Raw genomic sequence first — 72,089 nt, 5'->3', positions numbered from 1 at the left:
AGAAAAACATGGTCTCCTTCCTCAAATTCTAAGGGCTTTCACCTTTGATCGGCGTAACTCTTTTGACGACTCTGCGCCGTAAGCACCCTATCACGGATTTTCTTGACTTGTTCAGTAGTCTCAGCTATCATCTCCGGCCCCAACAAGCTTTTCTCTCCAGCTTCATACCAACATAGCGGAGATTGACATTTCCTCCCATACAAGGCCTCATACGGAGCCATTCCAATGCTCGCATGATAGCTATTATTGTATGCAAACTCCACTAATGGCATATACCGATCCCAACTCGCCGGTTGGTCCAAAACACAAGCTCTCAACATATCCTCTAGTGTTTGGATCGTCCTCTCAGATTGACCATCTGTTTGAGGATGGTAAGCCGTGCTCAAGCTTAATCGGGTTCCAAAAGCTTTCTGAAATGCACCCCAAAACCTTGAAGTGAAACGAGGATCTCTATCAGAGATTATAGTAGCAGGTACACCATGGAGTCTCACAATCTCCTTTATGTATAACCGTGCTAGCTCCTCAAGGGTGTAAGTCATCCGAATGGGCAAAAAGTGAGCTGACTTCGTTAGTCGGTCCACAATCACCCAAACAGCATCAAAACCAGCCCTAGTCCTTGGCAATCCCGACACAAAGTCCATTGCAATACTTTCCCACTTCCATTGCGGAATCTCTAAAGGTTGCAACATCCCGGAAGGTCTTTGATGTTCAATCTTTACCTTTTGACAAGTTAAGCACTTTGAAACATATTCCGCCACATCGTTCTTCATACCCGGCCACCAAAACATCGCCTTTAAATCATGGTACATCTTAGTACTTCCCGGGTGAATGGAGAATCCGCTTTTGTGTGCCTCCTTTAAAATATCTTGCCTCAAAGTGCCAACATCCGGCACAATGATTCTACCCTTGAATCTCCATAACCCATCTTTTTCTTCCGACACTCTCCACTGTTTCCCTTGCTCAATGGCCGGTAACACTTTCCATAATGCTTCATCATTTTGATGAGCCTTTAGGAGTTCGGACTTAAAATCACTTGAGATTTCTAATCGGCTCAAACACAAGGTTCCGGATACTTCTCGAGCACCAATATTCAGACTCTCGAATCCCTTGAGTAACTTCTCCTCTTGAAGCATCATCCAAGCCGCATATAACGACTTCCGACTTAACGCATCCGCCACTACGTTCGCTTTTCCCGGATGGTAATTCAACTCAAAGTCGTAGTCCTTCAACAATTCCATCCACCTCCTTTGCCTCATATTAAGCTCTTTCTGATCAAAGAGGTACTTCAAGCTCTTATGATCAGAGAAAACTTGGAATTTAACCCCATAAAGGTAATGCCTCCACACCTTCAAGGCAAACACAACCGCAGCGAGCTCCAAATCGTGCGTAGGGTAACTAACTTCATGAGGTCTCAACTGTCGTGAGGCATACGCCACCACATTACGATGCTGCATCAGCACGCATCCTAAACCCTTTAATGAGGCATCACAATACACCTCAAATGGCTCATTCGGCTCGGGTAACACTAACACTGGTGCAGTAGTCAACTTTTTCTTCAATGTCTGAAAGCTCTCCTCGCACTCAGGAGTCCAAACAAACGGAGTGTCTTTGCGGGTTAACTTTGTCATTGGTAACGCTATCTGTGAAAAGCCCTTGATAAACCTTCTGTAATAGCCAGCTAAACCCAGAAAACTCCTTATCTCTGTTATGGTGGTTGGTTGTTTCCAATCCATCACCGCCTCCACCTTAGTTGGATCTACGGCTATTCCCTTCTTACTCACCACATGGCCCAAAAACTTCACCTCACTCTTCCAAAACTCACACTTAGACAGTTTTGCATAAAGTTTATTCTCCTTTAGAATCTGCAACACGGTCCTCAAGTGTTCCGCATGCTCTTCTTCAGTCTTGGAATAAATTAGTATATCATCAATGAAGACAACAACGAATTTATCCAGAAATGGACGGAAGACTCTATTCATGTAATCCATAAACACTGCAGGAGCGTTCGTCAATCCAAAGGACATCACGGTGTACTCGTAATGACCATAACGAGTTCTGAAAGCGGTCTTAGGGATATCCTCGCCCCTCACCCTTATCTGGTGATAACCGGATCGCAAATCAATCTTGGAGAAAACTCTAGCTCCTTGTAACTGATCCATGAGATCATCAATTCTTGGCAATGGGTACTTATTCTTTATTGTAACCTTGTTCAACTGTCTATAATCCACACAGAGCCGCATACTCCCATCTTTCTTCTTCACCAGTAACACTGGAGCACCCCACGGAGAAACACTTGGTCGTATAAAATTTTTTCCCAACAAATCCTCTAACTGAGACTTTAGCTCGTTCATCTCTAACGGTGACATCCTATAAGGAGCACTTGAGATTGGTCCCGCCCCGAGCACCAACTCAATAGTAAACTCAACCTCTCGGTTAGGTGGGAACTCATCAATATCATCGGGAAACACTTCCGGAAACTCACACACAACCGGAATCTGCTCCAACCTTTGATCATCACCCGAAACACCCGCAGTTAACAACAGGATACCCTGACATTCGATTCCAGAACAGTTCACCATCATCGAATTCAAGTAATAATTATTCACCACGACCGGTCTTTCAGTATCCTCCAGCATAAAGTACACCGATTTTGTAGAACAATCAAGTAGAACATGGTTCTTAGATAACCAGTCCAATCCCAAGATAAGATCAAGACCAATCATCGGCAAGCAGATTAAATTATGAACAAAATCACGCTGCTTGAATCTAAGGGAAACTTCCGGACATCCTAGCCTAGTTACCATGGCTTCATGGGTAGCATTATATACCTTTAGGTCATAATCTAAGGTTACAATCTTCAATCCTAACTCATGAGCTTTCTCAAATGCAATGAATGAATGTGATGCTCCCGAATCGAATAAAGCATTTAAAGTTTGACCAGCTATTTCACAGTTACCTCGAATGAGTGTCTCAGATCCCTCAGCTCCTACAGCTGAAGTGGTGAACACCCGACCAGTCTGTTGTGCCTTCCCAGCACCTTGTTTCTGCCTCTCCAGACAATTGGCGGCTTTATGCCCCGCTTTTCCACAATTGTAGCACAAACCCCATCCGGCCTTGCATGGTGCTCCCGGATGGTGACTCCCACACCTAGTGCAAGCTTGATCATTCTGAGGCTGCTTCCCAAACTTCTTTCCTTGGGAGTTGTTGTTGTTATTGGGCCTCCTGAAAGAGCCTCCCCTCTTGAAAGACGGACCTCTAGGTGCAAAGCTCTTCCCTCGGTTCTGTGGAAATGAACCTTTGTGACTCCCTTTCTCAGCGGTTGCCCTTTTTACACACTCCTCAGCAACCCTACACTTGTTTACCAACTCGGAGAAAGTCCTAATCTCCATTGGTCCCACTGAATTGAAGATATCACTCCGGAGTCCTCCTTCATACTTAACACACTTCCATTCTTCATAGTCCACCGGGGTCCCTTGGCACATGCGAGAGAACCTGAACAGCTCCTCAAACTTGTCCGTATACTCAGATATGGACATGGTACCCTGCTTCAGCTGTAACAATTCAAGCTCCTTAGCTGTCCTAGCCGAAGTCGGAAAGTACTTCTTATAGAACTCTTCTTGAAAGACATTCCAGGTGATATAGTCATCACCCTGCTGCAGAAGACGTCGGATGCCTTGCCACCAATGCGATGCTTCACCGACAAGCATATAGGTAGCAAACTCGACACGCTGTCCTTCAGGCACCACTTGCGCTTGCAGCGCTCGCTCTATAGCCTGAAACCATGTATCAGCCTCAGTCGGGCTAGTAGTTTCCTTGAACTTAGGCGGATTAACCTTCAAAAAGTTTGCTAGAGTCATCGGGCCCTGAACTCCACCTCCATCATTACCATGGTTGTTCATCTTTTGACCAAGAGCCTCAGCAGTGGCTTGCATAGCAGCAGCCATGTTCTCCAACGCAGCCATAAAGTTCACCGGGTCATGAGGGTTATTCTCCGGTGCACGAGCATTCGTACGACCTCTCGCACTACCTCTACCGCGTCCACGAGGCGCCATCTGGTTCCTATACATACCAAACAATCGATATTAAGTTGATCAGTCTCAATATCGGAAGTCTAGTACTTCAAAGTCCCAAATGCATGCTCATGAACGTTTATGCCAATTATATCAAGTAGATATACTAATAGCACATAACACACACACAGAGAATGCTCAGAAGCATAGTCAGTCCATCCCTCAGGCTCTACAGGAACGAACTGCTCTGATACCATAATGTAACACCCTACCATACAAAGTCTTATGCTTAAGTCATAATTCAGAGATGGCAAGGTATTACGACCTCTAAAATAAAAATTTAGTACGTATAGTAGTATGAATGATTGATTATAACTAGGAGCCTTTGTAGAAAAAGGGGTAAACAAAAACCGCAACTCAAAAGCGCAACACTCTGATCGATAACGTAACGAACAAGGATAAACCAACGCGAGATCGTATATATACAAAAGAGTGTCAAAAATAGGAATATCAAGACTCAAGATCCGGCTGCGAAGATAACCGGTCCGAGCATAGCAATATATACATATGATAAAATAAGGAAAACCCCAAGGAAACCCAAAGGGACACAAATACATAAAACCTATTCTCCAAAATCTCCCATAAGAGGAGTCATCACAGTTTGTATTATTTAATGGAGATAAAAGTATCTAAACAAAACATATAAACCAAAAACATGGTTCCCAAGAACAAGGAATCTTCGCGATCAAGAAGTCTCCAGCATGCCTCAGCGGGAAACCTCACGTCCTGCATCTGAAAACCACAAAATCCGCATGGGTGAGAACCAGAGGTCCCCAGCATGGTAACAGCTTCCACATATATACATAATAATAGAGGAAAGCCAAAGGCAATCCTATAACTCCCTCCAGATAATATCAAAGCTTATAAACAAGCTAAACCATATAAGGGCATCTGACTAAAGATGCTTCAGTCTAACTAATACTTCCCTTTCCAATTCCTTCAAACCTCCCAACCACCAGCAGGAGTATATTATAGCAAACACAGATATGTCAAACAAAGAATATACAAATAGTAGCAGTTAGGACATTTAGACAATTAGCAAGTAATATGCAGTCATATAGGCAATCTCAAACAATTCACATAGTATGCATATGATGAATGCCTGTCCCTAGTGGCCGATGATATCATCTTGTCGGTTATAGAGCCAACCCGACAAGTCCTGGTCGCTAACCATTGGACTGTCCCTCTGTCGTGCATCCCCAAACTCGAGTTATACTCGTTATAAACGTGATCATAAACATGATCCATATCCTTCACCCTCACTGGTGAATATTTATGGGGGTTCGAGCTCATCCGGGCCTTTCACAGTGCCCGGCCACACTTACAACATAGGGTTAACAGAGCTTCGAGTCTCAACCTGGAGCACGTGGTGGCTAGCCACTGCTACTACCCAAGGAAACTCGTACTCAGATAGTGGAAGTGCAATTTCACAATTATCAATAATTCAGCATCAACATGCATGAATTCTCATCCATGGATCAACATCCATACCAGCCATTCCGGCTCACGGTTCAATCCAGAACCAGCCAATATTCATAGCATACACAGCTATTCCGGCTCATGGTTAAATCCATAACCAGCCATTTCATAAACAATTACAGCCTTTCGGCCCATGGCATAACAAACACTTCCACCACCATCCTCCGCATCTCACATAATCATCTTGATCCTTATTGATCATACATTTTTCCCTTGCTTCACTCGCAAGTTATCACATTCACTAGCCCCTTTCTAATAGCTAGGCATATTATGATGATTTAAGACATGAATGGTGAGATCGGAGGCTTAGAAGTATGAGATTTGGCTTTTAAAACTCAAAAATCAACTTTGGGATGAAAACAGGGCCACGCGTACGCGCACTCCACGCGCACGCGTGGATGGCCTCAAAAACTCATCGGCGCGCAAGCGTCGTGCACGCTAACGCGTGAATTTCAAACTTGCCCATCGACGCGCACGCGTCAACCACGCGTACGCGCGGGTGTTCTCATGCCCCAGGCACAACACCGGCACAGTTCTGGCATAACTCTCGGGAAAATGGCTGGGCATTGGGTGCAGCACAATCAGCGCGCCCGCGCACACCACGCGTACGCGTGGATGGCACTTTTCGGAAGATCGGCGCGTACGCGCCAGGTGTGCCCACGCGCAAGGGGTCATTCTGCTAAAAATTTCTAAGTTAAAAGCTGCAGAATTTCACAGATTTAAACCCCAATCTTCCAACGGACATAACTTCCTCATTTTAAATCGTTTTTCACCCGTTCTTCGAACGGCATGGACATCCCGGATCCAATTTCATTTCTAAACAGATTTGGTACAAAACGGAGATCCGTAGTCCAAGTTATGTCCCGTCAAAGTATGCCCAAAAACCATAATTTCATACAAAACCACAATATGCCATTTTCAAAACAAACCATTTTCAACTCCTTTCAAAGTCAATCAAAACATGCCAATTTCATCCCTTTTCTTTGAAATCAATCAAAATGTATCAAACTCAACATCAAGCCTCCTCAACTCACACATTGACACATTACCACAATTACCAAAATCACTATCACATCATTTTAGCCTACTTCACCCAAGTGGCTCAAACTCAAACATATTGACATATCATATACTATTACTCATGCCAATTCTCAACAACACCAATTCCAATAAATCAATATTGTACACAATCAACATCTTACTCACCATCACATGGTTCAACCCACAATTCAACCATAACCAATCATCAAGCATATATCACAACATGCATATTTCTCATACATCATACCACCAAGGCATCAATAATCATCATCACATATATGACCACATCATATATCTCAATCATTCAACAACATCAACCATTCAATGCCTATCTTAGGGTCTCTAGCCTAAGTATTTCCTACCACATTACATATTAGATACGGGAAACCGAAACCATACCTTAGCCGATTTTTCCCAAGCTCCACCGGAGCACTTCTAAACCACTTATCCTCAAGCTCACAAGGCCTCAACACCTCCAAGAGCAGATTTTTCACCACCAAGCCCTTTCCAAGCTTGTTCAAAATCACCAATCAAGCTCCAATATCCACACACACACAACCTAAGCCACAACCATCATACCCATACACAACATCTCAAAACCCAACATCATAAAACAACAAAATACACTAGGGTTGAGAATCTTACCACACCCAAGGTCCAAGGAGACAAGATTAACCTTCTCCTTCAAGAGTTGGGTCCTATAACATCAAAGAACCCAAAATCTCAACATTTAACCCATGAAACTCGAAAATAGGGCTGAGATTTCGAACAGCAAGGTGTGGCTTACCTCAAGATTGATTATATGGGTTTTGTAGAGCTCTCCGCGGTGAACGCGTGGCCGCAAACGGGGCGGCAATCGGAGCTCTAGATCAAAAGTTATGGTGGTTTGAAGATCAAGTGAGAGAAAGAACTTGAGAGAGTGTTCTTCTCCCTTTCTCTCTAATTTTCAGCTTGTGTGTGTAACAAATGGGGAGAGAGAGTGCTGAAAACTAGGGTTTTGGTTAAGTTATGTTGGGCCAAGGGCCCACTTTGGGTCCGGTTGGCCCGGTTTGGCCCGTTCGGTCCAATCTTGGTCCGAATTCTATAAAATTGGTACCAAAATTCTCGTCTCAATCTCCTCTATCACAATTAGCCATAAAAATCACATTTTAGGCTTTCTAGAATAAATTCTCATTTATGGGTTAATTAGTCGTTAATTAACCGGGGTTTACATGGACACTACGATAAAAAAGATGGGGTTGCAAAAGATGGGGTTTGGCAATAGTTGGAGAGCATGGGTGATGGAGTGTGTCTCCACAGCTTCTATGTCGGTCTTGATAAATGGGTCGCCATCTAAGCCATTCAAGATGGAAAGAGGTCTGAGACAAGGTGATCCACTTTCTCCGTTTTTATTTGTACTGGTTGTGGACGTTTTACATCGATTGGTGGGAGAGGTAGTCAGGAATGGGCGTATATCACCTCTGGCGATTGGCAAAGATCGTATAGCGTTATTCCACCTTCAGTTTGCGGATGACACAATTCTGTTCTGTCCACCAGAGGCGGACACTATCAAGAATTACATGCGACTACTGAGGTGCTTTGAGTTGATGTCAGGTCTCAGCATTAATTTTGACAAATCGAGCTTGATTCCGATAAATTGTGAAGAACAGTGGACTCAGAATATGTGCCAGCTATTGTGGTGTAAGGAGGAGTCCCTTCCAGTCAAATACCTGGGTATTCCTTTAGGTACAAATCCGAGGTTAGTAAAGACCTGGAAGCCTATAATAGACAAAGTGGAGGAGAAGCTAAGTCTGTGGAAGGCTAAAATTCTGAATAAAGCTGGAAGGTTGGTGCTGATTAAATCAGTATTAAATAGTCTGCCTGTGTATTATTTGAGTCTGTTTAAGATGCCGAAAACTGTTGCTGAGAAATTGATCTCATTGCAAAGAAGGTTCTTGTGGAGTAAGGATGATGGCAGCAATGGGATGGCATTGGTAAAATGGGACGTGGTGCAGGCCCCGAAAAAACTAGGCGGTCTGGGGGTTGGGGATGCTATGATTTGAAATACGGCTATGTTGTTTAAGTGGTGGTGGCGATTTGCGAAGGAGGATTGCCCGTTGTGGAAGAAGGTGATTTGTTCCTGTTATGATCTGAATCCTCATGAGCTGTTGTCAACCCAGGTGCTACCTACCAGGGGAGGACCGTGGAAGGACATCTGCCAGCTACAAATAACCAATGACCATATAAGGGGTAAGATGGTTACAGGGCTGTCTATGGTGGTTGGTGATGGGTGGCGTACGCGATTATAGGAGGATACGTGGCTGCTTGGTGGGCCTCTAAAAGACCGATTTTCCAGGCTTTTCTCTGTTTCAAACCAATGTGGGTCCGTTATCGGGGACTGTGGGTTTTGGGATGGGTTAGACTGGATTTGGAATTTCCAGTGGAGGAGAGAGCTCTTTCTATGGGAGTTGGGACTACTAGGTCAATTACATGAGGCACTAAGACCTGTGCAACTAGTTCTTAACAGAGAGGATAGGGTAGTATGGAAATATGATAGGCAAGGAGTTTATTCAACTAACTCATTTGTTCAGGTTTTGCAGGAGGCGACAATCCCGGAGGAGGTGACAAGCTACAGCTTCACAAAGACCATCTGGAAAGGATTGGTTCCGCCTAGAGTAGAGTTATTTGCATGGTTTGTCCTGGTAGGTCGGGTGAACACAAAAGAACGGTTAAGCCGGCTAGGAATTATTAACCAGGAAGATAATGTCTGTGTGCTATGTAATAAACATGTGGAACTTGTGCCCCATTTGTTTCTATGCTGTGAATTTGCTTGGCAGGTGTGGAGTGCTTGGTTATCAAAGATCGAACAACAATGGTCTATTCCAGGGACAATGAGGGAACACTTTCTAAGTTGGACGGAGGGGCCAAGGAGAAGGGAGGATAGAGAGCAACGATTGAGATGCTTCTGTGCGGTGGTTTGGAATATATGGATGGAGAGGAATAGAAGGATTTTCCAAAATAAAAGCAAAGGTGTTGAAGAAATCACTAACATAAGAGTGTTGTGGAGATGTAGTGTGGACCCCTTTAGTTGTTGATGGCAATGACGGAGATGACAAGGGGACTACTTTTGATGATACTGTGTTATTGTATTTGTTTGTTTATTTGTTTCTAATTAGACTGCTTCACTGTACTGTGTTGAGCTTCTTGCGTTAAAAAAAAAAAAAAATAGGAATAGGGGCGGGAGAGGAGTATCCACCCTACAGATACTTATTACTATCTCCAGCCATGGTAATAAAAAAGTTCAAGCAAATTTTATCTAATGTTACACTTACTCAAATCGATTTTAACATAAGAGCAATAAGAGAGTTTAAAAATTTTACTTATAAATTATAATAAAATACTTAAAAATTTAACTATTAAATGTTATTTAAAGAAAAGTCTTAAAAATGACAAGATTCTAATATAAATATTTTAACTTAATCACAAATTAAGTATTATTATCGATAAATAATTATTACTTTTTTTTTTGTGACATAAAACCTAAGAGACAATAAAAGAACAGAGAAAAGAGAAAAGAATAAGAAGAAAAAAAACTCTTAAAGAAGGTCTATCTGTCGCAAATATAGTTAGAAATGTGTTAGAAAAATCCACTCAACCGACTCTACGGTTTTCAGGATTCCATGTTTAGCTGGCCAATTTGAAGATTATTTATTTACCTCCCTTTGAATCAAGTTAAATCTAACATACTAACTCTGCTAACACACCAACCCTGCTGAAGTTTCAGATCAAACACTCTTTTGATTAAATCCAGATATGCATGAAATTGGGTGTTTTTCAATTATTTACCAAAAAAGTTTCACTAAAATTTATCTTACACAAAATTTAAGAATTTGTTGTTCTCTGGTCAAAATCAAATCACACCATATAGACCATAATTTTTTTTAAAAAATTGTTGTAAGAGATTTTTTAAAATTCTTATATAGCTAATTTTTAAGATAATTTCTGATAAAATAAATAAAATAATTATTCATTATTTTTAATATTAAAATCAAATTAACTATTAGATTTAATTTTTGTAAAATTTCTATTATAATAATTATTATATTTGTGCTTTTTCATTTAAAATATTCAATTTTTTTTATATTTTCGTATATTATCTCGTTCAAGACAAACACATATTCAGGATACAAAATCAAGCTTCCACGCACTTCACTCTTTGTTTTGCTAATAATAATCCCAATTGATTCTTTTTTTATTTTTTTCCCATCAGTGGCCCCCCATTATTAATGTTGTCAATCAAAATCCTATCCATTGAGGTTTGTCAGAATCACACTTAGAGGCCCTTTAATTCTTTTAACAAATTTAAATAATGCAATCAAATTAGCCCCAGATTTTTCAAAGGGAATAAATAATAATTGATCAGACATTCCCCCATCTTTGTTTTCTTTTACTTATTATTATCTCCACCGTCTTCATTATTCCACCTTTTCTGCACCAATATCACTCTTAATTAATATGCTCAAAATTGATTAATTAGTTCAATTAAAAAAATCACTTAATCATGTTATATATATATTTTTTTCAAAAATACTACTAAATCAGTTATTATATATATTTAATTTATTTTTAATATATATTTTATATTTTAATATATATTTTATATCATCAGTAGATTATTTTTTACATACATGTAGTATGGTTATAATTTTTTATCATTGATTTGATTTCTTTTTATAAATATATTCCTTGTTACTTAACAATAGAAAATAATTTACTCGCTAACATTATGAAAATGAGTTTTTTAAATTGAAAGAAACCAATTCTCATATAATATGAAATAATTTTAAAATTTACCAGATACTAGTACAGTTCATAATGATTTTGCTACTACACCTCGAGTTATTGTAGTGCAATAATAATACATAAGAAAACTACAGCTTTCATTTATTTAAAGGGTTTATCTACCATATATTTTAAGAATATATATTAAGATTATAAAATAAAAAATTATTAAAAATATAAATTAGTTATTCTATATTTATTAAATAAAAATATTTAAAATTTTTTATTTATAATAAATTTATCATGTACCATAAAAATACATGTTAGCCAAACTTTTATTTAAAAAAGGGTAGGGTGCATGTAACGTATTTATTATGAGTATTGGACTTGCATTGGCCCCATGAGTTTTCGTATTCTAAATAAAAAATGTCATTTTCAAGTTTCAAAGCATTTAAACCACTAAGATCTGTAACTAAAAGACACTAATTTCGACGTTATCTCGTGTCTCCTTGCATTGACGTATCTGTATTCTTTGTCGCAACACGCTCACTCTCTCTCACACACACACTTTTCTTTTTCTCTTTAATTTGGTTTAATTAATTTCTCTACCTCACATGAATGCATATCCATGTTTTCGTTTTCTACTTGACAGTTGACACTGCTACCAAACAATTAAGTGCGTCTCTTTCACCATTATATTCCTTTACTCCTAATTCAACACCAACTTTGTATTTTACCACATTTTTCTAGCTACCACTCATCATCATTTTAATTTAAGCTGTTTAATTATTTATTTAAGGTTAATTTAGATATATGATATGCATACATCGCATTGCATCCTTATACGTATTGATTGGCACTCAATAATCTTTTCTATATTCATGTTGGATTAGGGTTGGTGAGGGAGTCGGGGAATTAAACTTCCATCACATTTTCAATTTTGTCAATTTATAAATTTAATTATAAATATCGAATTGAAATCTTTAGAAAATTTTAAAATATTAATTAATTGGACATTTATGTTTGTATAATTTTTTATATAATAAATAGTTGAGTTAATTATAGTTTACAAATATGTTATATTATATAGTATGTATATTAACTAAATATATGTGTGTAAATATATTTTTGCATCTATATTGTATATAAATTAATTTTTCTTTTACTAATCTATACTTTATAAAAGAAAAGTTTTACAGGTAATTAAAAAATGATAATATTGCAACACAGAGTAAATATTCCAAAAGTGAAAAAGACTATTTGAAATTCACTTACAGGTTAGCAAAACTTTTAAATTAAATCCGATTTTATAATATACTATATTATTTAACATAAATTGAACACGGTAGAAATTAATTCCCACGTAGCCATTATTATTTTATAAACTTTCTATGTCAGACTGTGACAATAATAAATAATTCAAAGGGGAAGAAGAGGCCAACAAGAATCTGCACAACTTTCATTGAATTAAATTTGGGTACATGTCCATATTATTAATTGCTATGGGCATACTATATCACCCTTATAACATGCATCAATGAATGATATGCACATGGAGAGTGTTAACCTCATACTACAAATTCTGTGATATGACATTGTTTTCTTTTTTTAAGGGTGGGACAAGTCTAAGCTGTGAGGTCACAATCTGTTTTTCCATTGTTATACGCCCTAAGATATATACTCAGATATTATATTAAAACCATGGTTTTGAAAATGAGATTGAATTGGTCTATTTAATTCTATTAATTTGAAAATGACAATTAGATCGATCTGATTCAAGATAAAAAAAATTACTTGATAATGAATCGATAAAAAAAAATCAATAAAAATATTTGTTCGATTAAATCAATACAGATTTTTAGTGATTAACTCTAATTAATTTTCGATTGAACTTTCAAATTTTTTATTTTATTGCTCTTCTAATAATCGGTTCAGTTTTCAAAATCTAAAAGAATACACATCTATGTTTGTTTGATTGGTCTTTTTCTTCTTTTATTATAAAAATTAAACTAATTCGACTCAACCTAAGTGAAATTAGGTTAAAGGGCCACGAGGCCCTTCAATACAAAAGCTTTTTCTTTCTATTCTCACAAGGGTCGCAAATTAAAGGAATAAAGGCCCAACACAGTTAATTAATATCACACATGTCCCTCACTTTGATTTGTATTTTTCTTTCAGATATGAGCCAATTTTGCTTTGTCATCACAAAGTACAATACTAAAAGTAAACTATGGTAGGATTTTTAGGGTTGTGCAATATCTAGGTAAAGGTAAAGGTAATAGAAGAAACAAGTGGCAAGTGGGTAGTTGATAGAGTAGACCTCAATTATGGGTAAGTAAAGAGAGGTAGGAAAGAATGAATGAGAAGAGATGAGGTACAAGACAATTCAAAGATGGGAATGGAGTTTGTTCGAATGAATTGTTTTATAATTTAAATCATTCATATTAAACCGTTACAAATATATGTCATAATATAAAAGCGTATTTTTATTTATAAAAATTAATAAAAAAATTGTCTCAATTTTTTTAACTAAAATCTTCTATATTTTTAAGGTGGCTGAACTGTAACTCTTTTAATAAGAAAAGAGTTACGAAGACAATTTTGGTATGTTAAAGACTAAAATCTGAAGTTATTATTTATATTTGAGCATAGCATTCATTGAACTCTAAAACCCAAATAAAAATAGTATATAAAGTCCAAAGATAGTATTTGATTTATTCTTATTTAATTCCAAATCAAAAATAATTATGACTTATTCAATTTACCATATATAATAATAAATGGATCACCGTTATATAAGTCATTTAATTTCAAATAGCATAGTTTGATATTATAATTAATATATGTATTGCCCACAAACAAATTACAAAATTAATATAAATTTTCAACAATATAATCTCCCACTTGAGCTATACATATATTCTTTTCTAAGACAATCACATTTTATAAATTTTATGCGCATATCTAAATGCTATTTTCCTTATTACTTTAACAATTTTGAACCATTAAAAAATTTCTATCAATGCAATTAATACAACTTACCTTTCATGTTTAGGATTTTTTTTTCATCGATAAAAAATATTATCTGAGAACTCATGCAAATACCTATCTTAGATGTATTTTCATATTGAGATATTATTGGAAGTTAGTAGAATAACAAACAACTTCGTAACATATGATATTGAGATCTATGAGCCTACTCTTTAATGACATCTATGAATTTTTTATCATCTTGTAAAAATTCAAGAGGAAAATACATATCTTTATAAATAGCACAAACAATTCGCAATATTTAAGAGGAATCATGTATAATAATTTTTAGAATTTCTTAAAAAAATATTGTTTAAAATCTTATTTTCAAGATATTTATAAAGTAATTACATATTCTCAATTAATTCTATTTCATGAGATACGAGACGCGATATGGATTCGAAGGATGAATGGGATAGTTCTAATAAAATTTTATTCTTGAACAAAGATCGGACAGACGTATTTGAAGGAGAAAATATAAATCTTATGAAGAATTAGGTTGGAATAGAAAAAAATTATTTATTTTTATCCTTTTAATAATTAAAAGTTGCTCGTGCTACTCAACCTAGAGCCTTGACTATTGTATAGGGACGTGTTATAGGAGTAAAGCATAGAACTTTTTTTGATAAAGTGGACAACAATAATAAAATTTTGTAGTTTATATAGCACAAAATTATAATAGTTGAAAGTCATCTAAATATTTTTTTTATAATATCAGCAAACCAAATAAAATTAATGCAAAATACATGTTGTTAAGACTTCAAATTTAAATTTAAATCATTATACATATATGAAAATAAAATTAAATATAAACTAATTATTACTTGCAAGTACATAAGTCAACTTTTCAATTTGAAATATTTTCTTTCAAACAAACTTTATTAGAAACAACTACTACAAAAAAATGCTAAAATACTGTTAGATTTATCGTTGGACGTTAGCGATAGATTAATCAAAAGATTTGGTAACAAATTCGTCAAGTAAAAAAATTACTATCGGATTAGATTTTCTGACAGTAAATTCGCTGGTAATTTTTTGAGGAAAAAAAAATTTGTGTGATCATTACCGTTGGAATTACTGTCGGATAAATCCACCGGTAAAGCTCAATTAATAGAATGCTACATTTTGGTCACGCGCAATGCATTACCGTCGGATTTATCTGCTAGTAAATCCGACGGTAAATTTGCTCTAAATTGGAATACTGCGCTCTCTCCCCTTTTTTGAAAGACCCACTCTCTCTAAACCTCCTCTTTCCCTTCAGTTTCACTCTTCACATCACTGAAACACCCCTATTCCCACTTTTCCAGCGCCGAATCTCCTCTCCCTCTCTCAGCCTCTCACAGCAACAAAGTTCCTCCCTCTTCTCCACCGTTGACGCTGCTCCATAGCAAACTAACTCGCGTCCTGCGGCGGCGTGACCCTTTCCTCTCCCTCCTACATCCTCGAAGCGCTTCTCTCTCCGTCCTCCTCCAGGGTGCCATGCACCAGCAGTTGCCGTCGTTCTCCACACACCAACAGCCACCGTCCTCCTCCATGCACAACAGCAGCACGCACTAGATGCCGTTGTAATACCCCGTTACCCTAAGCCTTGCCTCGTGCCGTAAAGCGAAGGATAACAAAGTGTCACGATAGTTCTAAGGCTCATATAATATATATATATAAAGGAATAATAATACTAGAAGCACGATAAAGGAATAAAAGCTCAAAATGCATAAAGCGGAATTACGTAACGCGAAGCGTTTACACACGATAACTAAACGCGTAGGTTCGAATAGAACAAGACATAATATATAAAACCTTGTAGATAGCCCCAAGATACACAAGGTAATAATTTAAGTAATATATATATATATATATATATATATATATATATATATAAGTATGAAATACCAAAAAGAGGACTAGTCACAACTTGCGGAGTTTAGGCCGGCTAATCAAACTAAATGCAACAGAGTTTTAAAGTTTAAAACACAACAACCTATCTCTCAAAGTTTTTCAGAAATAAAGCCTCTAAGGCAACAACGTTAAATATACAAAAGGTGAGAGTACTACAACAAATGTAAAGTGAAATAAAACTTAAGGAAGATCATACTCCGCTCTGTTACCACATCCGTAAACTCACCGTGGTGGGTTGCGACTTGCATCTGAAAAACAACAACAAAGTATGGAATGAGAACTGAAGGTTCTCAGGATGGTAACAGTGCCCTGTATATAAGATGTAAGGTTCCGGGATGCCAAAGGCAATACTAGAACTTCACACCGAAAACTGATATTCAAGCTTAGCAAAATAAATAATGTAAACCGTAAATAATAAACAGGGTTATCTAAACTTAGGAGATTTCTAACTAGTACTAATAACACCGCTGTATCCCACAGCCTTTGCCAACCTAACCTCCGTGCGATCCCATCGCCACCGCCTTTTGAACCTCCTCAATCCCAGCAGAAAACACAAGTAATGCAGACAAGTAAAGAACAAGTAAAGTACATGTAGAACAAATAGAATAATTAGCAAGTAAACATGTGATTCATTTAGGCATAACAGAAATTAAGCAAAGCAAACAAGCAGGTAGAAGATGCATATAATGAATGCCTTTCCTATTGGCTCATAAATCACATCTTTCGGATATGCCAACCCAACACCTCTTTTCGTATAGATTTTCTGACTCCCACGGATATAATGCCGGGCACACTGCTGGGTACATGCGTATTTGACCCACGAATAATGCCGGGCACACTAATTACTAATGAGCGGATAATTTATCGCTTTTTGGCATTATTTAGGCATAACAGAAATTAAGCAAAGCAAACAAGCAGGTAGAAGATGCATATAATGAATGCCTTTCCTATTGGCTCATAATATCACTTGTCGGTCTATAAATGCCAACCCAACACATCTTTTCGGATATAGATTTTCTGCCACTCCCACGGATATAGTGCTGGGTACACTCTATTGACCCACGGATATAATGCCGGGCACACTCACATGCGTAACTAATGAGCGGATAATTTATACGCTTTTTGGCATTATTTTTAGGTAGTTTCTAGTATGTTTTAGTTACTTTTTAGTATATTTTTGTTAGTTTTTATGCCAAATTCACATTTTTGAACTTTACTATGAGTTTGTGTGTTTTTCTATGATTTCAGGTATTTTCTGGCTGAAATTAAGAGACCTGAGCAAAAATCTGATTTAGAGGCTGAGAAAGGACTACAGATGCTGTTGGATTCTGACCTCCCTGCACTCGAAGTAGATTTTCTAGAGCTAAAGAAGTCCAATTGGTGCGCTTTCAATTTCGTTGGAAATTAGACATCTTGGGCTTTCCAGAAATGTATAATAGTCCATACTTTGCCTGAGACTCGATGGCCCAAACTGGCATCCAAACGCCCACTAGAGACCCTTTTCTGGCATAAAACGCAAGAACTGGCACCAAATCTGGAGTTAAACGCCCAAACTGGCACCCAAGATGGAGTTTAACTCCAAGGATGGCCTATGCACGTGAAAGATTCAAAGCTCAGCACAATCACACACCAAGTGGGCCCCGAAAGTGGATTTCTGCACTATCTACTCATTTATCGTTTATCATGCCATTAGGGAGGCTGGCCATTCGGCCATGCCTAAACCATTTGTTCTTATGTATTTTCCAATGGTGGAGTTTCTACACCTCATAGATTAAGGTGAGGAGCTCTGCTGTTCCTCATGAATTAATGCAAGTACTATTGTTTTTCTTTCAATTCACACCTACTTCTTCTCCAAGATATATTCTTGTACTTAATTCAGTTAAGTCAGAATGAAGGGGTGACCCGTGACAATCACTCATTATCTTCATTACTCGCTTAGCCAAGATCCACGTGCCTGACAACCACAAGTGGTCTACATTATGTTCAACGTAGTCATTGGACGACAGCCGGAGTATATTCTCTTGGGTCTCTGATCCACGATTTGCATCGTCTCTCCTGACAACAGAGCATCCGAATCTGAGATTAGAACCTTCGTGGTATAGGCTAGAAACAATTGGCAGCATTCCTGAGATCTGAAAAGTATAAACCTTGTCTGTGGTATTCCGAGTAGGATCTAGGACGGGATGACTGTGGCGAGCTTCAAACTCGCGACTATTGGGCGCAGTGACAGTATACAAAAGGATCAAGGGATCCTATTCCGACACAAGTGAGAACCGACAGATGATTAGCCCTGCGGTAGCTGTGCTTGGTATTTTTCATCCGAGATGAGAAATCCGACAGTTGATTAGCTGTACAGAAACCGTAGGCGGACCATTTCACTAAGAGGATCATACAGCTTGCCATGGAAGGGAGGACGCATGATTGGATGAAGGCAATAGGAAAGCAGAGGTTCAAAAGCAACAAAGAATCTCCAAATGCTTATCTGAAATTTCCACCAATGAATTATATAAGTATCTCTATGTTATTTTCCGTTTTATTCATCCTTTAATTATTAAATTCTTATAACCATTTGAATCTGCCAGAATGAGATTTACAAGATGACAATAGCTTGCTTCAAGCCGACAATCTCTGTGGGATCGACCCTTACTCGCGTAAGGTTTATTACTTGGACGACCCAGTGCACATGTGGTGCACGAAATTGTGATCACTACTTTGTCCATATTCAAATAATCCCCGGTAATGGCTCCAAAGACTTGGTGCTCAATACCATGGCATAAACACAACTTCACACAACTAACCAGCAAGTGCACTGGGTCGTCCAAGTAATAAACCTACGCGAGTAAGGGTCGATCCCGGAGATGTTGCTATGAAGCAAGCTATGGTCACCTTGTAAATCTCAGTCAGGCAGACTCAAATGGGTATAGTGATAACGAATAAAGCATAAAGATAAAGATAGAGATACTTATGTATATCATTGGTGAGAGCTTCAGATAAGCGAATGAAGATGCCTTCCCTTCCGTCTCTGCTTTCCTACTGTCTTCATCCAATCTTCCTACTCCTTTCCCTGGCAAGCTTATGCAAGGGTTTCACCGTTGTCAATGGCTACCTCCCATCCTCTCATTGGAAATGTTCAAACGCACCCTGTCACGGCACGGCTATCCATCTGTCGGTTCTCAATCAGGCCGGAATAGAATCCAGTGATTCTTTTGCGTCTGTCACTAACGCCCCGCCCTCAGGAGTTTGAAGCACGTCACAGTCATTCAATCATTGAATCCTACTCAGAATACCACAGACAAGGTTAGACCTTCCGGATTCTCTTGAATGCCGCCATCAGTTCTCGCCTATACCACGAAGACTCTGATCTCACGGAATGGCTGGCTCGTTTGTCAGGCGAGCACTCGGTTCAGGCGATCAACCATGCATCGTGTTATCAGAATCCAAGAGATATTCACTAGAGCTTTGATGCTTGTAGAACAAGAGTGGTTGTCAGTCACCTTGTTCATGAGTGAGAATGATGATGAGTGTCACTGATCATCACATTCATCAAGTTGAAGAACAAGTGATCTTGGATAAAGAACAAGCGGAATTGACTCCACCGTTGAAAATACATAAGAACAAGGTCTAGGCATGGCCGAATGGCCAGCCTCCCAATAATCTAAGAACTAGATGTCCAAAGATGATCAAAGGATCAAGGATCAAAACAATCCAAATAAAATACATAGTAAAAGGTCCTACTTATAGAAAACTAGTAGCCTAAGGTTTTACAGAAATGATAATGACATAAAATCCACTTCCGGGCCCACTTGGTGTGTGCTTGCTGAGCAATGAAAAAATTTCGTGTAGAGACTCTTCTTGGAGTTAAACGCCAGCTTTTATGCCAGTTTTGGGGCGTTTAACTCCCATTTGGGTGCCAGTTCCCAGCGTTTAACGCTGGGATTTCTTGAGGTGACTTTGAACGCCGGTTTGGGCCATCAATCTTGGGCAACGTATGGACTCATATATTGCTGGAAAGCCCAGGATGTCTAATTTCCAACGCCGGTTAAGAGCGCTCCAATTGGCTTCTGTAGCTCCAGAATCCACTTCGAGTGCAGGAGTCAGAATCCAACAGCATCGCAGTCCTTTTGATCTCTGGATCAGATTTTTGCTCATCCCTCATTTCAGCCCGAAATACCTGAAATCACAGAAAAACACACAAACTCATAGTAAAGTCCAGAAAAGTGAATTTAACCTAAAAACTAATAAAAATATACTAAACTCAACTAAAACTACCAAAACATACTAAAAACAATGCCAAAAAGCGTACAAATTATCCGCTCATCACAACACCAAACTTAAATTGTTGCTTGTCCCCAAGCAACTGAAGATCAAATAAGATAAAAAAGAAGAGAATATGCAATGAACTCCAAAAACATCTATAAAGATCAGTATTAATTAGATGAGCGGGGCTTTTAGCTTTTTGCCTCTGAATAGTTTTGGCATCTCACTCTATCCTTTGGAATTCAGAATGATTGGCTTCTTTAGGAACTCAGAATCCAGATAGTGTTATTGATTCTCCTAGTTAAGTATGATGATTCTTGAACACAGCTACTTATTGAGTCTTGGCCGTGGCCCAAAGCACTCTGTCTTCCAGTATTACCACCGGATACATACATGCCACAGACACATAACTGGGTGAACCTTTTCAGATTGTGACTCAGCTTTGCTAAAGTCCCCAATTAGAGGTGTCCAGGGTTCTTAAGCACACTCTTTTTGCCTTGGATCACAACTTTATTCTTTCTTTTTCTTTCTTTTCTGTTTCTTTTCTTTCTTTTCTTCTTTTTTTTTGTTTTTTTTTTCGCTTGCTTCCTCTCTTTTTTTTTTTGTATTCACTGCTTTTTCTTGCTTCAAGAATCATTTTTATGATTTTTCAGATCCTCAGTAACATGTCTCCTTTTTCATCATTCTTTCAAGAGCCAACATTCATGAACCACAAATTCAAAAGACATATGCACTGTTTAAGCATACATTCAGAGAACAAAAGTAATGCCACCACATCAAATAAAAAACTATTATAAATTCAGAATTCATGCAATTCTTTCCTTTTTTCTCAATTAAGCACGTTTTATCAAGAAAGGTGATGGATTCATAGGACATTCATACTTTAAGGCTAGACACTAAGACCTAATGATCACAAGACACAAACATAGATAAACATAAGCATAAAATTCGAAAAACAGAAGAATAGAACAAGGAGATCAAGGAACGGTCCACCTTAGATGGCGGCTCTTTCTTCCTCTTGAAGATCCTATGGAGTGCTTGAGCTCCTCAATGTCTCTTCCTTGTCTTTGTTGCTCCTCTCTCATGATTCTTTGATCTTCTCTAATTTCATGGAGGAGAATGGAGTGTTCTTGATGCTCCACCCTTAGTTGTCCCATGTTGGAACTCAATTCTCCTAGGGAGGTGTTTAGTTGCTCCCAATAGTCTTGTGGAGGAAAGTGCATCCCTTGAGGTATCTCAGGGATCTCATGATGAGAGGGGTCTCTTGTGTGCTCCATCCTTTTCTTGGTGATGGGCTTGTCCTCATCAATAGGGGTATCTCCTTCTATGTCAACTCCAACTGAATAGCAGAGGTGACAAATGAGATAAGGAAAGGCTAGCCTTACCAAGGTGGAAGACTTGTCCGCCACTTTATAGAGTTCTTGGGCTATAACCTCATGAACTTCCACTTCTTCTCCAATCATGATGCTATGAATCATGATGGCCCGGTCTAAAGTAACTTCGGACCGGTTGCTAGTGGGAATGATTGAGCGTTGGATGAACTCCAACCATCCTCTAGCCACGGGTTTGAGGTCATGCCTTCTCAATTGAACCGGCTTGCCTCTTGAATCTCTCTTCCATTGTGCGCCCTCTTCACATATAACTGTGAGGACTTGGTCCAACCTTTGATCAAAGTTGACCCTTCTTGTGTAAGGATGTTCATCTCCTTGCATCATAGGCAAGTTGAACGCTACCCTCACACTTTCCGGACTGAAATCCAAGTATTTCCCCCGAACCATAGTAAGATAATTCTTTGGATCCGGGTTCACACTTTGATCATGGTTCTTGGTGATCCATGCATTGGCATAGAACTCTTGAACCATCAAGATTCCGACTTGTTGAATGGGGTTGGTAAGTACTTCCCAACCTCTTCTTCGGATCTCATGGCGGATCTCCGGATATTCACCCTTTTTGAGTGAAAAGGGGACCTCGGGGATCACCTTCTTCAAGGCCACAACTTCATAGAAGTGGTCTTGATGCACCCTTGAGATGAACCTATCCATCTCCCATGACTCGGAGGTGGAAGCTTTTGCCTTCCCTTTCCTCTTTCTAGAGGTTTCTCCGGCCTTGGATGCCATAATGGTTATGGAAAAACGAAAAAGCAACGCTTTTACCACACCAAACTTAAAAGGTTTGCTCGTCCTCGAGCAAAAGAAGAAAGAAGAGAGTAGAAGAAGAAGAAATAAGGAAGAGGGAGATGGTGGTGTATTCGGCCAAAGAGGGGGAGAAGTGGTGTTTAGGTTGTGTGAAAATGAAGGGGTGAAGAAGGGTATTTATAGGAGAGAGGGGAGATGGGGTTCGGCCATTATAGGTGGGTTTGGGTGGGAGAGTGGTTTGAATTTGAAGGGTGAGGTTGGTGGGATTTTGTGAAGGATGGATGTGAATGGTGAAGAGAAAGATGGGATATGATAGGTGAAGGGTTTTTGGGGAAGAGGTATTGAGGTGATTGGTGAATGGGGGAAGAAGAGAGAGGGTGGTGGTGGGGTTGGTGGGCGTCCTGTGGGGTCCACAGATCATGTGGTGTCAAGGAAAAGTCATCCCTGCACCAAATGGCATTCAAAATCACGTTTTGAGCCATTTCTGGCGTTAAACGCCGGGCTGGTGCCCATTCCTGGCGTTTAACGCCAGGTTCTTGCCCTTTTCTGGCGTTTAACGCCAGTCTGGTGCCCCTTTCTGGCGTTAAACGCCCAGAATGGTGCCAGACTGGGCGTTAAACGCCCAACTGCTAGGTTTACTGGCGTTTGAACGCCAGCAACATCTTCCTCCAGGGTGTGCTATTTTTCTTCCTGTTTTTCATTCTGTTTTTGCTTTTTCAATGGATTTTGTGACTTCTTATGATCATCAACCTACAAAAATCATAAAATAACAAAAGGAAATAGTTAATTATAAAACATTGGGTTGCCTCCCAACAAGCGCTTCTTTAATGTCAGTAGCTTGACAGAGGGCTCTCATGGAGCCTCACAGATACTCAGAGCAATGTGGGAACCTCCCAACACCAAACTTAGAGTTTGAATGTGGGGGTTCAACACCAAACTTAGAGTTTGGTTGTGGCCTCCCAACACCAAACTTAGAGTTTGACTGTGGGGGCTCTATTTGTCTCTGATTTGAGGGAAGCTCTTCAAGCTTCCTCTCCATGGTGACAGAGGGATATCCTTGAGCCTTAAACACAAAGGATTCTTCATTCACTTGAATGATCAGTTCACCTCTATCAACATCAATCACAGCCTTTGCTGTGGCTAGGAAGGGTCTGCCAAGGATGATGGATTCATCCATGCACTTCCCAGTCTCTAGGACTATGAAATCAGTAGGGATGTAATGGTCTTCAACTTTTACCAAAACATTCTCTACAAGTCCTTGAGCTTGTTTTCTTGAGTTGTCTGCCATCTCTAGTGAGATTCTTGCAGCTTGCACCTCAAAGATCCCTAGCTTCTCCATTACAGAGAGAGGCATGAGGTTTACACTTGACCCTAAGTCACACAGAGCCTTCTTGAAGGTCATGGTGCCTATGGTACAAGGTATGGAAAACTTCCCAGGATCTTGTTTCTTTTGAGGTAATTTCTGCCTAGACAAGTCATCCAGTTCTTTGGTGAGCAAAGGAGGTTCATCCTCCCAAGTCTCATTTCCAAATAACTTGTCATTTAGCTTCATGATTGCTCCAAGGTATTTGGCAACTTGCTCTTCAGTGACATACTCATCCTCTTCAGAGGAAGAATACTCATCAGAGCTCATGAATGGCAGAAGTAAGTCCAATGGAATCTCTATGGTCTCATTTTGAGCCTCAGATTCCCATGGTTCCTCATTGGGGAACTCAGAGGAGGTCAGTGCACGCCCATTGAGGCCTTCCTCAGTGGCGTCCACTTCCTCTCTTCCCTCTCTAGATTCGGCCATGGTTATGGCTTTGCACTCTCCTTTTGGATTTTCTTCTGTATTACTTGGGAGAGTACTAGGAGGGAGTTCAGTAACTTTCTTGCTCAGCTGTCCCACTTGTGCCTCCAAATTCCTAATGGAAGACCTTGTTTCAGTCATGAAACTTTGGGTGGTTTTGATTAGATCAGAGACCATAGTTGCTAAGTCAGAGGGGTTCTGCTTAGAATTCTCTGTCTGTTGCTGAGAAGATGATGGAAAAGGCTTGCCATTGCTAAACCTGTTTCTTCCACCATTATTGTTATTGAAACCTTATTGAGGTCTCTCTTGATTCTTCCATGAGAAATTTGGGTGATTTCTCCATGAAGAATTATAGGTGTTTCCATATGGTTCTCCTAGGTAATTCACCTCTTCCATTGAAGGGTTCTCAGGATTATAAGCTTCTTCCTCAAATGAAGCATCCTTAGTACTGCCAGGTGCATTTGCATTCCAGACAGACTTTGAGAAATCAAATTGACTTGTTGAGTCAATATTTTGTTCTGAGCCAATATGGCATTCAGAGTGTCAATCTCAAGAACTCCTTTCTTCTGACTAGTCCCATTGTTCACAGGATTCCTTTCAGAAGTGTACATGAATTGGTTATTTGCAACCATTTCAATGAGCTCTTGAGCCTCTGTAGGCGTCTTCTTCATATGAAGAGATCCTCCAGCAGAGCTATCCAAAGACATCTTGAATAGTTCAGAGAGACCATCATAGAAAATACCTATGATGCTCCATTCAGAAAGCATGTCTGAGGGACATCTTCTGATCAATTGTTTGTATCTTTCCCAAGCTTCATAGAGGGATTCACCATCCTTCTGTCTGAAGGTTTGGACTTCCACTCTAAGCTTACTCCATTTTTGAGGTGGAAAGAACTTTGCTAAGAAGGCATTGACTAGCTTTTTCCAAGAGTCCACGCTATCTGTAGGTTGTGAGTCCAACCATATTCTAGCCCTGTCTCTTACGGCAAAAGGGAATAGCATCAGTCTGTAGACCTCAGGGTCTACCCCATTAGTCTTGACTGTGTCACAGATTTGCAAGAACTCAGCTAAAAACTGATGAGGATCTTCCATTGGAAGTCCATGGAACTTGCAATTCTGTTGCATTAGAGAAACTAATTGAGGCTTAAGCTCAAAGTTGTTTGCTCCAATGGCAGGGATAGAGATGCTTCTCCCATAGAAATTGGGAGTAGGTGCAGTAAAGTCACCCAGCACCTTCCTTGCATTGTTGGCATTGTTGTTGTTTTCGGCTGCCATGTCTTCTTCTTCTTTGAAGAATTCGGTTAGGTCCTCTACAGAGAGTTGTGCCTTAGCTTCTCTTAGCTTCCGTTTCAAGGTCCTTTCATGTTCAGGGTCAGCTTCAACAAGAATGCCTTTGTCTCTGCTCCTGCTCATATGAAAGAGAAGAGAAAAAAATGTGGAATCCTCTATGTCACAGTATAGAGATTCCTTGAGGTGTCAGAGGAAAAGAAAAAATAGAAGAAGGAGGTAGAAGAATTCGAACTTGATTAGATAGAGTTCGAATTGTGCATTAAGAAGGAGTAGTACTCCATAAATAGAAGGATGTGGGAAGAAGGGAAGAGAATTTTCGAAAATTAATTAAAAAGATGTCAAAAACATTTTGAAAAATTGATTGATAATTTTCGAAAATTCAAAGTGGAAAAGAAATCAAGTGATTTTTGAAAAAGATTTTGAAATTAGAAGTTAAAAAGATTTGATTGAAAAACTTATTTTGAAAAAAAGATGTGATTGAGAAGATATGATTTGAAAACAATTTTAAAAAGATTTGATTTGAAAATTAATGACTTGCCTAACAAGAAAAGATATGATTCAAAAATTAAACCTTCCTCAACAGAAAAGGCAACATACTTGAAATTTTGAACCAAATCATTAATTGTTAGTAAGTATCTTTGAAAAAGGAAAGAAATTGATTTTGAAAACATTTGATTGAAAAGATTTGATTTGAAAAAGATTTGATTTTGAAAAACTTTGAAAACTTGAAAAAAATTGATTTTGAAAACAAAATCTTCCCCCTTGTGCCATCCTGGCGTTAAACGCCCAGAATGGTATACATTCTGGCGTTTAACGCCCAAAATGCTACCTTTTTGGGCGTTAAACGCCCAACCAGGTACCCTGGCTGGCGTTTAAACGCCAGTCTGTCTTCTTCACTAGGCATTTTTGAATGCTCAGCTTTTTCTGTATAATTCCTCTGCAGCATGTTCTGAATCTTCAATTCTTTGTATTATTGACTTGAAAAGACACAATTAAAAAATATTTTTGGATTTTTAATAATAACAATTCATGCAAGACACCAAACTTAGCAGTTTGTATACTACTGACACTATATGAGACACATAAACACTCAAGCCAAAAGAATTCAAAGATCAGAGTAAGGAATCATCAAGAATTACTTGAAGATCCTTAAGACACATGAATGAATGCATGCAATTGACACCAAACTTAAGATGAGACTCTAGACTCAAACAAGAAATATTTTTGGATTTTATGATTTTGTAATTTTTTTGTGTTTTTTTTTCGAAAATTAAGTGGAAGAAGAAAATAAAGGTATCAAAATTCTTAATGAGAATTCCAGGAATCAGTGCAATGCTAGTCTAAGACTCCGGTCCAGGAATTAGACATGGCTTCACAGCCAGCCAAGCTTTCAAAGAAAGCTTCGGTCCAAAACACTAGACATGGCCAAAGGCCAGCCAAGCCTTAGCAGATCACTGCTCCAAAAGCAAGATTGATAAAAAATCAACAAGCTCTTGTGATGATAAGTTGAAACCTCGGTCCAATGAGATTAAACATGGCTTCTCAGCCAGCCAGATTTCAACAAATCATCATGAAACTCTAGAATTTATCTTCAAGAATTTCGAAAAAAAAAAATACCTAATCTAAGCAACAAGATGAACCGTCAGTTGTCCATACACAAACAATCCCCGGCAACGGCGCCAAAAACTTGGTGCACGAAATTGTGATCACTACTTTGTCCATATTCAAATAATCCCCGGTAATGGCTCCAAAGACTTGGTGCTCAATACCATGGCATAAACACAACTTCGCACAACTAACCGGCAAGTGCACTGGGTCGTCCAAGTAATAAACCTTACGCGAGTAAGGGTCGATCCCACGGAGATTGTTGCTATGAAGCAAGCTATGGTCACCTTGTAAATCTCAGTCAGGCAGACTCAAATGGGTATAGTGATAAACGAATAAAGCATAAAGATAAAGATAGAGATACTTATGTATATCATTGGTGAGAGCTTCAGATAAGCGAATGAAGATGCCTTCCCTTCCGTCTCTCTGCTTTCCTACTGTCTTCATCCAATCCTTCCTACTCCTTTCCATGGCAAGCTTATGCAAGGGTTTCACCGTTGTCAATGGCTACCTCCCATCCTCTCATTGGAAATGTTCAACGCACCCTGTCACGGCACGGCTATCCATCTGTCGGTTCTCAATCAGGCCGGAATAGAATCCAGTGATTCTTTTGCGTCTGTCACTAACGCCCCGCCCTCAGGAGTTTGAAGCACGTCACAGTCATTCAATCATTGAATCCTACTCAGAATACCACAGACAAGGTTAGACCTTCCGGATTCTCTTGAATGCCGCCATCAGTTCTCGCCTATACCACGAAGACTCTGATCTCACGGAATGGCTGGCTCGTTTGTCAGGCGAGCACTCGGTTGTCAGGCGATCAACCATGCATCGTGTTATCAGGAATCCAAGAGATATTCACTAGAGCTTTGATTGCTTGTAGAACAAGAGTGGTTGTCAGTCACCTTGTTCATGAGTGAGAATGATGATGAGTGTCACTGATCATCACATTCATCAAGTTGAAGAACAAGTGATATCTTGGATAAAGAACAAGCGGAATTGAATAGAAGAACAATAGTAATTGCATTAATACTCGAGGTACAGCAGAGCTCCACACCTTAATCTATGGTGTGTAGAAACTCCACCGTTGAAAATACATAAGAACAAGGTCTAGGCATGGCCGAATGGCCAGCCTCCCAATAATCTAAGAACTAGATGTCCAAAGATGATCAAAGGATCAAAAACAATCCAAAGATAAAAATACAATAGTAAAAGGTCCTACTTATAGAAAACTAGTAGCCTAAGGTTTACAGAAATGAGTAAATGACATAAAAATCCACTTCCGGGCCCACTTGGTGTGTGCTTGGGCTGAGCAATGAAGAAATTTCGTGTAGAGACTCTTCTTGGAGTTAAACGCCAACTTTTATGCCAGTTTGGGCGTTTAACTCCCATTTGGGTGCCAGTTCCAGCGTTTAACGCTGGGATTTCTTGAGGTGACTTTGAACGCCGGTTTGGGCCATCAAATCTTGAGCAACATATGGACTATCATATATTGCTGGAAAGCCCAGGATGTCTACTTTCCAACGCCGTTGAGAGCGCGCCAATTGGGCTTCTGTAGCTCCAGAAAATCCACTTCGAGTGCAGGGAGGTCAGAATCCAACAGCATCTGCAGTCCTTTTGAGTCTCTGGATCAGATTTTTGCTCAGGTCCCTCAATTTCAGCCAGAAAATACCTGAAATCACAGAAAAACACACAAACTCATAGTAAAGTCCAGAAAAGTGAATTTTAACTAAAAACTAATAAAAATATACTAAGAACTCAACTAAAACTACCAAAAACATACTAAAAACAATGCCAAAAAGCGTACAAATTATCCGCTCATCAACATGCTGGTTAGTTGTGCGAAGTTGTGAAAAGCGTGATCACAATTTAGTGCACCAAGTTTTTGGCGCCGTTGCCGGGGATTGTTCGAGTTTGGACAACTGACAGTTCATCTTGTTGCTTAGATTAGGTAATTTTATTTTATGTTTAACCTCTCTTTTATTTTTATTTTCAAAAAAAATAAGAAAATAAAAATACAAAAAAATTTAATAAAATAAAAAAAACCAAAAAATATTTTGTGTTTCTTGTTTGAGTCTAGTGTCAATTCCTAAGTTTGGTGTCAATTGCATGATTTTAATTTTCTTAAGTTTTCAAAAATTTATGCATTGTGTTCTTCTGTGATCTTTGAGTTGTTCTTTATGATTTCCTTTGTCTGATCTCATGATTTTCCTATTTTGTGTTTTATGTTGTTTTTCATATGCATTTTCAAAATCACAGTGTCTAAACATTAAAAATTTCTAAGTTTGGTGTCTTGCATATCTTTCTTTTCTTAAAAATTTTCAAAAATATGTTCTTGATGTTCATCATGATCTTCAAAGTGTTCTTGGTGTTCATCTTGACATTCAAAGTGTTCTTGCATGCATTACTTTATCTGATCTTAATTTTTCATGTTTTGTGTCATTTTGTTATTTGGTGCACGAAATTGTGATCACTACTTTTCATAACTCAAATAATCCTCGGTAATGGCTCCAAAGACTTGGTGCTCAATACCATGGCATAAACACAACTTCGCACAACTAACCAGCAAGTGCACTGGGTCGTTCAAGTAATACCTTACGTGAGTAAGGGTCGATCCCACAGAGATTGTTGGTATGAAGCAAGCTATGGTCACCTTGTAGATCTCAGTCAGGTAGACTCAAATGGGTATAGTGATAAACGAATAAAGCTTAAAGATAAAGATAGAGATACTTATGTATATCATTGGTGAGAGCTTCAGATAAGTGTATGAAGATGCTTTCCCTTCCGTCTCTCTGCTTTCCTACTGTCTTCATCCAATCCTTCTTACTCCTTTCCATGGCAAGCTCATGTAGGGTTTCACCGTTGTCAGTGGCTACCTCCTATCCTCTCAGTGAAAACGTTGCCTATGCTCTGTCACAGCATGGGTAATCAGCTGTCGGTTCTCGGTCAGGCCGGAATAAAATCCATCGATTCTTTTGCGTCTGTCACTAACGCCCCGCCTGCTAGGAGTTTGAAGCACGTCACAGTCATTCAATCATTGAATCCTACTCAGAATACCACAGACAAGGTTAGACCTTCCGGATTCTCTTGAATGCCGCCATCAGTTCTCGCCTATACCACGAAGATTCCGGTTAAAGAATCCAAGAGATAAACACTAGAGCCTTGGTTGCTTGTAGAACAAGAGTGGTTGTCAGTCACCTTGTTCATAAGTGAGAATGATGATGAGTGTCACGGATCATCACATTCATCAAGTTGAAGAACAAGTGATATCTTGGACAAGGAACAAGCGGAATTGAATAGAAGAACAATAGTAATTGCATTAATACTTGAGGTACAGCAGAGCTCCACACCTTAATCTATGGTGTGAAACTCCACCGTTTACATAAGAACTAAAGTGATCATTGGTTTCGGCCCCAGAGAGGGAACCAGAAGAACCAAGATGAAAATACAATAGTAAAAGGTCCTATATATAGAGAGCTAGTAGCCTAGGGTGTACAGAGATGAGTAAATGACATAAAAATCCACTTCCGGGCCCACTTGGTGTGTGCTTGGGCTGAGCAATGAAGCATTTTCGTGTAGAGACTCTCCTTGGAGTTAAACGCCAGCTTTTATGCCAGTTTGGGCGTTTAACTCCCATTTTGGTGCCAGTTCCGGCGTTTAACGCTGGAATTTCTGAGGGTGAATTTGAACGCCAGTTTGGGCCATCAAATCTTGGGCAAAGTATGGACTATCATATATTGCTGGAAAGCCCAGGATGTCTACTTTCCAACGCCGTTGAGAGCGCGCCAATTGGGCTTCTGTAGCTCCAGAAAATCCACTTCGAGTGCAGGGAGGTCAGAATCCAACAGCATCTGCAGTCCTTTTCAGTCTCTGAATCAGATTTTTGCTCAGATCCCTCAATTTCAGCCAGAAAATACCTGAAATCACAGAAAAACACACAAACTCATAGTAAAGTCTAGAAAAGTGAATTTTAACTAAAAACTAATAAAAATATAATAAAAACTAACTAAAAGATACTAAAAACATACTAAAAACAATGTCAAAAAGAGTACAAATTATCCGCTCATCATTATTTTTCTCTCTCCTCATTAAAAATTAAAAAAAATAAAAATATCTCTTTTCAAGTAAATAATACAGAGAAATAAAGATTCAGAACATACAGTAGAGAAATCACAGAGAAAAAGCTGGGCATTTAGAAAAATGCCCAGTAAGGAATTCTGGCGTTAAACGCCAGCCAGGGTATCTGGCTGGGCGTTAAACGCCCAAAGTGGTAGCATTCTGGGTGTTAAACGCCAGAATGGATAGCATCCTGGGTGTTTAACACCAGGATGACACAAGGGAGGTAATTTCTTTTCCAATTCAAATTCTTTCAATTTTTCATGTTTTAATTCATAATTTTAAAATCTTATCTTTTTCATATCACATTTTCAAAAACCCTTGCTAACAATTAATATTTTGATTCAAAAAATTTCAAGTTTGTTACTTTCTTGTTAAGAAAGGATCAATCTTTAAATTCTAGAATCATATCTTTTAGTTTCCTGTTAGTCAAGTCATCAGTTTTAAAAATAAAATCTTTTTAATTTCTTTTTCAATCATATCTTTTTAAAATCATATCTTTTTCAATCAAATCTTTTTCAATCATATCTTTCTAAATTTTGATTTCAAAATCTTTTCTCTAACTTCTTATATTTTCAAAATTATTTTCAAATCTTTTTCAACTAATTACTATTTCTTATCTTTTTCAAAACCACCTAACCACTTTTCCACTTCCAATTATCGAAAATCACTAACCACTTTTTCAAAAATCTTTTTAATTAACTAATTGTTTTAGTTTTAATTTTTGAATACTCTCTCTCTCATCTCTTTCTATTTATTTGCTAACACTTCTCTTCTACTTATAATTCGAACCCTCTCTTTCCCTCTGTATTTGAATTCTTCTTATTCTCTCTCTACCTCATTTCTCTATTCTTCTTTTCTTCTGACACATTAAGGAATCTCTATACTGCAACATAGAGGATTTCACTACTCCCTTTTGTTCTCTTCTTTTTCGTATGAACAGAAACAGGGATAAAAACATTCTTGTTGAAGCTGATCCTGAACCTGAAAGGACTCAAAAGAAAAAGCTAAGAGAAGCTAAAGCACAACACTCCGGAGAGGACCTTACAGAGAAATTCAAAAAAGAAGCAGACATGGCAGCCGAACCCAACAACAATGCTAGAGATGCAAGGAAGATGCTTGGTGACTATACTGCACCAACTTCCAACTTCTATGGAAGAAGCATCTCAATTCCTGCCATTGGAGCAAACAACTTTGAGCTTAAGCCTTAATTAGTTTCTCTAATGCAGCAGAATTGCAAGTTTCATGGACTTCCATCGGAAGATCCTCATCAGTTCTTAGCTGAATTCTTGCAAATCTGTGATACTGTTAAGACCAATGGGGTTGATCCCGAGGTCTACAGACTTATGATTTTCCCCTTTTCTATAAAAGACAGAGCTAGAACATGGTTAAACTCACAACCTAGAGAAAGCCTGAACTCTTGGGACAAGTTGGTCAATGTTTTCTTGACCGAATTCTTTCCACCTCAAAAGATGAGCAAGCTTAGAGTGGAAGTCCAAACCTTCAAACAGAAGGAAGGTGAATCCCTCTATGAAGCTTGGAAAAGATACAAGCAATTAACCAAAAGGTGTCCTTCTGACATGCTTCCAGAATGGAGCATCATATGTATATTCTATGATGGTCTGTCTGAATTATCCAAGATGTCATTGGACCATTCTGCTGGTGGATCTCTTCATCTGAAAACCCCTGCAGAAGCCTAGGAACTCATTGAGATGGTTGCAAATAACCAGTTCATGTACACTTCTGAAAGAAATCCTGTGAATAATGGGATGACTCAGAAGAAAGGAGTTCTTGAGTTTGATACCCTGAATGCCATATTAGCTCAGAATAAAATATTGACTCAGCAAGTCAATATGATTTCTCAGAATCTGACTGGATTGTAAGCTGCATCAGGCAGTGCTAAAGAAGCCTCCTCTAAAGGAGAAGCTTATAACCCTGAGAATCCTGCAATGGAAGAGGTGAATTACATGGGAGAATACTATGGAAACGCCTATAATCCTTTATGGAGGAATCATCCAAATTTCTCATGGAAGGATCAACAAAAGCCTCAACAAGGCATCAACAACAATAATGGTGGGAGAAATAAGTTTCGCAATAGCAAACCTTTTCCATCATCTTCTCAGCAACAGACAGAGAATTTTGAGTAGAGCCTCTCTAGCCTAGCAAACATAGTCTATGATCTAGCTAAGGCCACTCTCAGTTTCATGACTGAAACAAGGTCCTCCATCAGAAATTTGGAGGGACAAGTGGGTCAGCTGAGTAAAAGAGTTACTGAAACTCCTCTTAGTACTCTCCCAAGCAATACAGAAGAGAATCCCAAAAGAGAGTGTAAGGCCATTGATGCGTGAGCATCTTGTCTATCTTTTCCTAGTGAATTTGCACTTAAATTGTTGAGTTTAATTAAGAATTAATTATATTTTAGACACTATGGATGCTATTTTGAGTCTTGGGCAATTTTATCTATTTCAGGTAGCATTCGACGGAATTTGATGGAGTTTCTGTAGCACAAGAACAAAAGGAGATGGCTGCGAGGAGCGACGCGCACGCGTACTTGACCCGTGTACGTGATCTGGAAGCATTCATAGCGACGCGTGCGCATGACTGACGTGTACGTGTGAATTGAAGATTTGCTCATCGACGCGTCCGCGTGACCGACGCGTCCGCGTGACTTGCGAGGAAGACCAGCGACGCGTACACGTGACGTGCGCGATCTGCAGAATTTACAGAAATCACTGGCGTGGATTTTGGGCCGCATTTTGACTCAATTTCCAGCCCAGAAACACACAGATTGGAAGCTGCAGAATGGACAAACAGGTGGTCCCCACCCATCAACTGAAGACTTGATAATTAATTCAAATTTAAATTCAAATCTGAATTTTTAGGAAAAGATATTATTTTTAATTTTAGAGAATTAGATTTTAAAAAATTATTATTAGGATTAGTTATAAATAGGAACACTGTACATTTAGACATGACACACATTGTTACAGAACCGTTATTTTTCTTCTCTGAACCATGAGCAATTAATCCTCCATTGTTAAGGTTAGGAGCTCTATCTATTTTCATGGATTGATTCATTTGATCTTTTTAATTTAATTCATGTCTTGATTTATATTTCAATAATTGTTTTCGTTCTTTATTTTTAGAATATGGGTGGAACGGAAGTATGACCCATGTTCTAATTGAGTTCTTGTAAAACTTGGAAAAGCTCTTTACTTGAACAACAGCTTGAAAACATATTATACTGAATTTTTAATTATTTGTATTTAACGGGATACCTGACATATAATCCCCTTATTTGTGAATAATTAGGATTCTTTTGGCATATAAACTAGAAATTGATCATCACCCTCTAATTGGAATTAATTGACCAAGGAATTGGCAATTAATGAATTTTAGAGGAGACTAGGAAGGTCTAAGGAATTAGGGTCTAGTCATATATAATTTGCCATGAAATTAAATCTTGCATGATTAAATTAATTAGTAATAAAAGTTAATCCGGAAATTAGATAACTCTGAAACCTTAACCGCTTTCTTAAATATTTTATTCCCAACTAATTGCTACTTGCTTTCTGAAAATTTTAAAGTACTATTTAATGCTCTTTGAATATCTCAAAACCATTTTCTGCTTGCCTAACTAATCCTATCAAACGCTATTGTTGCTTGATCCATCAATCCTCGTGGGATCGACCCTTACTCACGTAAGGTATTACTTGGTATGACCCGGTGCACTTGCCAGTTAGTAGTGTGGGTTGTAAAATACTGCACCAGCCATAACCACATCCAAAGTGGCCGAACCTGGAGAGAGTGAAAAGGCAGTGATTCCCAGTGGGGAAGACCTCAAGGGACATCCACTGACCAATAAGGAGTTCCCTATTAAGAAACCAAAGGAATCTGAGGCTCATACAGAGACCATAGAGATTCCACTGAACTTACTGTTGCCATTCATGAGCTCTAATGAATATTCTTCCTCTGAAGAGGGTGAAGACATTGTTGAAGAGCAAGTTGTTCAGTATCGGGAGCAATCATGAAGTTGAATGCCAAGTTATTTGGTAATGAGACTTGGGATGATGAACCTCCATTGTTCATCAATGAATTGAATACATAGATTCAGTAGACATTGCCTCAAAAGAAACCGAATCCTGGGAAGTTCTTAATACCTCGCACCATAGGCACTATGACCTTTGAAAAGGCTCTGTGTGACCTGGGGTCAGGTATCAACCTCATGTCACTCTCTATAATAGAGAAACTAGGGATCTCTATGGTACAAGCTGCAAGAATCTCACGAGAGATGGCAGACAAATCAATAAAACAGGCTTATGGACTTGTAGAGGATGTCTTAGTGAAGGTTGAAGGCCTTTACATCCCTGCTGACTTCATAATCCTAGACACTGGGAAGGATGAGGATGAATCCATCATCCTTGAAAGACCCTTTCTAGCCATCGCAAGGGCTGTAATTGATGTGGACAGAGGAGAGTTAGTCCTTCAATTGAATGAGAACTACCTTGTGTTCAAGACTCAAGGATCTTCTTCTGTAAACAAGGAGAAGAAGCATGAAAAGCTTCTCTCAATATAGAGTCAGACAGAGGCCGCACACTCAACTTCTAAGTTTGGTGTTGGGAGGCCACAACCATGCTCTGAGCATCTGTGAAACTCTGTAAGAGCTTCCTGTCAAGCTATTGACATTAAAGAAGCGTTTATTGGGAGGCAACCCAATTTTATTTATCTATATTAATTACTTTTCATTTTATTTTTGAGTGTTAGTCTATGTCTTCTTTAGGTTGATGATCATGTGAAGTCACAAAAATAGCTGCAGAATTAAAGCAGGAATAAAAAGTAGCATAAAAAATAGCACACCCTGTAAGACGAGCTTACTAGCGTTCAAACGCTAGTAAGGCTTGCAAAGTGGGTGTTTAACACCCAGTCTGGTACCATTCTGGGCGTTAAACGCTAGAAATGGAACACAGGATGGCGTTTCACACCAGAAAAGGGAGTCTGGTGTCTGGCTGGCGTTAAATGCCAGTAAAGGTAGCAGAATAGGCGTTTAACGCCCAGTCTGGCAGTATTCTGGGCATTAAACGCCAGAACTGGTAGCCAGACTGGCGTTTAACGCCAGAAATGGGCAGCAACCTGGTGTTCAATTCTAGAAATGCCACATAGAGGGCGTTTAAACGCCAAAAAGGTGCAGGAATGAGAAATCCTTGATACCTCAGGATCTGTGGACCCCACAGGATCCCTACCTACCCGAACTCACTCTCACTCCTCTTTACACCTTTCCATAACACTCTTCCCCAAACACCATTCACCTATCAAATCCTACCCTCTTCCCCGTAATCTCTTCACCACTCACATCCATCCATTATTTCCCATCATACAACTCACCTACCCCTACCCATTCAAATTCAAACTATCTCCCTCCCAAACCCACCCATTCTCACACGGATCCCTTCTCTCTCTTACCCTATAAATACCCCTCCTTACTCCTTCATCTTCACACATCATAACCACCTAAAACCCCCCTTGGCCGAACCACTCACCCCCTCTATCTCCTCTATTTGTTCTTCTCCTCCTCCTTTCTTTCTTCTTTTGCTCGAGGATGAGCAAACCTTTTAAGTTTGGTGTGGAAAAAAAGCTATTCTTTTTGTTTTTCTATAACCATTAATGGCACCTAAGGCTGGAGAAGCCTCTAGGAAGAGGAAAGGAAAGGAAGTTGCTTCCAACTCCGAGTCATGGGAGATGGAGAGATTCATCTCAAAAGCCTATAACTAGAAAGAGGATGGAGCAAACAAGAGAGTCCACTCATGGACCTCAACAAGAGCATGAGGAAGTCCCTCATTAAGAAATCACTGAGATGCCTCAAGGGATGCATTTTCCTCCACATAACTATCGGAGCAACTCAACACCTCTTTAGGAGATTTGAGTTTCAATATGAAACAACTAAGGATGGAGCACCAAGGGCACTCCATTGTCCTCCATGAAATTAGAGAGGACCAAAGAGCCATGAGGGAGGAACAACAAAGGCAAGGAAGAGATATTGAGGAGCTTAAGCACTCCATAGGATCTTCAAGAGGAAGAACTAGCCGCCATTACTAAGGTGGACCCGTTCTTTAATTTCCTTGTTATTTGTTTTTCTGTTTTTCATTTCTTATGCTTTATGTTTTGTCTATGTTTGTGTCTTTATTACATGATCATTAGTGTCTAGTATTTATGCCTTGAAGCTATGAATGTCCCATGAATCCTTCACCTTTCTTAAATAAAAAATGTTTCTATTTGCAAAAGAACAAGAAGTACATGAATTTTGAAATTTATCTTGAAATTAGTTTAATTATTTTGATGTGGTGGCAATACTTTTTGCTTTCTGAATAAATGCTTGAACAGTGCATATTTTTTTATAGTGAACTTTATGAATGTTAAAATTGTTGGCTCTTGAAAGAATAATGAAAAAAGAGAAATGTTATTGATAATATGAAAAATCATAAAATTGATTCTTGAAGCAAGAAAAAGCAGTGAAAAATACAAAGCTTGTGAAAAGAAAAAAGGGGCAAAAAATAAAGAAAAAGAAAGAAAAAGAAAAAGCAAGCAGAAAAAGCCAATAGCTCTTTAAATCAAAAGGCAATAGAAAAAAGCCAGTAACCCAGGGTAAAGAGGATCTAAGGCTTTGAGCATTAATGGATAGGAGGGCCCAAAGGAATAAAATCCTGGCCTAAGCGGCTAATTCAAGCTGTCCCTAACCATGTGGTTGTGTCATGAAGGTCCAAGTGAAAAGCTTGGGACTGAGTGGTTAAAGTCGTGATCCAAAGCAAAAGAGTGTGCTTAAGAACTCTGGGCACCTCTAACTGGGGACTCTAGCAAAGCTGAGTCACAATAAAAAAGGTTCACCCAGTTATGTGTCTGTGGCATTTATGTATCCGGTGGTAATACTGAAAAACAAGATGCTTAGGGTCACGGCCAAGACTCATAAGTAGCTACGTTCAAGAATCAACATACTGAACTAGGAGAATCAATAACACTATCTTAATTTTGAGTTCCTATAGATTCCATTCATTCTGAATTTCAAAGGATAAAGTGAGATGCCAAAACTGTTTAAAAGCAAAAAGCTACTAGTCCCGCTCATATAATTGGAACTATGCTTCATTGATATTTTGGAATTTATTGTATATTCTCTTCTTTTTATGCTATTTTGTTTTCAATTGCTTGGGGACAAGCAACAATTTATGTTGGGTGTTGTGATGCGCGGATAATTTATACGCTTTTTGGCATTGTTTTTAGGTAGTTTCTGTACTTTACTATGAGTTTGTGTATTTTTCTGTGATTTTAGGTATTTTCTGGATGAAATTGAGGGATCTGAGCAAAAATCTGATTCAGAGGCTGAGAAAGGACTGCAGATGCTGTTGGATTCTGACCTTCCTGCACTCGAAGTGGATTTTCTGGAGCTACAGAAGCTCAATTGGCATGCTTTTAATTGCGTTGCAAAGTAGACATCTTGGGCTTTCCAGAAATGTATAATAATCTATACTTTTTTCGAGACTTGATGGCCCAAACTAGCGTCCAAACGCCCACTAAAGACCCTTTTCTGGCGTAAAATGCCAGAGCTGGCACCAAAGCTAGAGTTAAACGCCCAAACTGGTACCCAAGCTGGCGTTTAACTCCAAGGATGGCCTATGCACATGAAAGCTTCAAAGCTCAGCCCAAGCACACACCAAGTGGGCCCCAAAAGTGGATTTCTGCACTATCTACTCATTTTCTGTAAACCTAGTTTACTAGTTTAGTATAAATAGCACTTTTTACTATTGTATGAGAGGTCTTTGAACCCTTTTATCGTTTATCATTCCATTAGGGAGGCTGGCCATTCGGCCATGTCTAGACCATTTGTTCTTGTATATTTTCCAACGGTGGAGTTTCTACACCTCATAGATTAAGGTGAGGAGCTCTGTTGTTCCTCATGAATCAATGCAAGTACTATTGTTTTTCTTTCAATTCATGCCTACTTTTTCTCCAAGATATACTCTTGTACTTAATTTAGTTAAGTCAGAATGAAGGGGTGACCTGTGACAATCACTCATTATCTTCATTACTCGCTTAGCCAAGATCTGCGTGCCTGACAACCACAAGCGGTCTACATGATGTTCAATGTAGTCATTGGACGACAGCCAGAGTATATTCTATTGGGTCTCTGATCTGCGATTCGCATCATCTCTCCTGACAACAAAGCATCCGAATTTGAGATTAGAACCTTCGTGGTATAGGCTAGAAACAATTGGCAGCATTCTTGAGATCCGGAAAGTCTAAACTTTGTTTGTGATATTTCGAGTATGATCTAGGACGGGATGACTGTGACGAGCTTCAAACTCGCGACTGTTGGGCTCAGTGACAGTGTGCAAAAGGATCAAGGGATCCTATTCCAACATAAGTGAGAACCGACATATGATTAGCCCTGTAGTAGCTGTGCCTGGTATTTTTCATCCGAGACGAGAAATTTGACAGTTGATTAGCCGTACAGAAACCGTAGCCGAACCATTTTCACTGAGAGGATCATACAGCTTGCCATGGAAGGGAGGACGCATGATTGGATGAAGGCAATAGGAAAGCAGAGGTTCAGAAGTAACAAAGCATCTCCAAACGCTTATCTAAAATTCTAACTACTGAATTACATAAGTATCTCTATGTTATTTTCTGTTTTATTTATCCTTTAATTATTAAATTCTTATAACCATTTGAATCCACCTGGCTGAGATTTACAAGATGATCATAGCTTGCTTCAAGCCGACAATCTCTGTGGGATCGACCCTTACTCGCGTAAGGTTTATTACTTGGACGACCCAGTGCACTTGCTGGTTAGTTGTGCGATATTGTGAAAAGTGTGATCACAATTTCGTGCACTGATGAGCGGATAATTTGTACCCTTTTTGGCATTGTTTTTAGTATGTTTTTAGTAGTTTTAGTTGAGTTCTTAGTATATTTTTATTAGTTTTTAGCTAAAATTCAGTTTTCTGGACTTTACTATGAGTTTGTGTGTTTTTCTGTGATTTCAGGTATTTTCTGGCTGAAATTGAGGGATCTGAGCAAAAATCTGATCCAGAGACTCAAAAGGACTGCAGATGCTGTTGGATTCTGACCTCCCTGCACTCGAAGTGAATTTTCTGGAGCTACAGAAGCCCAATTGGCGCGCTCTCAACGGCGTTGGAAAGTAGACATCCTGGGATTTCCAGTAATATATGATAGTCCATACTTTGCCCAAGATTTGATGGCCCAAACCGGCGTTCAAAGTCACCTACAGAAATTCCAGCGTTAAACGCCGGAACTGGCACCTAAATGGGAGTTAAACGCCCAAACTGGCACCAAAGCTGGCGTTTAACTCCAAGAAGAGTCTCTACACAAAAATGCTTCATTGCTCAGCCCAAGCACACACCAAGTGGGCCCGAAAGTGGATTTTTATGTCATTTACTCATCTCTGTACACCCTAGGCTACTAGTTTTCTATAAGTAGGACCTTTTACTATTGTATTTTCATCTTCGGACATCTAGTTCTTAGATCAATTGGGGGCTGGCCTCACGGCCATGCCTAGACCTTGTTCTTATGTATTTTCAACGGTGGAGTTTCTACACACCATACATTAAGGTGTGGAGCTCTGCTGTACCTCGAGTATTAATGCAATTACTATTGTTCTTCTATTCAATTCTGCTTGTTCTTTGTCCAAGATATCACTTGTTCTTCAACTTGATGAATGTGATGATCCGTGACACTCATCATCATTCTCACTTATGAACAAAGTGACTGACAACCACTTCTGTTCTACAAGCAATCAAGGCTCTAGTGTTTATCTCTTGGATTCCTGATACACGATGCATGGTTGATCGCCTGACAACCGAGTGCTCGCCTGACAAACGAGCCAGCCATTCCGTGAGATCAGAGTCTTCGTGGTATAGGCGAGAACTGATGGCGGCATTCAAGAGAATCCGGAAGGTCTAACCTTGTCTGTGGTATTCTGAGTAGGATTCAATGATTGAATGACTGTGACGTGCTTCAAACTCCTAGCAGGCGAGGCGTTAGTGACAGACGCAAAAGAATCGATGGATTCTATTCCGGCCTGACCGAGAACCGACAGCTGATTAGCCATATGCTGTGACAGAGCATAGGAACATTTTCACTGAGAGGATGGGAGGTAGCCACTGACAACGGTGAAACCCTTGCATAAGCTTGCCATGGAAAGGAGTAAGAAGGATTGGATGAAGACAGTAGGAAAGCAGAGAGACGGAAGGGAAAGCATCTTCATACGCTTATCTGAAGCTCTCACCAATGATATACATAAGTATCTCTATCTTTATCTTTATGTTTTATTCATCATCTATACCCATTTGAGTCTGCCTGACTGAGATTTACAAGGTGACCATAGCTTGCTTCATACCAACAATCTCCGTGGGATCGACCCTTACTCACGTAAGGTATTACTTGGACGACCCAGTGCACTTGCTGGTTAGTTGTGCGAAGTTGTAGTGATCACAATTTCGTGCACCAAGTTTTTGGCGCCGTTGCCGGGGATTGTTCGAGTATGGACAACTGACGGTTCATCTTGTTGCTTAGATTAGGTATTATTTTTCTTCAGAGTTCTTAAGAATGAATTCTAGTGTTTCAAGGTGATGTTCTTATCATCACCAAAGCTGATTGATCATCATCAATTTAGCTCTTGAATGCAATGTCCTGCTGAAGCTTAGCTAGCTATGTCTAATTCCTTTAGACTAAAGCTTTAGACTAACATTGCATGATTCCTGGAATTCTCATTAAGAATTTTGATACCTTTATTTTCTTCTTCCACTTAATTTTCGAAAAATCCAAAAAAAAATTACAAAATCATAAAAACCAAAAAAATATTTCTTGTTTGAGTCTAGAGTCTCATCTTAAGTTTGGTGTCAATTGCATGTTTCTATTCTTCTTGCATTTTTCAAATTCATTCATGTGTCTTAAGGATCTTCAAGTAATTCTTGATGATTTCTTACTCTAATCTTTGAATTCTCTTGACTTGAGTGTTTATGTGTCTCATATGCATTCTCATTAGTGTCAGTAGTATACAAACTGCTAAGTTTGGTGTCTTGCATGCATTGTTATTTGATTTTAGTTGCATTTTGATTATTAAAAATCCAAAAAAAATTTATTTGTGTCTTTTCAAGTCAATAATACAGAGAATTGAAGATTCAGAACATACTGCAGAGGAATTATACAGAAAAAGCTGGGCATTCAAAATGCCCAGTGAAGAAGACAGACTGGCGTTTAAACGCCAGCCAGGGTGCCTGGCTGGGCGTTTAACGCCCAAAAGGGTAGAGTTTTGGGCGTTAAACGCCAGAATGTGCACCATTCTGGGCGTTTAACGCCAGGATGGCACAAGGGGGAAGATTTGTTTTTCAAATCAATTTTTTTTCAAGTTTTCAAAGTTTTTCAAAATCAAATCTTTTCAAATCATATCTTTTCAATCAAATGTTTTCAAAATCAATTTCTTTCCTTTTTCAAAGATACTTACTAACAATTAATGATTTGATTGAAAATTTCAAGTATGTTGCCTTTTCTGTTGAGGAAGGTTTAATTTTTGAATCATATCTTTTCTTGTTAGGCAAGTCATTAATTTTTAAGATCATATCTTTTAAAATTGTTTTCAAATCATATCTTTTAAAATTGTTTTAAAATCAAATCTTTTTAAAAATGTTTTTCAAATCATATCTTCTCAATCACATCTTTTTTAAAACCAATCATATCTTTTTAATCACATCTTTTTCAAAATAGTTTTCAATCAAATCTTTTTAACTTCTAATTTCAAAATCTTTTTTTTCAAAACTCACTTGATTTCTTTCCCACTCTTATTTTCGAAAATCAAGTAGTGTTTTTCAAAATGTTTTTAAAATCTTTTACTTAATTTTCGAAAATTACTTCCCTCCTTCTCACATCCTTCTATTTATGGACTAACACTATCCCTTAATGCAAAATTCGAACTCCATCTTCTTTGATAAGTTCGAATTTTCTACCTCTGTCTTCCATTTTTCTTTTCCTCTGACACCTCAAGGGATCTCTATACTGTGACATAGAGGATTCCATATTTTCTTGTTCTCTTCTCCTTCATATGAGCAGGAACAAAGACAAAGGCATTCTTGTTGAAGCTGACCCTAAACCTGAAAGGACCTTGAAGAGAAAGCTAAGAGAAGCTAAGGCATAACTCTCTGTTGAGGACCTGACCAAATTCTTCAAAAAAGAAGAACCCATGGCAGCCGAAAACAACAACAATGCCAACAATGCAAGGAAGGTGTTGGGTGACTTTACTGCACCTACTCCCGACTTCTATGGGAGAAGCATCTCTATCCCTGCCATTGGAGCAAACAACTTTGAGCTTAAGCCTCAATTAGTTTCTCTAATGCAACAGAATTGCAAGTTCCATGGACTTCCATTGGAAGATCCTCATCAGTTTTTAGCTGAGTTCTTGCAAATCTGTGACACAGTCAAGACTAATGGGGTTGACCCTGAGGTCTACAGACTGATGCTATTCCCTTTTGCTGTAAGAGACAGAGCTAGAATATGGTTGGACTCTCAACCTAAAGAAATCCTGGACTCTTGGGAAAAGCTAGTCAATGCCTTCTTGGCAAAGTTCTTTCCACCTCAAAAATTGAGTAAGCTTAGAGTGGAAGTCCAAACCTTCAGATAGAAGGATGGAGAATCCCTCTATGAAGCTTGGGAAAGATACAAACAATTAATCAGAAAAGTGTCCCTCAGACATGCTTTCTGAATGGAGCATCATAGGTATTTTCTATGATGGTCTCTCTGAACTGTCCAAGATGTCTTTGGATAGCTCTGCTGGAGGATCTCTTCATCTGAAGAAGACGCCTACAGAAGCTCAAGAGCTCATTGAAATGGTTGCAAATAACCAGTTCATGTACACTTCTGAAAGGAATCCTGTGAACAATGGGACTAGTCAGAAGAAAGAAGTTCTTAAGATTGATGCTCTGAATGCCATACTGGCTCAGAACAAGATATTGACTCAGCAAGTCAATTTGATTTCTCAAAGTCTGTCTGGAATGCAAAATGCACCAAGCAGTACTAAGGATGCTTCATCTGAAGAAGAAGCTTATGATCCTGAGAATCCTTCAATGGAAGAGGTGAATTACCTAGGAGAACCCTATGGAAACACCTATAATTCTTCATGGAGAAATCACCCAAATTTCTCATGGAAGAATCAAGAGAGACCTCAACAAGGTTTCAACAACAATAATGGTGGAAGAAACAGGTTTAGCAATAGCAAGCCTTTTCCATCATCTTCTCAGCAACAGACAGAGAATTCTAAACAGAACCCCTCTGACTTAGCAACCATGGTATCTGATCTAATCAAAACCACTCAAAGTTTCATGACTGAAACAAGGTCCTCCATTAGGAATTTGGAGGCACAAGTGGGACAGCTAAGCAAGAAAATTACTGAACTCCCTCCAAGTACTCTTCCAAGCAATACAGAAGAAAATCCAAAAGGAGAGTGCAAGGCCATCAACATGGCCGAATTTGGAGAGGAAGAAGAGGAAGTGAACGCCATTGAGGAAGACCTCAATGGGCGTGCACTGACCTCCACTGAGTTCCCCAATGAGGAACCATGGGAATCTGAGGCTCAAAATGAGACCATAGAGATTCCAATGGATTTACTTCTGCCATTCATGAGCTCTGATGAGTATTCTTCCTCTGAAGAGGATGAGTATGTCACTGAAGAGCAAGTTGCTAAATACCTTGGAGCAATCATGAAGCTAAATGTCAAGTTATTTGGAAATGAGACTTGGGAGAACAAACCTCCTTTGCTCACCAAAGAACTGGATGACTTGTCTAGGCAGAAATTACCTCAAAAGAAACAAGATCCTGGGAAGTTTTCAATATCTTGTACCATAGGCACCATGACCTTCAAGAAGGCTCTGTGTGACTTAGGGTCAAGTGTAAACCTCATGCCTCTCTCTGTAACGGAGAAGCTAGGGATCTCTGAGGTACAAGCTGCAAGAATCTCACTAGAGATGGCAGACAACTCAAGAAAACAAGCTCATGGACTTGTAGAGGATGTTTTGGTGAAGATTGAGGACCATTACATCCCTACTGATTTCATAGTCCTAGAGACTGGGAAATGCATGGATGAATCTATCATCCTTGGCAGACCCTTCCTAGCCACAGCAAAGGCTGTGATTGATGTTGATGGAGGTGAACTGATCATTCAAGTGAATGAAAAATCCTTTGTGTTTAAGGCTCAAGGATATCCCTCTGTCACCATGGAGAAGAAGCATGAAGAGCTTCTCTCAAATCAGAGACAAACAGAGCCCCCACAGTCAAACTTTAAGTTTGGTGTTGGGAGGCCACAACCAAACTCTAAGTTTGGTGTTGAACCCCCACATTCAAACTTTAAGTTTGGTGTTGGGAGGTTCCAACATTGCTCTGAGTATCTGTGAGGCTCCATGAGAGCCCTCTGTCAAGCTATTGACATTAAAGAAGCGCTTGTTGGGAGGCAACCCAATGATTATATTTTATCTATTTTCCTTTGTTATTTTATGTTTTTTGTAGGTTGATGATCATAAGAAGTCACAAAATCAAGTGAAAAAGCAAAAACAGAATAAAAAACAAGTAGAAAAATAGCACACCCTGGAGGAAGAACCCACTGGCGTTTAAACGCCAGTGAGGCTAGCAGTTGGGCGTTTAACGCCCAGTCTGGCACCATTCTGGGCGTTTAACGCCAGAAAGGGGCACCAGACTGGCGTTAAACGCCAGAAAAGGGCAAGAACCTGGCGTTAAACGCCAGGAATGGGCACCAGCCCGGCGTTTAACGCCAGAATTGGCTCAAAACGTGTTTTTGAATGCCATTTGGTGCAGGGATGACTTTTCCTTAACACCTAAGGACCTGTGGACCCCACAGGATCCCCACCAACCCCACCACCCTCTCTCTTCTTCACCCATTCACCAATCACCCCAATACCTCTTCACTAAAAACCCCCCACCTATCAAATCCCACTATCATCTTCACTCCTTCATTTTCACACACCCTAAACACTACTTCTTCCCCTTTTGGCCGAACCACAAAGCCATCTCCCTCTCTCCATTTTCTTCTTCTTCTACTCTCTTCTTTCTTCTTTTGCTCGAGGACGAGCAAACCTTTTAAGTTTGGTGTGGTAAAAGCGTTGCTTTTCATTTTTCCATAACCATTTATGGCATCCAAGGCCGGAGAAACCTCTAGAAAGAGGAAAAGGAAGGCAAAAGCTTTCACCTCCGAGTCATGGGAGATGGAGAGATTCATCTCAAGGGTGCATCAAGACCACTTCTATGAAGTTGTGGCCATGAAGAAGGGTCAACTTTGATCAAAGGTTGGACCAAGTCCTCATAGATATCTATGAAGAGGGCGCCCAATGGAAGAGAAACTCAAGAGGGAAGCCGGTTCAATTAAGAAGGCATGACCTCAAGCCCATCACTAAGAAAAAGGATGGAGCAAACAAGAGATCCTCCTCCATGAAATTAGAGAAGATCAAAGAATCATGAGAGAGGAGCAACAAAGACAAGGAAGAGATATTGAGGAGCTCAAGCACTCCATAGGATCTTCAAGAGGAAGAACAAGCCGCCATCACTAAGGTGGACCCGTTCTTTAATCTCCTTGTTCTTTACTTTCTTGTTTTTCGAATTTTATGCTTATGGTTATCTATGTTTGTGTCTTATGATCATTAGTGTCTTAGTGTCTATGCCTTAAAGTTATGAATGTCCTATGAATCCATCACCTTTCTTAAAAGAAAACTGTTTTTATTACAAAAGAACAAGAAGTACAGGATTTCAAATTCATCTTTAAAACTAGCTTAATTAGTTTGATGTGGTGACAATACTTTTTGTTTTCTGAATGTATGCTTGAACAGTGCATATGTCTTTTGAATTTGTTGTTCATGAATGTTAAAATTGTTGGCTCTTGAAAGAATGATGAAAAAAGAGACATGTTACTGAGGATCTGAAAAATCATAAAAATGATTCTTGAAGCAAGAAAAAGCAGTGAATACAAAAAAAAAAAAAGAGAAGGAGAAAAACGAAAAAAAAGAGAGAAAGAAAGAGAAAAAGAAAGAAAAAGAAAGAAATAAAGTTGTGATCCAAGGAAAAAAGAGTGTGCTTAAGAACCCTGGACACCTCTAATTGGGGACTTTAGCAAAGCTAAGTCACAATCTGAAAAGGTTCACCCAATTATGTGTCTGTGGCATGTATGTATCCGGTGGTAATACTGGAAGACAGAGTGCTTTGGGCCACGGCCAAGACTCAATAAGTAGCTGTGTTTAAGAATCATCATACTTAACTAGGAGAATCAATAACACTATCCGGATTCTGAGTTCCTAAAGAAGCCAATCATTCTGAATTTCAAAGGATAAAGTGAGATGCCAAAACTGTTCGGAGGCAAAAAGCTACTAGTCCCGCTCATCTAATTTGGAGCTAAGTTTCATTGATAATTGGGAGTCTATAGTATATTCTCTTCTTTTTATCTTATTTGATTTTCAGTTGCTTGGGGACAAGCAACAATTTAAGTTTGGTGTTGTGATGAGCGGATAATTTGTACCCTTTTTGGCATTGTTTTTAGTATGTTTTTAGTAGTTTTTGTTGAGTGCTTAGTATATTTTTATTATTTTTTAGCTAAAATTCACTTTTCTGGACTTTACTATGAGTTTGTGTGTTTTTCTGTGATTTCAGGTATTTTCTGGCTGAAATTGAGGGATCTGAGCAAAAATCTGATCCAGAGACTCAAAAGGACTGCAGATGTTGTTGGATTCTGACCTCCCTGCACTCGAAGTGGATTTTCTGGAGCTACAGAAGCCCAATTGGCGCGCTCTTAACGGCGTTGGAAAGTAGACATCCTGGGCTTTCCAGCAATATATGATAGTCCATACTTTGCCCAAGATTTGATGGCCCAAACCGGCGTTCAAAGTCACCTACAGAAATTCCAGCGTTAAACGCCGGAACTGGCACCTAAATGGGAGTTAAACGCCCAAACTGGCACCAAAGCTGGCGTTTAACTCCAAGAAGAGTCTCTACACGAAAATGCTTCATTGCTCAGCCCAAGCACACACCAAGTGGGCCCGGAAGTGGATTTTTATGTCATTTACTCATCTCTGTACACCCTAGGCTACTAGTTTTCTATAAGTAGGACCTTTTACTATTGTATTTTCATCTTCGGACATCTAGTTCTTAAATTAATTGGGGGCTGGCCTCACGGCCATGCCTAGACCTTGTTCTTATGTATTTTCAACGGTGGAGTTTCTACACACCATAGATTAAGGTGTGGAGCTCTGCTGTACCTCGAGTATTAATGCAATTACTATTGTTCTTCTATTCAATTCTGCTTGTTCTTTGTCCAAGATATCACTTGTTCTTCAACTTGATGAATGTGATGATCCGTGACACTCATCATCATTCTCACTTATGAACAAAGTGACTGACAACCACTTCTGTTCTACAAGCAATCAAGGCTCTAGTGTTTATCTCTTGGATTCCTGATACACGATGCATGGTTGATCGCCTGACAACCGAGTGCTCGCCTGACAAACGAGCCAGCCATTCCGTGAGATCAGAGTCTTCGTGGTATAGGCGAGAACTGATGGCGGCATTCAAGAGAATCCGGAAGGTCTAACCTTGTCTGTGGTATTCTGAGTAGGATTCAATGATTGAATGACTGTGACGTGCTTCAAACTCCTAGCAGGCGGGGCGTTAGTGACAGACGCAAAAGAATCGATGGATTCTATTCCGGCCTGACCGAGAACCGACAGCTGATTAGCCATATGCTGTGACAGAGCATAGGAACATTTTCACTGAGAGGATGGGAGGTAGCCACTGACAACGGTGAAACCCTTGCATAAGCTTGCCATGGAAAGGAGTAAGAAGGATTGGATGAAGACAGTAGGAAAGCAGAGAGACGGAAGGGAAAGCATCTTCATACGCTTATCTGAAGCTCACCAATGATATACATAAGTATCTCTATCTTTATCTTTATGTTTTATTCATCATCTATACCCATTTGAGTCTGCCTGACTGAGATTTACAAGGTGACCATAGCTTGCTTCATACCAACAATCTCCATGGGATCGACCCTTACTCACGTAAGGTATTACTTGGACGACCCAGTGCACTTGCTGGTTAGTTGTGCGAAGTTGTAGTGATCACAATTTCGTGCACCAAGTTTTTGGCGCCGTTGCCGGGGATTGTTCGAGTATGGACAACTGACGGTTCATCTTGTTGCTTAGATTAGGTATTATTTTTCTTCAGAGTTCTTAAGAATGAATTCTAGTGTTTCAAGGTGATGTTCTTATCATCACCAAAGCTGATTGATCATCATCAATTTAGCTCTTGAATGCAATGTCCTGCTGAAGCTTAGCTAGCTATGTCTAATTCCTTTAGACTAAAGCTTTAGACTAACATTGCATGATTCCTGGAATTCTCATTAAGAATTTTGATACCTTTATTTTCTTCTTCCACTTAATTTTCGAAAAATCCAAAAAAAAATTACAAAATCATAAAAACCAAAAAAATATTTCTTGTTTGAGTCTAGAGTCTCATCTTAAGTTTGGTGTCAATTGCATGTTTCTATTCTTCTTGCATTTTTCAAATTCATTCATGTGTCTTAAGGATTTTCAAGTAATTCTTGATGATTTCTTACTCTAATCTTTGAATTCTCTTGACTTGAGTGTTTATGTGTCTCATATGCATTCTCATTAGTGTCAGTAGTATACAAACTGCTAAGTTTGGTGTCTTGCATGCATTGTTATTTGATTTTAGTTGCATTTGGATTATTAAAAATCCAAAAAAATTTTTATTTGTGTCTTTTCAAGTCAATAATACAGAGAATTGAAGATTCAGAACATACTGCAGAGGAATTATACAGAAAAAGCTGGGCATTCAAAATGCCCAGTGAAGAAGACAGACTGGCGTTTAAACGCCAGCCAGGGTGCCTGGCTGGGCGTTTAACGCCCAAAAGGGTAGAGTTTTGGGCGTTAAACGCCAGAATGTGCACCATTCTGGGCGTTTAACGCCAGGATGGCACAAGGGGGAAGATTTTGTTTTTCAAATCAATTTTTTTTCAAGTTTTCAAAGTTTTTCAAAATCAAATCTTTTTCAAATCATATCTTTTCAATCAAATGTTTTCAAAATCAATTTCTTTCCTTTTTCAAAGATACTTACTAACAATTAATGATTTGATTGAAAATTTCAAGTATGTTGCCTTTTCTGTTGAGGAAGGTTTAATTTTTGAATCATATCTTTTCTTGTTAGGCAAGTCATTAATTTTTAAGATCATATCTTTTAAAATTGTTTTCAAATCATATCTTTTAAAATTGTTTTAAAATCAAATCTTTTTAAAAATGTTTTTCAAATCATATCTTCTCAATCACATCTTTTTTAAAACCAATCATATCTTTTTAATCACATCTTTTTCAAAATAGTTTTCAATCAAATCTTTTTAACTTCTAATTTCAAAATCTTTTTTTTCAAAAATCACTTGATTTCTTTCCCACTCTTATTTTCGAAAATCAAGTAGTGTTTTTCAAAATGTTTTTAAAATCTTTTACTTAATTTTCGAAAATTACTTCCCTCCTTCTCACATCCTTCTATTTATGGACTAACACTATCCCTTAATGCAAAATTCGAACTCCATCTTCTTTGATAAGTTCGAATTTTCTACCTCAGTCTTCCATTTTTCTTTTCCTCTAACACCTCAAGGGATCTCTATACTGTGACATAGAGGATTCCATATTTTCTTGTTCTCTTCTCCTTCATATGAGCAGGAACAAAGACAAAGGCATTCTTGTTGAAGCTGACCCTGAACCTGAAAGGACCTTGAAGCGAAAGCTAAGAGAAGCTAAGGCATAACTCTCTGTTGAGGACCTGACCGAATTCTTCAAAAAAGAAGAACCCATGGCAGCCGAAAACAACAACAATGCCAACAATGCAAGGAAGGTGTTGGGTGACTTTACTGCACCTACTCCCGACTTCTATGGGAGAAGCATCTCTATCCCTGCCATTGGAGCAAACAACTTTGAGCTTAAGCCTCAATTAGTTTCTCTAATGCAACAGAATTGCAAGTTCCATGGACTTCCATTGGAAGATCCTCATCAGTTTTTAGCTGAGTTCTTGCAAATCTGTGACACAGTCAAGACTAATGGGGTTGACCCTGAGGTCTACAGACTGATGCTATTCCCTTTTGCTGTAAGAGACAGAGCTAGAATATGGTTGGACTCTCAACCTAAAGAAAGCCTGGACTCTTGGGAAAAGCTAGTCAATGCCTTCTTGGCAAAGTTCTTTCCACCTCAAAAATTGAGTAAGCTTAGAGTGGAAGTCCAAACCTTCAGACAGAAGGATGGAGAATCCCTCTATGAAGCTTGGGAAAGATACAAACAATTAATCAGAAAGTGTCCCTCAGACATGCTTTCTGAATGGAGCATCATAGGTATTTTCTATGATGGTCTCTCTGAACTGTCCAAGATGTCTTTGGATAGCTCTGCTGGAGGATCTCTTCATCTGAAGAAGACGCCTACAGAAGCTCAAGAGCTCATTGAAATGGTTGCAAATAACCAGTTCATGTACACTTCTGAAAGGAATCCTGTGAACAATGGGACTAGTCAGAAGAAAGGAGTTCTTAAGATTGATGCTCTGAATGCCATACTGGCTCAGAACAAGATATTGACTCAGCAAGTCAATTTGATTTCTCAAAGTCTGTCTGGAATGCAAAATGCACCAAGCAGTACTAAGGATGCTTCATCTGAAGAAGAAGCTTATAATCTTGAGAATCCTTCAATGGAAGAGGTGAATTACCTAGGAGAACCCTATGGAAACACCTATAATTCTTCATGGAGAAATCACCCAAATTTCTCATGGAAGAATCAAGAGAGACCACAACAAGGTTTCAACAACAATAATGGTGGAAGAAACAGGTTTAGCAATAGCAAGCCTTTTCCATCATCTTCTCAGCAACAGACAGAGAATTCTAAACAGAACCCCTCTGACTTAGCAACCATGGTATCTGATCTAATCAAAACCACTCAAAGTTTCATGACTGAAACAAGGTCCTCCATTAGGAATTTGGAGGCACAAGTGGGACAGCTAAGCAAGAAAATTACTGAACTCCCTCCAAGTACTCTTCCAAGCAATACAGAAGAAAATCCAAAAGAAGAGTGCAAGGCCATCAACATGGCCGAATTTGGAGAGGAAGAAGAGGAAGTGAACGCCACTGAGGAAGACCTCAATGGGCGTGCACTGACCTCCACTGAGTTCCCCAATGAGGAACCATGGGAATCTGAGGCTCAAAATGAGACCATAGAGATTCCAATGGATTTACTTCTGCCATTCATGAGCTCTGATGAGTATTCTTCCTCTGAAGAGGATGAGTATGTCACTGAAGAGCAAGTTGCTAAATACCTTGGAGCAATCATGAAGCTAAATGTCAAGTTATTTGGAAATGAGACTTGGGAGAACAAACCTCCTTTGCTCACCAAAGAACTGGATGACTTGTCTAGGCAGAAATTACCTCAAAAGAAACAAGATCCTGGGAAGTTTTCAATACCTTGTACCATAGGCACCATGACCTTCAAGAAGGCTCTGTGTGACTTAGGGTCAAGTGTAAACCTCATGCCTCTCTCTGTAATGGAGAAGCTAGGGATCTCTGAGGTACAAGCTGCAAGAATCTCACTAGAGATGGCAGACAACTCAAGAAAACAAGCTCATGGACTTGTAGAGGATGTTTTGGTGAAGATTGAGGACCATTACATCCCTACTGATTTCATAGTCTTAGAGACTGGGAAATGCATGGATGAATCTATCATCCTTGGCAGACCCTTCCTAGCCACAGCAAAGGCTGTGATTGATGTTGATAGAGGTGAACTGATCATTCAAGTGAATAAAAAATCCTTTGTGTTTAAGGCTCAAGGATATCCCTCTGTCACCATGGAGAAGAAGCATGAAGAGCTTCTCTCAAATCAGAGACAAACAGAGCCCCCACAGTCAAACTTTAAGTTTGGTGTTGGGAGGCCACAACCAAACTCTAAGTTTGGTGTTGAACCCCCACATTCAAACTCTAAGTTTGGTGTTGGGAGGTTCCAACATTGCTCTGAGTATCTGTGAGGCTCCATGAGAGCCCTCTGTCAAGCTATTGACATTAAAGAAGCGCTTGTTGGGAGGCAACCCAATGATTATATTTTATCTATTTTCCTTTGTTATTTTATGTTTTTTGTAGGTTGATGATCATAAGAAGTCACAAAATCAAGTGAAAAAGCAAAAACAGAATGAAAAACAGGAAGAAAAACAGCACACCCTGGAGGAAGAACCCACTGGCGTTTAAACGCCAGTGAGGCTAGCAGTTGGGCATTTAACGCCCAGTCTGGCACCATTCTGGGCGTTTAACGCCAGAAAGGGGCACCAGACTGGCGTTAAACGCCAGAAAAGGGCAAGAACCTGGCGTTAAACGCCAGGAATGGGCACCAGCCCGGCGTTTAACGCCAGAATTGGCTGAAAACGTGTTTTTGAATGCCATTTGGTGCAGGGATGACTTTTCCTTGACACCTAAGGACCTGTGGACCCCACAGGATCCCCACCAACCCCACCACCCTCTCTCTTCTTCACCCATTCACCAATCACCCCAATACCTCTTCACTAAAAACCCCCCACCTATCAAATCCCACTATCATCTTCACTCCTTCATTTTCACACACCCTAAACACTACTTCTTCCCCTTTTGGCCGAACCACAAAGCCATCTCCCTCTCCTCCATTTCTTCTTCTTCTACTCTCTTCTTTCTTCTTTTGCTCGAGGACGAGCAAACCTTTTAAGTTTGGTGTGGTAAAAGCGTTGCTTTTCGTTTTTCCATAACCATTTATGGCATCCAAGGCCGGAGAAACCTCTAGAAAGAGGAAAAGGAAGGCAAAAGCTTTCACCTCCGAGTCATGGGAGATGGAGAGATTCATCTCAAGGGTGCATCAAGACCACTTCTATGAAGTTGTGGCCATGAAGAAGGGTCAACTTTGATCAAAGGTTGGACCAAGTCCTCATAGATATCTATGAAGAGGGCACCCAATGGAAGAGAAACTCAAGAGGGAAGCCGGTTCAATTAAGAAGGCATGACCTCAAGCCCATCACTAAGAAAAGGATGGAGCAAACAAGAGATCCTCCTCCATGAAATTAGAGAAGATCAAAGAATCATGAGAGAGGAGCAACAAAGACAAGGAAGAGACATTGAGGAGCTCAAGCACTCCATAGGATCTTCAAGAGGAAGAACAAGCCGCCATCACTAAGGTGGACCCGTTCTTTAATCTCCTTGTTCTTTACTTTCTTGTTTTTCGAATTTTATGCTTATGGTTATCTATGTTTGTGTCTTATGATCATTAGTGTCTTAGTGTCTATGCCTTAAAGTTATGAATGTCCTATGAATCCATCACCTTTCTTAAAAGAAAACTGTTTTTATTACAAAAGAACAAGAAGTACAGGATTTCAAATTCATCTTTAAAACTAGCTTAATTAGTTTGATGTGGTGACAATACTTTTTGTTTTCTGAATGTATGCTTGAACAGTGCATATGTCTTTTGAATTTGTTGTTCATGAATGTTAAAATTGTTGTCTCTTGAAAGAATGATGAAAAAAGAGACATGTTACTGAGGATCTGAAAAATCATAAAAATGATTCTTGAAGCAAGAAAAAGCAGTGAATACAAAAAAAAAAAGAGAAGGAGAAAAACGAAAAAAAAAGAGAGAAAGAAAGAGAAAAAGAAAGAAAAAGAAAGAAATAAAGTTGTGATCCAAGGCAAAAAGAGTGTGCTTAAGAACCCTGGACACCTCTAATTGGGGACTTTAGCAAAGCTAAGTCACAATCTGAAAAGGTTCACCCAATTATGTGTCTGTGGCATGTATGTATCCGGTGGTAATACTGGAAGACAGAGTGCTTTGGGCCACGGCCAAGACTCAATAAGTAGCTGTGTTTAAGAATCATCATACTTAACTAGGAGAATCAATAACACTATCCGGATTCTGAGTTCCTAAAGAAGCCAATCATTCTGAATTTCAAAGGATAAAGTGAGATGCCAAAACTGTTCGGAGGCAAAAAGCTACTAGTCCCGCTCATCTAATTTGGAGCTAAGTTTCATTGATAATTTGGAGTCTATAGTATATTCTCTTCTTTTTATCTTATTTGATTTTCAGTTGCTTGGGGACAAGCAACAATTTAAGTTTGGTGTTGTGATGAGCGGATAATTTGTACCCTTTTTGGCATTGTTTTTAGTATGTTTTTAGTAGTTTTAGTTGAGTTCTTAGTATATTTTTATTAGTTTTTAGCTAAAATTCAGTTTTCTGGACTTTACTATGAGTTTGTGTGTTTTTCTGTGATTTCAGGTATTTTCTGGCTGAAATTGAGGGATCTGAGCAAAAATCTGATCCTGAGACTCAAAAGGACTGCAGATGCTGTTGGATTCTGACCTCCCTGCACTCGAAGTAGATTTTCTGGAGCTACAGAAGCCCAATTGGCGCGCTCTCAACGGCGTTGGAAAGTAGACATCCTGGGCTTTCCAGCAATATATGATAGTCCATACTTTGTCCAAGATTTGATGGCCCAAACCGGCGTTCAAAGTCACCTACAGAAATTCCAGCGTTAAACGCCGGAACTGGCACCTAAATGGGAGTTAAACGCCCAAACTGGCACCAAAGCTGGCGTTTAACTCCAAGAAGAGTCTCTACACGAAAATGCTTCATTGCTCAGCCCAAGCACACACCAAGTGGGCCCGGAAGTGGATTTTTATGTCATTTACTCATCTCTGTACACCCTAGGCTACTAGTTTTCTATAAGTAGGACCTTTTACTATTGTATTTTCATCTTCGGACATCTAGTTCTTAAATTAATTGGGGGCTGGCCTCACGGCCATGCCTAGACCTTGTTCTTATGTATTTTCAACGGTGGAGTTTCTACACACCATATATTAAGGTGTGGAGCTCTGCTGTACCTCGAGTATTAATACAATTACTATTGTTCTTCTATTCAATTCTGCTTGTTCTTTGTCCAAGATATCACTTGTTCTTCAACTTGATGAATGTGATGATCCGTGACACTCATCATCATTCTCACTTATGAACAAAGTGACTGACAACCACTTCTGTTCTACAAGCAATCAAGGCTCTAGTGTTTATCTCTTGGATTCTTGATACACGATGCATGGTTGATCGCCTGACAACCGAGTGCTCGCCTGACAAACGAGCCAGCCATTCCGTGAGATCAGAGTCTTCGTGGTATAGGCGAGAACTGATGGCGGCATTCAAGAGAATCCGGAAGGTCTAACCTTGTCTGTGGTATTCTGAGTAGGATTCAATGATTGAATGACTGTGACGTGCTTCAAACTCCTAGCAGGCGGGGCGTTAGTGACAGACGCAAAAGAATCGATGGATTCTATTCCGGCCTGACCGAGAACCGACAGCTGATTAGCCATATGCTGTGACAGAGCATAGGAACATTTTCACTGAGAGGATGGGAGGTAGCCACTGACAACGGTGAAACCCTTGCATAAGCTTGCCATGGAAAGGAGTAAGAAGGATTGGATGAAGACAGTAGGAAAGCAGAAAGACGGAAGGGAAAGCATCTTCATACGCTTATCTGAAGCTCTCACCAATGATATACATAAGTATCTCTATCTTTATCTTTATGTTTTATTCATCATCTATACCCATTTGAGTCTGCCTGACTGAGATTTACAAGGTGACCATAGCTTGCTTCATACCAACAATCTCCGTGGGATCGACCCTTACTCACGTAAGGTATTACTTGGACGACCCAGTGCACTTGCTGGTTAGTTGTGCGAAGTTGTAGTGATCACAATTTCGTGCACCATGCACCAGTAACCCAAGGATATAGTGCCTGGCACACTCTTGCAGCAGAAAAGGTTATTAATCATAATTCATTACTAGGGACATAGTGCCTTGTATACTATTGTACTTAACTCTAGGATATAGTACCTGGCACACTCTCAACATTCAACAAGATCATCATTCCTTTTTGAGCTATCATCATACTTGACCCAAGGATATAGTGCCTGGCACACTCTCAACATTCAACAAGTTCATCACTCCTTTCTGAGTCCTCAACTCATCATAAATTCATAATCATCATCATTTTCTATTTTCTCAAATTCGCCATCAACTATCATCACCTCTTAAGTCCTCTTAGTCATCCCCAATATAGTATTCCATCCGCTCACCCACCACTTTAGCAACTTAAACCTCCGTCTTCTAAACTCATAACCAAAAATACCCCTTTTAATTCACTTATTGTTTTTTCCCTTGATTCAATATCCAAAAACTGGCAAAAAGGTTTTTAATAAGTGTTACAGAAGTTTGCAAGCTTGTCAGGAAAGTAAAACAGTTAAAAACAAGGTTTTTATTGAAAAATAGAGTAGTGTGCGTACGCATAGAGTTGTGCGTACGCACGCCTAGAAGAGTTTTCCCAGCTTGTGCGTACGCATGACGTAGTGTGTACGTACAACTTGCAAATTTCACAGAGTGTGTGCGCACCAAAGTGTGCGAACACTCTCAACAGTAGACATATCCCTGTGTGTGCATACACACTAAAGTGTGTGTACGAACGTTTTCAAAAATCACAAGGTGTGGATGCGCACAAAGGGGTGTGTATGCACAAGTCAAAACATGGGCCTTGTTCAGAGGACGTGCACAGCAGTGTGTGTGCGCACACAAACCGAAAATAACAAATTCTGCAACATCAAAGAATTCAGATTTTTCGACACCAACTTCCAACGATAATATCTTCTTCTACAAAATTCCAAAATCTACAAAATCTGTACCGTTTTAAAGCTCTTGTAATTATCTTTAATTTGATACAAAATTTGTTTAATTTCAAAAATTGTAGCTCAAGATATGATCTGCGAAAGTTAGCCTAAAACCCATTTTTACCAAAACCTTAAAAACTCGAATTCACTAAATCTCTCAATTCAAAACCAAACTACTCACAATTCAAACAATACCAAAACAACACAAAGGTGCATACCACTCATTTCTTAAAAATCAATCGTTCAATCATCTAATCCATTTAATACTCACCTCATCCAACTTTAACATTCAACCTAAGTTCACATCAAATTCGTTCAACAACCATTCAATATCAACACCAACCATAAGATTCAAAATCCAAAATCATCATCAACTTATATCATCACACATCATAATCATCAATATCCTTCATTCTAAACCATCACAAACATTTTACATTATCTTATTATCATAAATTTTCATAATCCTCATTATTCATCAATATAACTAATCACCATCAATACTCATGAACACCAATAATTTCCAACAATCATCGTCAACCACAATAATCCAGTACAAACAACAATTAACGTCAATTCACATATAATTATTCATACATCAATATCATTCAATCCTATCTTAGGGTCAACTAGTCTAAGTGTCCAAAAACATTACATATTACATAAAGAAAACTGAAACCATATGTTGGTCGATCCTTAATATGCACAAAACACCAAAACGAAGCCACTAAACTCGATCCAAAGTCTCAAACCAACTCCAACAAATACCAAAACTCAATCTAACATCACATAAAATAAAAACATCAAACCTAGGGTTCACAAAAACAACTAAATACAAGGGTTTAGTAAAACCTTACCTTACCCAATGAGATTAGGGATAAAACTCAACAATATTCCAATACTAGATCACCCCTAAATAACCAAAATCACAAAATCTACTCAGAAGCCAAATGTAAAAATGATAATTTACTTAGGGCAGAAAACTAGAGCTTGAGACTTAATTTCTTACAAGCTTTGCTTAGATAGAAATGAAGAACTTGACAAGAGCTTTGCGTGGCCACAAATGACTCATCAATCGGAGCTTCGTAGCTCAAGATATGATCAAATCAAGGTTGGGGTGAATAGTAAAACCCCAACCCTTCTCTTCTCTCTTCTCATCAGCGCCTCCCCTCTCTCAATTAGGGTAAAATGAGCTCAAAGCTCATTAAAGGATGCATATATATGTTGGGGTTGGGCCCAACTTAAACCCGATCTAACCCGTTAGTGTTTTAGATTTATTTGGCCCACTTTGGACCAAAACATTTAAGATTAGCGCCCGGTTTTCGATTTTCAAATTATTTTTATCCTTTCAAAATAATAAATCAATTTTCAAAATCTTATAATTCTCAAAATATGGTACCAGACAGTCTAAAGCTGGTACTGAATCCAAATTTTACCTTTATTTTTCTCAAAATTCACTGAATCCAAATTTTACCTTTAAAGTTTCAAATTAAAATTTCGAAATTTTGATTCTACTTCAGGCACTTAAAAATTATTATTTTATTAAAACGGTTATGCCGGTTCATACATTCGAGGTTTATACCATTGGATTTATTCCGACGCTAAATCTGACGGTATCCGATGAATTTCTTATAGTGAATATAATTCAAATTTCAAGTATGAGTATATGACCTATTTGTTGTTATTTATCCCAAAAATATCACTACAAGAAAAATACCCATTCAGGTACACTTGAAAAGTGTAGCTAAAAGTAAAAAAAAATGATGCCTTAGGCTACGGCTACGCTTTTTGGGGTGATTCCTATTCGGCCGTTGCCTATTCTCAAAGGCTACGCTTTTCTACACCATGGGCTTGGCATTTGAGAATAGGCTACGCTTTTCAAGTGATGCTATTCAGGATCAAAGCTATGCTTTTCAGCTTTCATTCTTCCAGAATAGGATACGCTTTTCAACGCTACTGTATCACTTGTAAAGCGTAGCCCCATTGTATACCATAGCTACTTTTTATAAGCGTAGCCTTAGGTCCCTCTTTTTTTTTTGGGTATACTATAGCTACTGTATATAAGTGTAGCCTTAGGTCTTTTTTTTTAACATAATAGTTAATATGATTACATGTATAATAATTCTGTATTTTTTATTAAATGAATTAAATATTATAAAAAAAATAAATACATAATTATACTAAATAATTTCTTTAAATAATAAAAATTATCTCTAACCAAAATATATTTATATTATAATAATGATCCAAAAGTACTAGAATGAAGTTAATTGTAAAAATTCATACATCTCACACTAAAGTAAGCATAGCCATATCAAAATAGCCATAATACCACTTAGAATTTACTACTAATGCTCTACAAAAAAGATCCTACATAAATATCTTCTAATAAAAGTCATTAGTCAACTATACATGTATCCATTCCCAACACTACTCTATCTTAGCCAATAAACGACAATAATAATAAACTTAATCTTCGTTATTATCCTGCATAATTATATAGAAAAATAGTTAGTAAAATATTCATAATGACATTCGCAATTATAAAAATTAAAAAATCAAACTCAAAACTATCAATGACTAATATCATTAATTCTTTCTGTATAGTGTACAAGTTTCACCAATGCATAGTAGTGTTTAACAAATCCAAATTTAGAATTCAAAAATAAAAAAAGCATAACCTATGATTGCGATAAGAATTGCACAAAATCAGATTATGGGTTCCATGTGATTGCATACAATGCGCTCCCTTGTCTGCCAGTTACTATGCCCCTCTGGTATACTGCCTAATCCTGTTCATCTATCTATCTATCTATCTATATGATTTGCTATGGTTGTTAAAACTGTAATATTATGGTAGCAATTGCAATTGTGTGATTGTAGCAATTTAAAACTATAATTTAGAATTTCATCATGCAAGAACTACTTATGTTTGAATGGTAGGCTTTGAAGGGAATGTACATAGTTCTTGTTTTTGAAGTTAGAAAGTTATAATATAAGCCATTAGTCTCTAGAATGCTGTTTGAGTCGAGTCTGGCTTTACTACAAGGGAAAGCTCCCAAAATACCAGGTGTTTTTTTAATAATAATAAATAATAAAACAATCTGTCACACTCATACATGGGATTTTGTTTAAGGTAAATAAATGTTGAACCACTTGAATTAACAAAATGTAACGTAATGTAAACCAACCACTTGAGCTAGTGCCACCATATATATATATATATATATATATATATATATATATATATATATATATCAAAAGAAAGTCTTTTTTTTTGTTCTGGATTGTCAATAGCCTCGATTGCATCAAATAAGAGATCTTGATCTTTGGATAAAACATTAATTTGCTTGATATCTGAATCAGAGGATGACTCAACATCATCAAGTTGTACATTGTTGATATTATTATCAGAAGATTCTGGTCCAGAGTTATCATCTGAACTTTCAATCATAAGATTATTAATCTGATCCTCAATCTGAGGATCAAGGTTCAGATTATTAATCTTTCTTTTTAACCGACAATATTTGCTAACATGTCCTGGTTTTTTACATGTGTAACAAATAATGGGGTTTTTCTGGGGATACTTTTGAAAATTTTTTTGGAAACCTGTTTCATTTTTAGGTTTTTGAAAACCTTTTTTGAATCTTCTGAAATTCTTTTCACGGTTGAGTTTAAAGACTTTTCTGTTGGAAGGTCTTTTAGATTTCCTTAGATGACAAGCAGGAAGACCAAATTGTTCACAGAAAGTTCCCAAATCGATACGATTTTGAGTTTTCTCATGAGCAAGTTGCCTTTGGATTTTATCATCTTGACAAATCTTTAGGGCAACCTTTTGGATAAAAGAAATGAGTTGGCCATAACTTAACTCATCATAGGGTATTATCCCGTCTGGAGTTAAGCTACGAATTTTGTCCCTTACCTTATCTCCAAGTGATTTGGGGAGTCCAACAAGGAATTTTTCTTTCCAGAAAGGTTGTTGACTGTCTTCTCTGGTATAAACCCTAGTAAGAAAGGTATCTTTATACCATCGAAAGTCAGACAAAGTTTTGCATCTAAGATTGGAAAGCAGTTCCGCAGAACGATCTTTCCAAAGAGATGGATCACCAATGAAGTGGCTTGCTATGGTAAAAATTAAGGTATTGACAGCATCGGGGATAGGTTCCCCATCGTCACTAATGATGGGTTCGTTCTGGTCGTTGACTTTTATGGCAGAAAAGATTGAGTGTTTTTGGTTATCGGAAAGGTAGTTATCCCACCATCCCTTCAGTTGACCACTAAACCCGGAAACAATAACATTGGCTATAGCTTCTTCAGAGGTATCATGGGCTGCTTGATAGGCTATTCCTACCATTGTCATATGCTGGAGCATACTCATGATATTATATTCCGTTTTGCCATCTATATTCCATTCATAGACATTATTGGCATTGAAGCTAACAAAACCTAGTTCTCTTTCTTCGAGAGCTAGATCTGGAGCGGATAAACGATTATAACCATACGTAGAGGGTTTAGTTAAACCCTTCCACTTGGTCAGGGAGTTGCTCATATATATATATATATATATATATATATATAAACATAGCCTTAATTGGAAATCAAATTGTTAATAGGAGGCCAATCATGACAATTCCCCTAGTGTTAATCTCACAGTAATATCAATCAAGATATCCGATCAAAAGACTAATTTAACTCTTCTTATTTAATTTTTTAACTCTTCTTCCTCCTATTTATTTGCAGCATCCTTAATGAATCATTAACAATAAAACACAAAATATAATCAAAGTCTAGGAAAATATTACCAAGCCTTTGAATTTGAATTTTCCTATTTAATCATTTTTCTTACTTTACAGTACAAAAGGTTTCACAGAGTAGCTCATCAAATTCACATCCATTTACTTAAATAATACTGACACATTTCATCAAACATCTGGTGAACAAAAGCATTCTCAACAGCTAGCTCAAACAACTAAACCAAATAAGCTAACAGAAGCAAAATAACTGTAAAAATTACAGACAAAAAAATTGTAATTGCCATATACAACCATTTAACCACAAATTCAACACAATCATCATTTAGCAAGAATTAAATTGATATAATCAGACAGAATTAGGACCTAGCAGCAGCAACAATTAAATCATTCAAGAGACAAGGGCAAAACAACAAAATGGGGCAGAAAAAAAAAAGACAACTTAGAAGAAGGTGGAAATTAAGGCAGAACCGGATAGCACAGGGCAGATGAGCAGCAGGAAGAATCGAAGAAGGCAAAAGGCGAGTCGTGGTCCTCGTGGTGTAAGTTAAGGGTGTTCATGGGCCAGGTGAAGAAGGAAGCGGCGATGGAGTTCACAGCTCAGCGGCTGCAAAACAGAGGACCGGTGGTGAAGATAGCAGACGCTGGTTGACTGGTGGTGCTGGGTGAGCAGCGAGAAGCAGATAGAAGTAAAAATAAGATGTTTCTATAATCAGATGACTGAAAGAAGTAAAAATAAAAATAAATAAGTAAGTTCTTCATATGTTCAAATTCATCTATAAAATAGTTTGCAGTAAGAATGTTTGTCTTTATTCAATTCCTTTGTAGACATCAACATTTTTCTTGGACAAATATTTGGGTCTCTATTCAATACTATCCTTATACTTACCAGACAACAGGAGGTTTATGTCAGCAACATTGAGGTTATTTTATATGAGTTGACCTTGCACTTTTATATATTAGTTTTTAATTTAAGTTATCAAAAACTTGTTTTAAAATCATATAAACAATTAAGTCAAAACAATTAAGTCAAAACTAAAACACTGGATTAGTATAAGCCAAATTCATCTTAAAAATAAAATTTATGTACTTGTAACTGATTTGTCTGAGCAATCAACCTCTCGGGAATGCTCATCAAATACTACATTTTCCAAGACTGCCAATCACACCAAATAAAAGATTAAATCAAAATGCATTTCTCAATTCTCACTAGTCCAAAGTATACTTTGACAATCCACCATTCAATCTCTTTCATGTTCCAGTTAGAGAGAAATGATAGAAATAAAAGTCAGAATAAGCAAAGATGAAATTGCAAAAACTACTCATGCTAAATTTCATATAATATACAGAACATTGAGAACAAAATTGGAAATGAAACTGATTTTTGTTTAAACCATGTTGTAGATGTACAAATTAACATGTCCTTAAAATGAATCAAGCAAGAATATATTATTATTTTTCAGTTGTTCACTTTTTTATAATAGATGATGATACAGAACAGCAGCATTAATGCATAAAAGTTTAGTAAAAGAAGAAGTATAAAAAGGCAGTCACAAACACCATTAAAAAGTGAAAACTAACAAGCGATGATACATCTTTATTATTACTAGCTATAGTAAATAACACACATAATAAAGCAGAAGAAGGAGTTTTTGCAACCTTGGATTAATTTCATTATTAACATCACTACTAGGATGTGGAGCTTGAGGTCATGGAGGTAGAACTCAGATTAAAGAATTATTTGTTACAACACAAATTAGAACTTATTAGAACACAAATTAAACATGGGATGGATGACATGATATACAAACCATATTGAAGGAGCTGAGTACTCTATCTTACCTTTGATTGGTTGGACCTCTCGAGCTGCAGGAAGGCCATGCAAGCCAAAACTAACAATGCAATAAAAATCCCCTTTATGCTGTGATTATTGAAAGGTATCAAGAAAAATTGAACACTTTTTTACAATCTAGTTAAATCTAAAGAGATAAGCAAAATTGGATGAATAGATCTTGCAAAAATTAATCAAAAACACCCAACAAAAGAAAAATAAATCAAGAGAGTAAAGAAAGCATAGTGAATTGGCAAAGTTAGCAAAAGCAAATGTAGATCATTAGATTAGTGTAATACATGAAAATTCTGAGAAATTGACTTGAAGGAGATGAATAAGCACTTAAAAATATGTTCCTTTTGCTTCACTCAAATTTTAACTCCAGTTGGCACAGTCTCAGAGAAAGACCAAACTTTGAAATGCTGAATTCAATTATAGGAATATTTAGGAACATGAAGCTCAACTCAAAACACATGGAATTGGTTAACAGATAGAGTGAAGAGGAGGTACCTGTCACGGATTTGAACTTGTTCCATCATGGACGCCATTCTTTGCTGATAAGCTTCTGGAAGTGATTCCAAACCAGCTAACATGCTCTTATCCATGATTCAATTCAATTCAACTCAACCTAGTGTTCTTCATTCACATTAATCATATATGATCTGTTAAACACGATTTTACAATGAAATAATATGTTGAACTGATTATGGCGAGATATATGATCTAGTATTAATCAATGATGAGCGAATAATTTATACGCTTTTTGGCATTGTTTTTAGGAAGTTTTTAGTAAGTTTAAGCTACTTTTAGGGATGTTTTCATTAGTTTTTATGTTAAATTCACATTTCTGGACTTTACTATGAGTTTGTGTATTTTTCTGTGATTTCAGGTAAATTCTGGCTGAAATTGAGGGACTTGAGCAAAACTCTGAAAAAGGCTGACAAAAGGACTGCTGATGCTGTTGGAATCTGACCTCCCTGCACTCAAAATGGATTTTCTGGAGCTACAGAACTCCAAATGGCGCGCTCTCAACGGCGTTGGAAAGTAGACATCCAGAGCTTTCCAGCAATATATAATAGTCCATACTTCATTCGGAAATTGACGACGTAACTTGGCGTTGAACGCCAAGTATATGCTGTTGTCTGGAGTTAAACGCCAGAAAAACGTCATGATCCGGAGTTGAACGCCCAAAACACGTCATAACTTGGAGTTCAACTCCAAGAGAAGCCTCAGCTCGTGGATTGATCAAGCTCAGCCCAAGCATACACCAAGTGGGCCCCGGAAGTGGATTTATGCATCAATTACTTACTCATGTAAACCCTAGGAGCTAGTTTATTATAAATAGAACATTTAACTATTGTATTAGACATCTTTTGACAGTTTAATCTCTTGACTGTTTAGCCTTTGATTATTCGGTCTTTTGATCACTCAGGGGGCTGGCCATTCGGCCATGCCTGAACCTTTTACTTATGTATTTTCAACGGTGGAGTTTCTGCACACCATAGATTAAGGGTGTGGAGCTCTGCTGTACCTCAAGTATTAATGCAATTCTATTTTCTTCCATTCAATTCAACTTGTTCTTATTCCAAGATATTTATTCGCACCCAAGAACATGATGAATGTGATGATTATGTGACGCTCATCATCATTCTCACCTATGAACGCGCGTGATTGACAACCACCTCCGTTCTACACGCAACCGAGCTTGAATGTGTATCTCTTAGATTCCCCAACAGAATCTTCGTGGTATAAGCTAGATAGATGGCGGCATTCATGAGGATCCGGAAAGTCTCACCTTGTCTGTGGTATTCCGAGTAGGATCCTGGGAATCCGGAAAGTCTAACCTTGTCTGTGGTATTCCGAGTAGGATTCCGGTAATGAATGACTGTGACGTGCTTCAGACTCGCAAGTGCTGGGCGTTAGTGACAGACGCAAAAGAATCAAGGGATTCTATTCCAGCAGGAGCGGGAACCAACCAGTGATTAGCCGTGCTGTGACAGAGCGCGTGAGCGTAGTTTTCACTGCGAGGATGGGATGTAGCCTTCGGCCAGTGTGATGCCTCCAGACGATTAGCCATGCGAGTGACAGCGCAGAGGACCATTTTCCAGAGAGGATACAAAGTAGCCATCGTCGAATGGTGAACCCCTATACACAGCTTGCCATGGAAAGGAGTAAGAAGGATTGAGTTGAAGCAATAGGAAAGTAGGCGTTCTTGAGCCATACAGTATCTCCATTCGCGTATCTGAAATTCCCACCAATGAATCTGCATAAGTATTCTATCCCTTTTATTATTTCTATTTTATTATTAATTTTCGAAACCATAAACCAATTTAATCCGCCTAACTGAGATTTACAAGGTGACCATAGCTTGCTTCATACCAACAATCTCTGTGGGATCGACCCTTACTCGCGTAAGGCTTATTACTTGGACGACCCAGTACACTTGCTGGTTAGTTGAATGGAGTTGTGAATTCAAATAGAGCCAATTATTAAATTTCATACAAGTACAAAGACAATAGATCACAATTTCGCCCACCAAGTTTTTGGCGCCGTTGCCGGGGATTGTTCGAGTATGGACAACTGACGGTTCATCTTGTTGCTCAGATTAGGTAATTTTCTTTTCAAAAATCTTTTTCAAAATTTTTCTTTTCTTTTTCGTTTTTCCTAACTTTGTTTTCGAAAAAAAAATTAATAAAAATCCAAAAAAATCATAAAATCATAAAAATCAAAAATATTTTGTGTTCTTGTTTGAGTCTTGAGTCAATTTTTAAGTTTGGTGTCAATTGCATGCTTTAAAAATTTTTTCTTGCATTTTTTCGAAAATCCATGCATTCATAGTGTTCTTCATGATCTTCAAGTTGTTCTTGACAAGTCTTCTTGTTTGATCTTGATGATTTCTTGTTTTGTATTGTTTGTTGTTTTTCATGTGCATCTTGGCATTCATATTTTCCCTACATTAAAGATTTCTAAGTTTGGTGTCTTGCATATTTTCTTTGCATCAACAATTTTTCAAAATTATGTTCTTGATGTTCATTATGATCTTCAAAGTGTTCTTGGTGTTCATCTTGACATTCATAGCATTCTTGCATGCATTCATTGTTTTGATCTAAAAATTTCATGCATTAAGTATTTTAGTTGTTTTTCTCTCTCATAATTAAAAATTCAAAAATCAAAAAAAATATCTTTTCCTTATTTCCCTCCAAAATTTCGAAATTTTGGGATTGACTTGGTCAAAAATTTTCAAAATTAGTTGTTTCTTACAAGTCAAGTCAAAATTTCAATTTTAAAAATCTTATCTTTTCAAAATCTTTTTCAAAAATCATATCTTTTTCATTTTTTTTCTATTTTTCGAAAATTTAAAAAATTTATTTTTCAAAAATCTTTTTCTTATCTTTTATATCTAATTTTCGAAAATTAGCTAACAATTAATGTGATTGATTCAAAAATTTGAAGTTTGTTACTTTCTTGTTAAGAAAGGTTCAATCTTTAAGTTCTAGAATCTTATCTTGTAGTTTCTTGTTAGTTAAGTCATTTTAAAAAAAAATTAAATCTTTTTCAAAATATCTTTTTAAAACTTTTATCTTATCTTTTTATCTTATCCTTCTCAAAATTTTATCTTTTTCAAAATTTGATTTCAAAATATCTTATTATCTTCTTATCTTTTTAAATTTTGATTTCAAATCTTTTTCAATCAACTAACTAACTTTTTGTTTGTCTCTCATCTTTTTCAAAACCACCTAACTACTTTTCCCTCTTCAATTTTCGAAAATATCTCTCTCGTTTTCAAAAACTCTTTTTAATTGTTTTGAATTTTAATTTTAATTATATCTTATCTTTAATTTTCGAAAATTACTAACCACTTTTTCAAAATTATTTTCGAATTTTATCTCCCCCCTTTCTCTATTTAATTATTTAATTACTAACACTTCTCTTCACCTCTCTTCATCTAAAAATCCGAATTCTTCTTCACTCTCCTCCCCTTTCTTCTTCTACTAACATAAGGAATCTCTATACTGTGACATAGAGGATTCCTCTTTCTTTTCTTGTTTTCTTCTCTTTCATATGAGCAGGAACAGGGAAAAAGGTACTCTTGTTGAAATTGATCCAGAACCTGAAAGGACTCTGAAGAGAAAATTAAGAGAAGCTAAATTACAACAATCCAGAAACAACCTTTTAGAAATTTTCGAACAAGAGAAGGAGATGGCAGCCGAAAATAATAATAATGCAAGGAGAATGCTTGGTGACTTCACAAAGCCCACGTCCAAGTTTGATGGAAGAAGCATTTCCATTCCTGCCATTGGAGCCAATAACTTTGAGTTGAAACCTCAGCTAGTTGCCTTAATGCAACAAAACTGCAAGTTTTATGGACTTCCATCTGAAGATCCCTATCAGTTTTTAACTGAGTTCTTGCAGATCTGTGAGACTGTAAAGACGAATGGGGTTGATCCTGAAGTCTACAGACTCATGCTTTTCCCTTTTGCTGTAAGAGACAGAGCTAGAGTATGGTTGGATTCACAACCCAAGGATAGCCTGGACTCATGGGAGAAGCTGGTCACTGCCTTCTTGGATAAATTCTTTCCTCCTCAAAAGCTGAGCAAGCTGAGAGTGGATGTTCAAACCTTCAAACAAAAAGATGGTGAATCCCTCTATGAAGCTTGGGAAAGATACAAGCAGCTGACCAAAAGATGTCCATATGACATGTTTTCAGAATGGACCATTTTAGATATATTCTATTATGGTCTCTCTGAAGTTTCGAAAATGTCATTGGACCATTCTGCAGGTGGATCTATTCACCTGAAGAAAATGCCTGAAGAGGCTCAAGAACTCATTGACATGGTTGCAAACAACCAATTCATGTACACTTCTGAGAGGAATTCCGTGAATAATGGGATACCTCAAAAGAAAGGAGTTCTTGAAATTGATACTCTGAATGCCATATTGGCTCAGAACAAAGTGTTGACTCAACAGGTCAACATGATCTCTCAAAATCTGAATGGATGGCAACATGCATCCAACAGTACTAGAGAGGCAGCTTCTGAAGAAGCTTATGATCCTGAGAACCTTGCCATGGCAGAGGTTAATTACATGGGTGAACCTTATGGAAACACCTATAACTCATCATGGAGAAATCATCCAAATTTCTCATGGAAGGATCAACAAAAGCCTCAACAAGGCTTTAACAATGGTGGACGCAACAGGCTGAACAATAGCAAGCCATATCCATCATCTTCTCAGCAACAGACAGAGAATTCTGAACAAAACACCTCTAATTTAGCCAATGTAGTCTCTGATTTGTCAAAGGCCACTTTCAGTTTCATGAGTGAAACAAGATCCTCCATTAGAAATCTGGAGGCGCAAGTGGGCCAGCTGAGTAAGAAAGTCATTGAAACTCCTCCCAGTATTCTCCCAAGCAATACAGAAGAGAATCCAAAAGGAGAGTGCAAAGCCATTGACATAGTCAATATGGCCGAATGCACAAGGGAGGAGGACGAAAATCCTAGTGAGGAAGACCTCCTGGGATGTTCCTCAAGCAAGAAGGAATTTCCTATTAAGGATTCAAAGGAATCTGAGGCTCATATAGAGACCATAGAGATTCTATTAAATCTCCTTCTGCCATTCATGAGCTCTGAAGACTATTCTTCCTCAGAAGAGGATGAAGATGTAACTGGAGAGCAAGTTGCTCAATATTTAGGAGCTATCATGAAGCTGAATGCCAAGCTATTTGGTAATGAGACTTGGGAAAGTGAACCTCCCCTGCTCATTAATGAACTGGATACTTGGATTCAGAAAATTCTACCTCAAAAGAAACAAGATCCTGGCAAATTTTTAATACCCTGTACCATAGGCACCATGGTCTTTGAAAGAGCTCTGTGTGATCTGGGGTCAGGGATAAATCTTATGCCACTCTCTGTAATAGAGAAGCTGGGGATCATTGAGGTACAACCTGCCTTGTTCTCATTACAACTGGCAGACAAGTCATTGAGACAAGCTTATGGAATAGTAGAGAACGTGTTAGTAAAGGTTGAAGGCCTTTACATCCCTGCTAATTTCATAATCTTAGACACTAGGAAGGAAGAGGATGATTGCATCATCCTTGGAAGACCCTTCCTAGCCACAGCAGGAGCTGTGATAGATGTCAACAGAGGTGAATTAGTCCTTCAATTGAATGAGGACTACCTTATGTTTAAGGCACATGGCCATCCCTCTGTGACAAAAGAGAGTAAGCATGAAGAGCTTCTCTCAGTTCAGAGTCAAGAAGAGCCCCCACAGTCAAACTCTAAGTTTGGTGTTGGGAGGCCATAACCAAACTCTAAGTTTGGTGTTAAAACCCCATATCCAAACTCTAAGTTTGGTGTTGGCAACTATACAACATTGACCTGATCACCTTGTGGCTCCATGAGAGCCACTGTCAAGCTATTGACATTAAAGAAGCGCTTGTTGGGAAGCAACCCAATTTTATTTATCTAATTTTATTTTATTCTATTTTATTGTTATTTTGTGTTTTATTAGGTACATGATCATGAGGAGGCACGAAAAAATCATAAAAATTAAAAACAGAATCAAAAACAGCAGAAGAAAAAAATTCGCACCCTGGAGGACGCACAGGCTGGCGTTCAACGCCAGTAAGATGCATCTGGCTGGCATTCAACGCCAGAACAGAGCATTATTCTGGCGCTGAACGCCAGAAACAAGCAACATTCTGGCGCTGAACGCCAGGAATGTGCCCAAAGAGGAAAAACTGGCGCTGAACGCCAGTAACAAGCATGAAACTGGCGTTCAACGCCAGAAACATGCTTTACATGGGCGTTGAACGCCCAGAATGTGCACCACACGGCGTTTAAACACCAGAATGATGCACGAAGGCATTTTACATGCCTATTTGGTGCAGGGATGGAATTCCTTGACACCTCAGGATCTGTGGACCCCACAGGATCACCTCAGGATCTGTGGACCCCACAGGATCCCCACCTACCATATTCCCACCTTACCTTTTAATCCTAATCACACTCTCCTAATCCTATTTCACTCTTCCCCATATCACACTTCCCAACATTCTTCACCAATCACCTCAATTCCTCTTCCCAACTACCCCATTCACCACTCACATCCATCCACTCTTCCCCATAAACCCCACCTACCTTCAAAATTCAAAACCAATTTCCCACCCATTCCCACCCTAAATGGCCGAATACACACTACCCCCTCTCCCTATAAATACCCTTCCATTCTACT

General features: G+C 38.4%; 1 protein-coding gene and 4 non-coding genes across 5 annotated transcripts; 1 reads left to right on the top strand and 4 right to left on the bottom strand.

Moving 5' to 3' along the window:
- Positions 1–25,219: 25,219 nt before the first annotated feature.
- On the top strand, positions 25,220–25,327 carry LOC130943203 (small nucleolar RNA R71). Its single transcript, XR_009071731.1, has one exon. It is a non-coding gene; the product is annotated as a small nucleolar RNA R71 (small nucleolar RNA).
- Positions 25,328–32,943: 7,616 nt separating this feature from the next.
- Positions 32,944–33,051, bottom strand: LOC130943152 (small nucleolar RNA R71). The gene has a single exon (XR_009071683.1). It is a non-coding gene; the product is annotated as a small nucleolar RNA R71 (small nucleolar RNA).
- Positions 33,052–51,787: 18,736 nt separating this feature from the next.
- Positions 51,788–51,895, bottom strand: LOC130942671 (small nucleolar RNA R71). The gene has a single exon (XR_009071235.1). It is a non-coding gene; the product is annotated as a small nucleolar RNA R71 (small nucleolar RNA).
- Positions 51,896–60,743: 8,848 nt separating this feature from the next.
- On the bottom strand, positions 60,744–62,628 carry LOC130939733 (uncharacterized). The gene is made up of 3 exons (XM_057867819.1): positions 61,911–62,628; positions 61,615–61,814; positions 60,744–60,761 (listed from the first exon to the last, which is right to left on the bottom strand). The coding sequence occupies exons 1-3, from the start codon at positions 62,626–62,628 to the stop codon at positions 60,744–60,746; spliced, it is 936 nt and encodes a 311-aa protein (XP_057723802.1).
- Positions 62,629–69,452: 6,824 nt separating this feature from the next.
- Positions 69,453–69,556, bottom strand: LOC130942422 (small nucleolar RNA R71). Its single transcript, XR_009070992.1, has one exon. It is a non-coding gene; the product is annotated as a small nucleolar RNA R71 (small nucleolar RNA).
- Between the last annotated feature and the right edge of the window lie 2,533 nt (positions 69,557–72,089).

Source organism: Arachis stenosperma, chromosome 7 (assembly GCF_014773155.1).
Source record: "Arachis stenosperma cultivar V10309 chromosome 7, arast.V10309.gnm1.PFL2, whole genome shotgun sequence".
Classification (NCBI taxonomy): domain Eukaryota; kingdom Viridiplantae; phylum Streptophyta; class Magnoliopsida; order Fabales; family Fabaceae; genus Arachis; species Arachis stenosperma.
This window is presented reverse-complemented; position numbering and strand designations above follow the sequence as displayed.

Coding starts and splice junctions, on each gene's coding strand:
- LOC130939733 (XM_057867819.1), bottom strand. CDS start 62,628: ATGGTAGGAATAGCCTATCAAGCAGCCCATGATACCTCTGAAGAAGCT. Junction 61,815..61,910: donor TTTCAGAAGATTCAAAAAAG/GTTTTCAAAAAC, acceptor GTAAAAAACCAG/GACATGTTAGCAAATATTGT.